This window comes from Coffea arabica, chromosome 5c (genome assembly GCF_036785885.1).
Source record: "Coffea arabica cultivar ET-39 chromosome 5c, Coffea Arabica ET-39 HiFi, whole genome shotgun sequence".
Taxonomy (NCBI): Eukaryota; Viridiplantae; Streptophyta; class Magnoliopsida; order Gentianales; family Rubiaceae; genus Coffea; species Coffea arabica.
This window is the reverse complement of record NC_092319.1, coordinates 17029792-17101880: the sequence shown is the minus strand read 5'-3', so window position 1 is coordinate 17101880 and position 72089 is coordinate 17029792. Positions and strand designations below refer to the sequence as shown.

Genomic DNA, 72089 nt, shown 5'->3' with positions numbered 1-72089 from the left:
GGTATTGAGATCTTTGATCAAACTTCGCCCTTTTCACCTCATTTGGTCACTTTTGCATCTTTTTCCAAAACCTACAAATGAAAAATAACAAAATAACTCAAACTCATACTTTAAACATAAAATCACTCAAAATAACATGAACTTAAACAAACATTGGGTTGCCTCCCAATAAGCGTTTCTTTAAAGTCAATAGCTTGACTATTTCTCCTCATTTTTTCAAGGAGGCTTAGTTAACGAATAATCCACCATTCTAGGCCTTGGTGGATCATTGTAAGGTGACTTAATAGAAAAAGCCACATGATCTAATGATCTGAGAGATGGAAGTGACTTACATATTCCAAGTGTTTCATAGATATTACCTTGAATATACACCACTTGAGAATTTACCAAAGGGAATGCCATGAGAGTATCTTGAGCAGGAATACCTTTAGAACCTATACTTTCAATGCACTCCTCAAGAGGGGTGAAAAAATGAGTCATTAAAACTCACCTCTTGAGGTTCAAAGTTAGTTCCAAAGATATTATCATGTGAAATGGACATTTGCTCATTGAAACACAATTGAGATTCATCATTTTCATCAAAATGCAACCCATTTTCACATACAACATTCCCACCATTCATGCTAGGATCATTTTGCACATTATTAGAGGAAATAACTTCACACAATGCACTCAATTGCTCATGTATTCTACTAAAGTGAGAAGTCAGTTCATCTATTCTTTCTTCAACCCTATCAAAACGGTCGGAAGTTGCATTAGCTAATTTTTCTAAAGCTAACTCCCAAGATGGCTTAGAATCATTAGCTACCATTTCAATTGCCAACTCCCAAGATGGTTTTGATTCATATTGGACACATTCAGGTTGGTAATCGTTAAAATATGAAGAATTACTATAAGTAAATTGATTATCCCAACCATAAGCAGGAGAATTGCTCCAATTAGCACTATTTTGATCAAAACAAGGATTGTAATACTCTAATTCATCATAATAATCCACATTTTGTACTTGCATACATGTATTAGTAGCATGATATCCTCCACACAAGTCACAAATCACATGATAAGAATTAAAAGTATTAACATTCCTCCCTTGCTCAATTTCATGCATAATTGTGTCCATTTGAACTTGTAACATCATAACATCAAATTTAGCCTTTAAGCACCTTAAACCATCTTCAAAAGACATACATTCAGTAAATTCTTGGTTACCTCTGTTGAAGGAGCTTTGCACTTGGTAACCATCCATTTCCAATCTTCCACTTCTCAAGCATTATCCTCCAAATTGACCTACCCTTCTCATCACCTAAAATTGCTTTTAAACAACCTCAAAAGCAAAATTAGTAAGAAAAAGAGGTAATGAAACACATACACATAAAATACAAAAATAACAGAAAATAACATTCACATTATAACTAATATTATGTCTAAACTAATAAAGTTGCTTTTCACACCGATATTGCCAAATCTTCCCCGGCAACGGCGCCAAAAACTTAACGTGCGCAGGGTATACATATCAATTTAACCTCATTCTAATCAAGTTTTACATTTATAAATTCCTAAACACCCCACACGCGATTTATCGCAAGTATACGAATCGTGAGCGAGTATAGGGTATTAAGGGTCGATCCCACAAGGAAGATTGCAATTACCGGTACTACTAAAGCTTCTCTATTATTTAGACTATCAATGAATTATAACAAATTTTACCTACTCAAATTATACAAAATAACAAATAAAAGCTCCTTAGGTTGTGGTATCCCTAACTACTCATGCAAGTGCTATATTTGGATCATTGAGTACTACATCTAGGCTAGTTATAGTGTAATTTCCTTAAACATGTGAAACCTACTTTCGTAGTGAATCAACTATACTCATAACTAATCCATACCTATTTTCATGGTTATGAAATTAGCTACAAGTTCATTTCTTCAATGAAATTACATGAAATGAATCACTAAAAACCACATAAGTGCACCTCTACTTCCGTGAGTGTACTCCCTATGTTTAGCACTTCTTGAACTAGTGTTAAATCTCAATTTTCATTGCAGAAACAACACCTTAGATAATCACAATTAATGGTACCAGATTAATCATGATTTAAAGAGCCCAAGTGCTAAATAACTTGCTCAAATCTTAGCAAACAAATAACCAAATAATAAACACTAACAATCATAGAAAGTTCAACCAAACCCAAGGTATAAACTTTAAAAACACATATTACACACAAAATCCAGAACTTGTATATTAACTAAACTTGGAATCAAGTACAAAAGATAAAGAGTTTGGAAGGAATGTAACGCTTGTCACATGAGTTCATCTCCTTGCCTTCTTCATCCTCCATCTTCATCTTTGCCTAGCTAATAAACAAGAATGGATGAACTATCCTACTCTATACTAAGCTAAACTAACACTTAGGAAGATGAAAGAGCTACATTTCTGCAGACTCCAAGCTTCTCCCGTATGTCTCTCTATCTCTTACTCTATCATCCCCCTTTCTTCATTTTGCAATGAATTTGGCTATTTAATGATGAAAGGTTGGTCAAGATATGATGTTTTCAACTCCCTTTTACAGCTGGGAATGTTTCTCACATGTCTAGCATCACATGTGAGTTGGTGGAGGTGAAATTGAGTTTTACGCGTATAAAGCAGCCTTTTCTGACCAGTGATCCGAGCTTCTACAGTGCCTCGGATCCGTATGGATCCGAGCTCGGATCCACTAACCCAGAAACAGCCGAGGGTTCGGATGAATAGTGGATCCGAGTGTGGATCACTTGCTCTGTTTTTGGCCCAACTTCAACCGATCTTTTCTTGATGTTAGAGGCTGAACCAGCTCATGCCTAAAACACGAAACTTGTAGCCTTTTGATTTATCTTTCCAATGCATCAAGATTCACCTCATTTGGATCTGTGTAGGCTGAGATATGACTGAAATACCCTTGCCTGCTCCATGCCTTGTTCCAGTTTCGACCAATAGCAATTGACTCTGTACTTCGGCTTTTTTGACCTGGAAAACCTTCAAACTGGATTCGGATGTCTTCACCAAAGTTGTAGATCTATCTCTTATCTTCAAATGGATTCAAGAATCATCCCAATCCGATCATTGTAGCTCAAGTTATAGCCGAAATACGAAAATGTGTCAAAACTGTCAAAATACACAAAATCCAAGTAAAAAGTGATAAAAACCTCATTTAATTGAACAAAAGCATTTTATACCAATTATAGCCAAAATGAATCATTTTCTTCCAATAATATACCCAAAGTGACTAAAAATAATATAAAATATCATACAATTATTACGTAAATTAGTCACTTATCAGTCCCCCATGTATCATGTAAGTGTCGAGGAGATTCACTCCAACGACGTATGCAGCCATAGCATACCATGCCATGTATTCAAGCATTTGACAGGTTTAAACATGTATTTCAGGTCATGTAAATCAGGCAAACCATATTAAGCATGAGTCATTTGTTTCAAATGCGAACGAATGCGATAAAATACACACTCGACTCCATTTTTCAAAACCAAGTAGGCTAAGCATGTAATCAGGTAAGCCAAGCATGAATCAAGTCCATAGAGTTCAAGTAGTCATACACTTGACACTCACCGAGCAAATCAAGAAGAAATATTTTTTGGAAATTCAAGTGTTCACTGTTGGATCCTCTTGAAGGTCCTCGTATGCACATGAGAAAATAATAATATATTATCATTCACGTGCCCCAATCATCAAGGAAGATTGTATATTAATACAATATAAGGAAATTTCAGGAAAACGAATCTCAATTACTCGTAAATCGAGGTTCAATTAGAGTTTCTTAAAGTACAAGAGCGATCGAGTTTTCATTTTGGGAAATCAAGTATAAAACGTTCAAGTAATATCGAAGGGATAAGAAGTGCTTGAAAACTCCCTTCCTTTGGAAAATTGGAAAATTTTCAGTTTTGAGATGATATTTTGAAAAATCATATCTCACATTTTACAATTCAAAAATTGGAAAACTTAGTACCGTTGGAAACCTCTTTGAAAGTACTAAAAGTTCTTAGAAGACACTTTTCCATGATTCTAAATGGAAAATATTCAAAAATGAGTTCAAAGTTACTGTTTCAGAGTACTTAAGGTTGTGTTGGGTTGGTTTTTCTCTAACTTTGAAAATTTTGCAAAATTCACACGTTGTGAGCTAGCCTCTAAAATTTGTAACTCAATTAGAGTTGCAAGTAAGGTTTATAACAGAAAAAGCAGATCAAGAATCGGAGTTTCGACCACCAAGATACGGTAGCTCAAAGTTAGGGAAAAATTCAAAACTGGTGAACAAATTTCCAGATTTGAGCTTCCAACTTTGGGACTTTAGTTAGGTATCGAAATGGATTTGGATTGGTACAGAATTTGGCAGGATAATACTCCTATATAAAGAGTATCTTTCTATCAAATTTCATGGAAAAATACCTTCGGGAAGGTAGTCAATCAAACAACCAAAGTTTCAAAAATCCTAAGACAAAACTGCCTTAAGCCCTTTTGTTTTCCATTCCAAACATTTGGTCAAGAAAAAATTCCTAAAACATGGCTCATTAGTGTAGGCAAAGCCTAAGGAAAATTCATGATACATTTTGTAAGTGTTTAGCACCAAATATTCAGTTAGCAAGTCTACACCAAGCCTTGCATCAAATCTGTCCAAAAGTTAGGGTTTTCAAGAGCAGGGCAAGTTCCGTATTTTGATCACAAATCACTCAACTTAACTCAGAATTGGGCATGGTTTATGGTATTAGAAAAAACATTCATAGAGCTATAATCTCACAGAAGAAATCATTTTGAAATTCGGTACACAACTGGCTCGAATTCGAGCCAAAAGTTGCAGTCTCAACATTTCGTTCCAGTAAAATAGAGAAACAGAACAGCCAAGTTTAAATGGTTAGTTCGGCTCACATACAAGGAACCAGATCATGCATTTCATTCCATTGAAAAGGTGGAAATGTCTAGTTTCAAATGCCGCTGACGGCACTTGATTTTGACGTCGGAGTACAGAGTTATGGCCAAAACATGAAAGCTGGTCAGAGCATTATGGGAACAGTTCCAGATTTACTAGTTTTGTGAAATTGGTTCATTTGACCCACCAAACCTCAATATTTTTCAATGAAATTTTATACACCATCTATACAACATATAAACATCATATATGAGTCATTACAACCTCAAAATTCCGCAGAAATAGGTACGTTCAAAGCAGGGGCAGAATTGGAACTTTTTCCCCTCATGCATTTCTTGAAGTTCATACTACTAATACACCGTTAATCTACCATTTTGAGCACTAAACCAACATTAAACCATCATCAATCATCACATCAGCCATCAAGACAAGGGTGGGAGTTCATAGAGCCCACCTTCCAAATTTTTCAATAATAACAACCACCCATATGAATATCCAAGCTTATAAGTGTAAATCAACTCACATAAACCAAGTTTCCAAAGATGGATCGTTACTTACTCTAGTTGAAGACCAAGGCAGTGATTTTTGGTCCCCTTTGCTCCAGAAAAACCGTGAGTTTTAGCTCCTTTTTGCATCTCAAAGTGGTGTCCAAGAGTAAATTTAAGTATGTTTGAAATTTGGTAGCATTTTGGTGAAGATTGGTGAGGTTTTTGTGAGAAGAAATTTTGAAACTTGGAGGTTGTGGGAGAAAGAGGGCTGGCCGGCTATCTTTGGAGAGGAGAGAGAGTGTGGGTTGATCTAACTTGGCTTCCAAGAGAAGCTTCATTTGTGCGGCCCATAATTGTACAAAAGTCAACTCTCACTAGTGCGCGTACGCGAGCGATTCAGGCTCGATTTCTCTCGCATTTGTTTCACTAGTGCACTAAACCTCTAATGCACTTATATTGATACAAATATTATTCATTCTTAATTGTCCCAAAATAATGGTCCAAAGTCCCTCAATTAATCGCGCGCGTGAAAACGCGTATTTCCAATTTAGGGGCGATAAAGTGAAACATTCAAGAAATTCTTATAACGATCGTACCACTAACTATCACTTAAGTACTTAAACCTAAAATTACCTATTTTAGGACCATTGTACATGTTTCCAAGTTTCCGAACTTATTGTACTCCCAATTGACTAAAGTTTTCAGACACGTTTTCACTATTTACATTAATCGAACTTTCAAAAAATTAATTTTTGAAACAAGTCACCTTAAAAAATATAATGAAGTCATAACTCCATGTATTTAAGTCTAATAACGCTAGAAAATAATAATCGAGGTAAATATTTGAATAAATAATTAAATGAGCAAAAATAGGAGTCGAAAAATAATAATAATTTTTTTTACGAGTCCTCACATTCTCTCCCCCTTAAGAAAATTTCGTCCTCGAAATTTACCTTGATTGGCGAACAGGTCTGGATACTTTTCTCGAATCGCTTCTTCGACCTCCCAAGTTGCTTCCTCCAACCCATGGTTCTTCCAGAGGACTTTTACTAATGGTATCTGTTTATTCCTCAATTCCTTCACCTTCCTATCCAGAAGCTTAACCGGTTTTTCCTCATAGATCAAAGTCTCATCAATTTCAACATTTTCCAGTAGTAAGATGTGAGAAGGGCCCGGATAGTACTTCTTAAGCATAGATACATGAAACACATTATGGATTCGAGATAAACTCGGCGGTAATTCCAACTTATAGGCTACACTCCCCACACGTTGGATGATCTTGTAAGGCCCTACAAATCTTGGCTGTAACTTCTTTCCTTTTCCAGACATCAAACTTACTTTCAAAGGTGTAATCTTGAGAAATACCAAATCTCCAACAGTAAACTCCAAATCCTTTCTCCGATTATCGGCATTACTCTTTTGGCGGCTCTGGGCGATCTGAATTCTTTGGCGTACCAACCTTACTTTTTCACTAGCTTCTTCAATCTAAGATACCGTGGTCGGGTCTAAAATTTTTCGTTCACCTATTTCGTCCCAACAAATTGGAAAACCTACATTTTCGACCATAAAGTGCCTCATACGGGGCCATCTGAATAGAAGAGTGGAAACTATTGTTGTAGGTAAATTCTACTAAGGTCAAAAACTTACTCCAATTCTCTCCAAAATCCAGAACACAAGTCCTTAACATGTCCTCAAGTGTTTGAATTGTCCTCTTCGATTGTCCATCAGTTTGGGGATGATAAGTGGTACTAAAGTTCAACTTAGTCCCCAATACCTCTTACATCTTTTGCCAGAACCTCGAAACAAATCTCGAATCCCTGTCGAACACGATACTTACAGATATTCCATGCAACCTAATGATCTCATCCAAATACAACCTGGCCCACTTCTCCAATGGGTACTTCATGTTAATCGGCAGAAAATGAGCCGATTTGGTCAATCTATCCACTATTACCCAAATTGCATCATGGCCTCTCTGAGTTTTTGGTAATCTCGATACAAAATTTATGGTGATATTCTCCCATTTCCACTCAGGTATTTCTAGAGATTGCAAAAGTTCTGATGGTTTTTGATGTTCGGCCTTAACCTGTTGACAGATTAAGCATGTTTGGACAAATTGGGCAATCTCCTTCTTCATTTTCTCCCACCAGTAAGACTCTTCAAGTCCTGGTACATTTTATTCCCTCCTGAATGTACCGTAAACTTTGATCGGTGTGTCTCTTCTAAGATTTCCTTTTTAAGCCCTTCATCCTTTGGCACAACTACCCGATTCCGAAATCTCAATACACCATTCGATCCCAAGTTAAAGTCCGACTTGTCCCCCTTTTTAACTTTTTTCAACCATTTCTGCACTTCAGTGTCCTTTCCTTGTGATTCCTTGATACGTTCCATCAAAGGAGAATTCAATACAATATTCCCCAAAATTACTTTCCAAAGTTCCAGTCGAGGATTCCAATAATTAACTTCTTCCAACAATTGGAATTCCTTAATCATTAATCCAGCCATCTGTACTTGACGACTCAAAGCATCAGCCACTACATTAGCTTTCCCTGGATGGTACTTGATCGTACAGTCATAGTTTTCGAGAAATTCCATTCATCTACGTTGCCTCAAATTCAGTTCCTTCTGTGAAAATAAGTACTTAAAACTTTTGTGATCAGTAAAGACTTCAAACGTTAATCCATACAAGTAATGTCTCCATTTTTTCAAAGCAAAGACCACAGCAGCTAACTCCAAGTCATGAGTCGGGTAATTCCTTTCATGCGGTTTCAATTTCCTAGAGGTATAGGCTATCACTTTGTCATTTTTGCATCAAAACACATCCCAAACCTTCCTTAGATGCATCTGTGTAAACCACAAAACTATCCTTTCCGTTTGGCAAAGCTAACACAGGCGCTCTTGTCAACCGTCTTTTTAACTCCTGAAAACTTTCTTCACACTTAGGACTCCATAGAAACTTCCCATTCTTCTTGGTCAATTCAGTCATGGGTCCAGCAATTTTCAAAATATCCTGAATGAATCTCCGGTAATACTCTACTAATCCTATAAAACTTCGAACTTCCGTTGGATTTTCTGGTCTTTTTCACTTTGAAACAGTTTCAACTTTAGCTGGATCCACCTTAATCCCATCCTTAGAAATTATGTGTCCCAAGAAAGTCATTTCTTTTAACCAGAATTCGCACTTGCTAAACTTAGCATACAATTGATACTCTCTTAAGGTTTGCAAAATGATTCTCAAATATTTCTCATAATCTTTCACATTCTTAGAATACACCAATATGTCATCAATAAACACTACCACAAATTGGTCCAAATAAGGTTTAAAAACCCTATGCATTAAATCCATAAAAGCAGCAGGTACATTCGTTAACCCAAATGACATTACAGCAAATTCAAAATGCCCATATCTCGAGTTAAAAGCAGTCTTGGGTATGTCTTTCTCCAAAATCCTCAACTGATAATAATTCTGTCTCAAATCCAACTTCGAGAATGCTACAGCCCCTTGCAATTGGTCAAATAATTCATCAACGTGAGGCAAAGGGTACTTATTCTTAATTGTAACATCATTCAAGTCTCGGTAGTCTATACACAGTTTTAAACTCCCGTCTTTCTTCTTAACAAACAAAATTGAGGCTCCCCACGGCGAATCACTTTCCCGTATAAAATCCCGTTCTAACAAGTCTTGTAGTTGCAATTTCAATCCTTCAATTCGGCTGGGGCCATTTGATATGGCGTCCTAGAAATAGGGGCTACTCCCGGAGTTATATCAATTTTAAAGACTATTTCCCGTTCCGGAAGTAGGGACTCCAATTCTTCAGAAAAAATATCAGAAAAGTCTTTAACTACAGGCATGTCCTCCAAATTCACCTTATTACTAGGGGTGTTAATAATAAAAACCAAATATCCTTGAGCTCCTTTACTTAATAATTTTTTAATCCGAATTCCTGAAATAAGTGCAGACGAAACTAATTTACCCCTTACATCCAGTTTCAGGATTGCTTCTCCTGGAAAACGCAACTCTACAATCTTCGTCCTACAGTTTAACTGAGCATTATAACGGGCTAACCAATTCATCCCCAAGATTACATCGTATCCCTTAATCGTCAATCCCATCAAATCAGCCAATAATTTTCGTTCCCCAATCCAGACTTCACAATCTTGATACACCAAGTTAGCAATTAGACTTTGATCCCCAGTAGGCGTTTTAACCTCTAGATCATATGGTACTTAATTGGTTTCAACTCTATCCCACTCATGAAATTAGGGTTTATAAAAGAATGTGTAGCACGTGGATCAATTAAAACCTTAGTTAAACGGTGAAAAATTGGGATTGTACCTGCTACGACCTCAGTTGCCTCAGGAACTTGTTGATAATTCAGTGCATAAACCCTGGCCGGTACTTTCGATCGCCTCCCTCCGGCACTGGTTTGCTTAGAGGCTGACTTTTCCGGTTTTTGGGTATCACCTCCCGTCTTCGTTTTGTTTGGACAGTTCGAGAGCTGATGCTCGGTACTGCCGCAGGCCAAGCACTTCCCAGACTTCCTCCAACAGTCATTTTCAGAATGGTTGGGTTTACCGCAGTATCCACACGTAACTTGAGGGGTCACTGCTGAACCACTAGAAAGCGCTCTCCTTGCCTGTGTCAGTCCACTACGACCTCCTTTAGATAAACCTTCTCTCGAAACTCCAGCGGTCCTTGGTCTTCCCGCTCCTCTTCCCATTTTGGAAGACTGTGCACTTTTACTAGCTTGTCCAGAGGCATGACTAGAAAAGTTTCTTTTTCTATTGTGGAAGTCTCTCACTTGAAATCTTCCACTCTCAACCCTTTGTACCTTCTCTAAAGTTTCAGTAAATGTAGAGATTTGGGCTGCTGCCAAACCCTCTTATATCTCCACATTAAGTCCCTGAACAAACCGTCTAATCCTTTTTAGGTCATTGGTCACCAATTCGGGAGCATATTTTGAAAGTTTAGTAAATTTTCCTTCATACTCAGTTACACTAAGAGTTCCCTGTTTCAACTTGATAAATTCATCCTCCCTCTTCTCTTGAATTAAGGGCGGAAGAAATTTTCATTAAATTCCCTTGTGAAATTCTCTCAAGTCCAAGGGGTTTGAGTTCTCTCCCATTTTCCTTTTATCAGATCCCACCAAGCACGGGCTACTCCCTCAAATTGGAAAGCAGCGAAATTCACTCGCCTATCTTCAGTATAGTCTAAAGCAGCGAATATGTTGATCATCCTTTCTAACCAATTCTCCACTACCTCAGGATCAGGTTCGCCAAGGAACTTAGGCGGGTTAAATTTCAAGAATCTCTCTAAAGCTCTATTCTCTCCTCTTTCTTGACCCCCAGGTTGGTTGAACGGTCCAGGGTCTTGTCTATCAGCTAAGCGCTCTAAGATATCAGTCATTCTATTAATGGCAGTGGCCACTTGATTACCCTCAGTATTTTCCTGACCTTGGATCGGTCCAATTGCCGATCCCTGGTCATCCCTTTGAGGTTGGGCCTGTCTAGTCCCCCGCCCACGATCTCGACCACTTTTTAGTCCTTCCATAATCTAGACGTGTCTAGTGCAAGAAATAAATAAATAAATTATGTAGTGCAAAGTAAAGAGCAGAAACTAATCAAGAAAATATCGAAAATAACAATAATTTACATTCATTAGTATATCAAGTTCATACAATTAGCAAGTCATGGAGTAGTCACAAAAATATAGCACACAGGTGCCACAAGAGTACTTTTAGTCACAGAAGACTAAAGTAAAAGCGAGTGCTTCAAAAATAAGCCATACAGTCATGCAAAATACAATGGCCTCAGCACTTAGCGTCACCCCAACTAATTCTAGCTATACTAGTCAAAAGAGTCAAAAAAGAGATCAAACTGCCTAGACCTAGTCCACAGTAGGACTATCAGGGGGAACCTCCTTCTCAAGATCCTCCTCCTCAGAGTCCTGAGCTACACCCATCGCCTCATCCACTAGCCTAGTGGTATCAGTTAGGATCCCGGAAGCCCTATCACGAACTTCCTCCCTCAACCTAGTAAGTTGAGCCCTAGTACTCCTAAGTTCCTCATTAACAACAGCAGATGTAGTTACCTTGCCCTCAATCACCTCCTCGAGCTCGGCGATCCTCTCGCCCTGAGCTCTAACCATCTGTCTAAACTCGTCCACCTCAGTCTTTAAGCCCAAGTTGGCATTCACCAACTGACGACGCTCATCATCCAAGGCAAGTACAATGTGGTTTGGGTAAGCAAAGGTCACCCTACAAGTACACCGGGGATATCTGTCAGGTGGGGAATAGCGTACTCGAGCTCTCTAGGTAGAGCTCGGTAGTAGATAGGCCTAAGAGGCACTATATGACCATTCGCGTGGCCATTCCCGTCAGCTGCCAGAACTCCATTTTCGTTTTTCATCCCTGCAAAATAATGGCACTTTTCGGGTTAAAAATTTAAATCACTATCTAGTTCGGATGTCGTTTATGCATGCCTAACCCAATCACTAGTATGCCCCCAAATACCTCTTAAGGTATAACTTGATTATCCGGTCTCAGGTCTTAAGAGTAGAGTATCTAATATGTCTCCCATATAGATCTCTAACCTAGCGCTAACCTAACGCTCTGATACCAACTGTGACGCCCCAACTTCTCCCTAAGGCAAGCCAAAGAGTATCCGCGGGACGCTTGCCTAGCTCTCACCAGGACTCAAGCAATTCCATTCAAGCTTATTACCGATCTACACAACACACGTAAATAACTTAAATACAGTAAATGCGGAAGCGTTCAATCTTAACAATAGTCATCCATTATCCAGCCCGCACGTCGGGTGTTCAAAGTACATCATAATTTCCAAATATACATCACGCCCTAAAAGTTACATTTCAATTCCTAAAGTACAACCTAGAACCAAGGCATAGCCACAATGTAATAGAAATCCTAAACAAAAGTACATCAGGAGGGTTTTTCCAGTACACCTCCGAGTTCCATCCTGTTAAGGAAAACAAATCTACAGGGTGAGCAAAAAAGCTCGTGAGGCCAAGAACACACATGCAAGCACGTTGTTCAGGTAACAAGCCCAAATAACAGTTCAAGTGATAAATTACAAGTAATTTATAAAGCCAACGAAATGTAAACAGAAACAATTCAAGGATATGGTAGTTCTCAGGAGCTAAGTTCCACTTGCTTTGCCAGTTCATTCGTATATCTTCCCGCGATGACACTCCGTCAACCGGGTTGATATTTCCAAATCGTAGATCACCACTTACTTATCATCCGTCCACCATACACCGCTTCGGACCCGCACGACATTTATAAGGCGATACTCCACGAGTATGCCAAGTAAGATCTCTCAAATAGATCAAACTTATCATGTGATTCTCATGGCTCCCCAAGACTCCCGACTAAACCCATGCCGACTCGAGTTCCAAGATCGGCCTATGAGTTTAGGCGTCCCCCATGTATCATGTAAGTGTCGAGGAGATTCACTCCAACGACGTATGCAGCCACAGCATACCATGCCATGTATTCAAGCATTTGACAGGTTTAATCATGTATTTCAGGTCATGTAAACCAGGCAAACCATGTTAAGCATGAGTCATTTGTTTCAAATAAAAATGAGTGCGATAAAGTACACACTCGACTCCATTTTTCAAAACCAAGTAGGCTAAGCATGTAATCAGGTAAGCCAAGCATGAATCAAATCCATAGAATTCAAGTAGTCATACACTTGACACTCACCGAGCAAATCAAGAAGAAATATTTTCTGGAAGTTCAAGTGTTCACTGTAGGATCCTCTTGAAGATCCTCGTGTGCTCCTGAGCAAATAATAATGTATTATCATTCACGTGCCCCAATTATCAAGGAAGATTGTATGTTAATACAATCTAAGGAAATTTCACGAAAATGAATCTCAATTACTCATAAATCGAGGTTCAACTAGAGTTTCTTAAAGTACAAGAGCGATCGAGTTTTCATTTTGGGAAATCAAGTATAAAACGTTCAAGTAATATCGAAGGGATAAGGAGTGCTTGAAAACTCCCTTCCTTTGGAAAATTGGAAAATTTTCAGTTTTGAGACAATATTTTGAAAAATCGTATCTCACATTCTACATGTCAAAAATTGGAAAACTTGGTACCGTTGGAAACCTCTTTGAAAGTAGTAAAAGTTCTTAGAAGACACTTTTCCATGATTTTAAATGAAAAATTTTCAAAAATGGGCTCAAAGTTACTGTTTCAGAGTATTTAAGGTTGTGTTGGGTTGGTTTTTCGCTAACTTTGGAAATTCGGAAATATTCACACGTTGTGAGCTAGCCTCTGAAATTTGTAACTCAATTAGACTTGCAAGTAAGGTTTATAACAGAAAAATCGAATCAAGAATCGGAGTTTCGAGCACCGAGATACGGTAGCTCAAAGTTAGGGAAAAATTCAAAACTGGTGAACAAATTTCCAGATTTGAGCTTCCAACTTTGGGACTTTAGTTAGGTGTCGAAATGGATTTGGATTGGTACAAAATTTGGCAGGATAATACTCCTATATAAAGTGTATCCTTCTATCAAATTTCATGAAAAAATACCTTCGGGAAGGTAGTCAATCAAATAACCAAAGTTTCGAAAATCCTAAGACAAAACTGCCTTGAGCCCTTTTGTTTTCCATTCCAAACATTTGGTCAAGGAAAAATTCCTCAAACATGGCTCATTAGTATAGGCAAAGCCTAAGGAACATTCATGGTACATTGGCTGGAGGCAGTGGAAAGAGCCGAGCTGTCCGGACGACATAAGAGGAAAACTGAGGTTAAACATTGGCTGGAGGAAGTAGAAACATTAGACAATGATTTCATTGCATTACAGAGAAGGGAACAACAGGGGGAATTTTGTACCATTTCTTGATTGGAGGCCATGCCAAGAAGATAAATAATCAGGTGGTCGAATTAACCGAACAAAGCCGGCATTTTAACGGGCTTTTGAAGGAACAACCAAGAGAATGAAAGCCCGGAAAATCAAGAGAAGTTGGAGAACCATAATTGATGATAAAATAAAATAATTAATACTGTTATTTGGTTGAACATCCAAGTAGGGTTTGATCTCCTCCAAGATATATTTAGATTTTTTTTGGGTTACCTTTGTCTTTTGATGACTCTGTGAGAGTTTGAGCAAGAGGAAAGAGTTGAGGTGAAACCTACAAACATAAGATTAAATGAAATATAGTTAACTTCATTTATGAAAATCTTTTTAGTCTTTGATTGGTAATAATTAGTATCAATGTAATTTGTTTTCTTCTTTTTTATGATTGTTTATTGGTATGCTCTTTTAAATTAAAAAAAAAAGAGGATAATTACTTCACCAAAATTTTCTATGGGGTTGTAAGATAATTATCCACCTCTATTTATGTAGTGATTTATGGTGTGAATGTTTTATTTATCAAAAAATGCTTTATTTGGATTGTCATATGTTTTTCAAAAAAATTTTACTTTTTTTGTGAATATATTTCTCAATTACTTGTTTACCTTACATATATCAAATTCCTATAATATATTTTCTACAAAAATTTCAGACAATAGCAATCCAAATTTTATATTTTCCCATAATAATATGAAGCACAAACCATAAAAGAATGCTGGAACTTTTTACATTTCCACGTCTTATTTGCACAAGTAAGAAAATATTGCAGATCAATTTTAGACTAAACAAAAGGAGGAACTTGACATCAATTCAGAATACTAACGCCATTTGTTAGTTTTATTACTATGCCAAACTATTTTGGATGTAAATGTTTTTCTCAATTTCCGGCTCGGCATTTTGAAAGGGAAAATTGTTCAAAACACTCCTTACATTTTGTAAAATAACTTTTTCATCTCTCACTTTTAAAAATGTATTGTTACGTTCCTTATAAATTCACATTGATCAAATTTGGTCACCACCTAGATTTCCAACTAATTTTTTGTTGAAATTCATCACGTGCCTTGCATATGATCATTTTTTGGAGGTAAAATTATCAAATTAAAATTTATATAATCCGATCTATAGTTCCTTACATTTCACAAAATGAATTGTTTTGTCACTCATATTTCACAAAATAAATTTTTTAATCCTTCACATTTTACAAAATGAATTTTTTCATCACTCATTGACCATGTGTACAAATAATTTTTTTTTAAATCCATGTGTGTATCTATTTGATTTCACCTGAACAGTATGAATAACATGTAATATATCTCTATTTGATTTCACCTAAACAGACTAATTATAATTGTATAAATGCTATTCAACAGATATATGAATGGGTTTAAATCTAATAATTTTGTTTTAAATCCATATATATATTTATTTGATTTTACCATGTGAATCTATTCAATATTCATAGCCTTTTTCTTTTGGTAATAATTCATTTATTGAGTTGTGTAATAAGGTTATCTAATTAATCGGCTCTAATTTGAATTCTATAGTCATTCTAACAAATTACAGTTTAAATTTGAAGTTTTTACTCGTCACCTTTAAGACCAACAATTGAATCTCTTGCCTTGTGATTGTCTTAAAATTTGAAAGTGTCAATCATTTACTTCTTTTTGTCATACTTTTCTTTTGTTTTTTTTGTCAAAATTTAATTCAATATAAACATTTGATAATGTTTAGGATTAAATATCTTCCTTATTTTTAATTTTTGAGTAAAATGAAATGAATATGAGTGAAAAACTAACAAATTTTTTAAACTCCTGTATATTATTTAATTTCACCTGAACAATACGTTCAAGCGAAATCAGATAGAAATATATTATATACTATTCGTATTATTCAGGTGAAATCAAATAGATATATACATGAGTTTAAAAAAAAAAGTTATTCGTACGCATGATCAATGGGGGATGAAAAAATTTATTTTGTGAAATGTGAGTGACTATGGATCGGATTATGTAAATTTTGATTTGATAATTTTACTCTTTGAAAATGATCATGTGCAAGGCACGTAGTGGATTACGATAAAAAATTAGTCAAAAACCTAAATAGGGACCAATATTGACCAATGTAAATTTATAAAGAATGTAAAAGTACATTTTTAAAAGTGAAGGACGAAAAAGTCATTTTACAAAATGTGAGAGATGTTTTGAACGATTTTTCCATTTTGAAAAGCCGTCCTCGCAATTTCCTGGAAGTTTCCTTTAGTCGTTGTTGTCAACGGCTAGGTAACTTGGCACGCGTCTATTTGGATGGCCTATTTTTGGCCTGTTTTAACAAAAAAAAAAAAAACTTGTTTAAAATATCAACTATGGTAATATTTTAAGAGTAAATTTTTCCTACACTGACAGTGTTTACACTATCATCGTTGGATTCATGACATGTGTGCAAAAATTAATTTCAAATTCAAATTTTGCATAATTGTCATTCATCTAATGCTAATAGTGTGTACACTGTCAGTATAAGAAAGATTAATCAATATTTTAAAGCATTCAAAAGTTTTCAAGAATACAAAAAAAAAATGCATTAAGTATGATACCGATGGTGAGTGGCAGAGATTATCGTTTGTGAGAGGTGGGTGAGGGGAAAGGATTTTGGAAAAATAAGGTGTTTCAAACAATCACCAGTATTTTTTTTTTACTAATATTGACCTAAAATAACTACAGTTTGTTGTAATAAACTTTGTAACAAACACTCAAAGAATATTGTTCAAGTGAACCCTAAATAAAATTTTGCTCTCAAAAATTTTGGGAAGTTTCCTTGTTAATTCTCTCGTTTTTTATTCTAGTTAAAGTCAACAGCCAAGTCTTCTTTCCTTCATTACTACTCCTCTGCTAATAGTGCAATAGATATTAATGGAATCGGGGCAGACACAGATGTCTTTTTATCCGGTTTCTAATATTTTTTATATTTGTTATATTATTTACTATACAATCGTATTATGTTGTTAATACTTGGAAAAAAGTTAGTATACATAACTGGACAAAACTTATAGTTCACATATTGCACGTATATTAAATACAACAATATATAATGTGATTGCAAAATTTGGATACGACAACTGGACAAAACTTAACAAAACCATGCCCATCCATGTCCCGCTTTTGTTATCCATCCGTCTACACAGAAGTGAAGACTTTTGAGAACAGATACTAGCGCCAAAGGAGTTAGTCAGACAAGAGGCTGGCCATTGATTCATATTGCACATCTTTTCTCTCTGCATGAACTGACCCGAATCCTTATTCGTGAAGGAATCTATTCATTTTTCCCACCTTAGATAAAAATTACACGCAAACAACTCATACCCTTGCATTAAGAGTAAAATTCAAAGAGTGTAGTACATTCTTGTGGTCTAGAGGTGTGTTTCTATCTCTTTGACTCTATCTAGGACCTTCTCTTGTATAGGTTAGTTTAGAAGTAGTGTAAATATTGTCGATTAACAAGAAGGAATAACAATAAAAGGGCAAATATGAAACAGATGCACCGGTGCAAGACAAGCATGAATATTATCCCAAAAATGGGAACCAATACAGAAAACTGCTTAGGCCCTACGAAGAACATCATCTGAAACATTCATGTACTACCACAGCTGCTTCGAAGTGTTTACTTGAACGACTGAACTAGTAGGTCCTCTTGCAAAGGACACTCTTCTTCTTTGACTAATTAATTTTACGTAGACTGAAAATTTGCACCATTTTAAGGTACAATCATATCATACTCGACCTTAGTTATGTGGTATGACTTCTGCTCAGAAAATAATTGAGATGGCAAAAATTGAAGCAGGCATCAACAAGCTGATGAGCAGTCCTGCAACGAATGAAAAGGCAGAAAATGAGCCCGTGATTGTGCTATGAGTAACTTGCACTCAAAGAATGACCCTGATTGATTTTATTTTCATGCTTATAGTTGATTGCGTGCTTTTTGCACCTAATTCGGACTCTACACACCACAACAATGTTAGTTTGAGGCTAATCCAAGGCCTTGTTTGGCAAGTAAGTTTTTGATCAAGTTTATCTGCTATAAGTTTTTTTAACAATTTTAGCTACAGTAATCTCAAAAAATTCTCAAAATTTTTAAACTATACACTTTAAAATATTCAAAAATTTACACATTTCAAAAATTTTTTCTACAATTTCTACAGTAAAGTTTTAGACAAATATTCAAAAAATTTACTTATCAAGCAGGGCCCAAGTTTTTTCGTTCAGCTCTCAAGTAGTTTTAGATCCCTTCCTGATTCAAGCTTCTATATTGATTTTTTTTTAGATGGCTATGATTAGCATTACTTACCTACTTCCTGAGAGCATTTACAGTCATCTCACCGAATGGAGCACTTTTTGGGTAAAGAAAAGCTAGAGAATAGAATTAAGTATAAATTTTAGACACGTGGATTTGTTTGGATAATTTATTTGGATGATTGATTTGAAATAATTATTGAAGCACTTTTTGTGATGTGATGAATGTGAAATAAAAAGGTGATTGGGAAGATAAAAATAGGATTGAAATTTGTAAAGCAAATTATTTTATCTGAAATTATCTCAATCCAAACAAACCCAAATGATCCTTAGGAAATATTATTTGATTCTTGTTCCACTAACTTTCGTTGAAACTTAAGAAAATAGCTACTCCCTCGATCCCATTGAAAGTGTCATACTTTCCATTTTGGAATGTTCCAAAACAATTATCATGTTAAAAATGGTCAGACCATCTTTTAGTCTCTCTTTTCAATATAACCATTCTTTCTAATCATATGCATGTTACCATTCAAATATAAATTTTGAATTTATGGGGGTAAAATTGGAAAGAGAAATACAAACATCACAATCAAATCACTATTTTTAAAAAGTTGGATTCTCCAAACACGACTAAATAAATGGGACGCAAGGAGTATATGAAATTGAGATTCTCATTGTGGATCTGTTCACACGACGAAAGTTACAAAAGTTACATTTTTTTTCCGAAAATGACTACTGTTATATAATCTATCTATCCAAAATTAAAGGGGAGAAGGAGCCTAAAAAGACTCTATGTTAGGGGTTAGTAGGTACACAGACCTTCTTAGACCAAGACAGTACTTTAGCACAACTCTTGAATTTTTTTTTACTGCAAGTGGGATTTAAACCCCTACCTACAGCCCAAACAGAGTCTTAAGACCCATCTTGATGGCCCACTAAACTTAGCTCTTAGCTTAGTGGTTGGTTACAGAAGTTACTTGGGTATGTGAGGAATCACATTAGTGCTTGGCAAGTGATAAGGACTCTCTACTTTCTCAACAGAGACGTGCTATTCAGATAAGGGTAAAAAATCTCTGTGGCCACTGGTCAGATCATGTTTTGGTCATCAAACTATTTTTCATCAGTAATTGACCACTAAATAACTTAATCAGTAAACTCATGACCATTTAGTCGATAATTGCTCTTAATCTGTAAAATTAGCAATTAATCTGTGAAATAGGGTCGCGTAGTTGTTGGACAAAATTACTCTGCATTTTGCCACGTATACAGCTAGTTTCATAGATTAAGAGCAATTATCAACTAAATGGTCATGGATTTACTGATTAAGTTGTTTAGTGGCTAATTGCTGACAAAAAATAGTTTGATGGCCAAAATATAATCTGACCAATTATTTAGTGGCCGCTGAGGTTTTTTGCCCTTCAGATAATAACAAGACAGTAATATTTCTCGTGACTTGCGACGATAGTCCTCAACCATTAAAAGGAAATGGTAACACTCCAAAAGGTTACAGTACCTAGTGTTATTGCAGTCCAATCCCATAAACATTTTATTGGCACATTATAGATGAATGGACATCCTAGAGCTGACACGAATTCAATTGATTAGTGTTTCTAGTTTAATTGTGAATTGGTGATCAAAAGAAGCCTTCATTTCCATTATGCTCTGACAAATGTAACAGGTGAGGGAATGGGAACTAATAATCAATGTTGGTACAACAACCACTCTTTTAAATTGAAAAATGGGTCAACAAGTATTTTTGTTGGGTATCTTCCAAAGACTTCCTCGGTATTCACCGGTAACTTTCCACCACCTCTCCTCATCCAATTAACAATGATAACTATTCATTTACAACGACAGATGAAGCTATGCTTGTTAATCAGGAGAATAAGGAAAACCACCTACCCTTCAGAATTGATACGGGATAAATTCAACAATTTCTCCCTTCATCAACCTTTCATTCACATAGAGGGGCAAGCCCTAGGCTGGAATATCATCGATCTTTAAACTCAACAATCTGCCCCTCACATATCAGGGCACGCCCTAGGTTAAAATAGCATTAACCTTTCATTCGTCCGACGGACAACTTGTTATGTTGGAATAGTATCAATATTTCATTTAAAAGTTAGTTCGAGAAGTGAGACTTTCCCTCACACTTATAATCAAGTACCCTAATCCTTCTACAATCAATGTGAGATAAATTTAACAATAATAAAATCAATAGATATTTGATGAAACCTCAGAAATTAGTTCAACAGGTGACACTTTTCCTCATACTTATAACCAAGCACCTTGCTCCTTCCACAATCAATGTGGGATAAACTCAATGATATTTGATGAACTTTGAAGTAAAACTTTGAGAATATGTGGGAATGGCTATAAAATAGAAATTAATTTCCATGAAGATTTCTCATTGTATTTTCTTATTTTTTTTTTATTTTTCCAATTGTTTCTAATGACTCTATAAGTGTTTTAGCAAGGAAAGAGAGTATGGATACAATTATGGGGTGAGAGTTGAAACGCACCGCCTAAGATTAAAGGAAATATTGTACTTCATTTATATAGCTATTTTCAGCCTTTTGAATGCTAGTAATTGATATCCGTGTTACTTTCTTTTTCTCTTTTTTTTAATGACCTACTATTGCAATTAGAGAGAAATAAGTAGAAGTGCTACATCAAAATTTTTTAAGGTAAATTACTTATTACCCTCTTGTGATTTTACATAATGACAGACGATCCCTTTAAGGTTTTAAAATAACCACATAATCCCCATGTGATTTTATATAAAATGAAAAATGGATAGAATGCACAATCAGTTTGGTGTTTATACCAAACACACTTTAAAAGCACGTGTAATAAATCTTAAGCTCTGTTTGGATTAGCTTATTTTTCAAAAACTAGTTTTTCAAATATAATGTTACAGTAATATACAAATAAAAACAACTCAAAAAATATCTCATCCATACAATATATCAAAATCAACTCACAAATATATACAAAAACATTTTAAAAAATAAATTCTACAATATTTTGCACCTATCACCACCATTACCACCACCCCCACCTGTGACGACCCCACCTTCCCCTAGGGCTTACCTCAGGGTTTAGCGAACGGCCTGCCCAACTCTCGCCAGGATCACTCACTTATTTCAAATAAAATAGTTCACAACCTCAAGCATAAATGGAATAACAGTTCCCAAGTTTGGAACGTACATGTACATTTATTTCTATTCCAAACATTGATAATCCCAAATACATCAAAAGGTTTAGGTTCTAGATACATGTAACCCTAATTGAGCAACTAGTGCAAGTACAATCGCAAAATTTTAAAAACTAGACTATGCTAGTCTGTACCAGTCTCATGCCCTCGCTCATACCCCCTATAAGGAAAACAAAGAACTAATAGAGTGAGCTAAAACTCAGTGAGGTTCCAAAACATCATGCAGACCAATATAGTAAATTGACCATGATTTAAATTCATAAGTATCAAAATAGCGAGCATCTGAAGTCAAGAAAGTGAGCAATAACACTTCGCAAAGCCAATCATTGGATATTTAACATTTCAAGTAAAAGGATATAACCGCTATTTCAAAATAGCTCCGCCATAGCTTGATTAAATAGTAGTTGACACTCCGTCAACTTCCAAGTAAGGTAATCAGGCTAGTAGTGCCCCATTTAACACCAATCTCTGTCCACCATTCAACCCCCTTATCGGGCCCGAACGCCAAGATAAACACGTGTGGTAATACTCGAGCATACCAAATAGTCGAGAAGGTATCACTCCACTCGACAAAACAAGAGACCCAGGGTTTGTTATCTAATCAACTAGACCCTTGCCGGCTCGACTTGATTAACTAGCCACAAGGTTTCTGGAATTCCAGAGAGTGCTCACGCATACACAAGCATATCAAGTCAAGTGAAATCAAAGCATAGTAGCAAGTCACGTTTCGGACAAGTGCATTAAAGTACATCCTTGTCCATCCAAACAAGTCAAAGATTGTCCAAGCACATTGGTAGAACATATAAAAGCAAGTATCAAGTACAATCATGCACTTGGAAGCACTCACCAAAGATCTAGTGCTTTTCAAGGTCATGCTCAGATGCAACTCCTTGGATGGAGTCCAAATTTGCGGTAAAATATTATGCAAGAGTTTAAATCAACTAGGGTTTGAAACATAGGAGTTTCGCTTCAAGAAAATCAAGTAAATAAAACTCATTTAAATAGTATTCAAGTTACTTATCAAACTCTAGAAAATTCATGCTAGCTCATTTAGTATTGATAAAGAAGTGGTTTATACTTTTAAAGTCACACTTGGTATAAAAGATTGAGAAAATCGTATTTTCAAGGGTCACTACTTTCACTTTTTCAAGGGCACGAGTTCCGGCAAAATTTTAGTTTATATACCTCTACTAAAGAAAACTCGAATACCATAGACGATACAAGTTCAATTCGATCTCAAATCTTCGCTCAAGTCGCGAGTACATACGCCTGACCCTCGAGTGAAAATTTGGGCTGCATGCCCTTTGTATTTATCCATTTTCCCATCCAAATACAACTTGGATTCACAAGCCAACAAACCAACAACATACAACTATTCAAGGCCTCAAAACCAACCAAACAAACCAAATAATAAACTTATCACTATGGATATCAAAGTTGGAAACCAGTTTAGAGAAGAAATTATAAGTGGCAGATTTATAATCCTTTGGTGTTTTAGTCATAACTGTAGCTAGGTATATCGGATCGTGAATGGTGTTTCAAAGTTAAGACATAGACCTACATTTCATATGAAGACGTTGACACCCAGTTCTCGCATTTTCAGGGTGAAAAATGGATGGTCAGAAGCATATAAAAAACAAGTCAGGAAAATTAGAGTATTTGTGCAGTCCAGAGTGCTTTGGCCAAATTATAAGCTAAAATGATCCAATTGATCTGAAATTTTGCAGGTAGAAAGTTAACTCAAATCTCTATAACTTTTATGTTTTTTTCAAAAGCTGATTTAGTCTAAAGCATGGAGAAATTCGCAGCCCAAATTCATTCCAAAAACAGGGCAGAACTGAAATTCACCACCAAATGCTGGAATTATGCATATCAACCCTAAAACTACTCATCAAAGTTGGAAATTGCTTGACAAAGCTGAAATTTCATCTTTTAAGGTTAAATATCACAATCAAACCACTAATCATCTCACAAATTCCATTTCCAAGCTGAATACCAACATATTAGAAATAAACATCATAAATCAAAGCTAAAAAATCACAAACCCTAGCTGAAATTCGCTAATTTCCACCAAAACTAGAGTATCATCCAACATAATTCAAGATTCAAGGCATCTATCCCATATTTTGCTAAAACAAGAAAGCAAAAGAAAGTTTTAGACTTATACCTTCCAAAACACTTGAAGAAAGTGAAGAACCAAGTTATTTCTCTCCAAACAACTCCATAACAAGCTTCCTTAGCTCCTTGGTGCTAGTTTAATCGGTTTAGTTTTGTGGTTTCAATTCAAACAAGGCAAGATTCAAGGTTAGAGTTAAAGGTTTTCTCTCTTGTTTTTATCTCAAAATTTTTGGCCACCATGAGCAAGAAATGAAGCAAATTTGGCCCAAGGGAAAGATAAGGAGAAAGAAAGGTGTTTTAGTCAAACAACCCTTGGATATTTGACACTTGGCAAGGCCAAGTTTTCTCTCTTTTTTTTTTCTTTTCTTCCTTTTCCTTAGTCAACAAAGATGGCTGGATTAAGGGGTAATTTAGGGAGGATTAGGTGAAATAAAAATAAAAGGATTAGGGTAAGAAAGTATCGGTCAAATGGTGTACTCAACCGGTAGCATACGATGCACGTCGGTTCAAGCCGATTTGCTTTAACTCTCGCGTACTTGTGTTTTAACTTATAATTCACTAACTTATTAATAGCACTTCTAATCACACACTTCCTCTTATTTAAAACTCACTGTTAAGTACCAAATTTAGTACACACACCTCACCAATTAATCATACTACCAAAATACGCAAAAATACACTAAAAACCCTAGTATGCACCATTCCTTTAGAAAACTCATAACTTGAGTTATAATTATAAAAAATTCATACAACTTTACCTGCTAAAAACTAGACTTCAAATACTAATAATTTTTAGAAGACACCTTTGTACAATTCAGACCACAAGTCAGTCAAATTTCAACCTAAAGTTGCTGCTTCATCCAGTCAAAAGACAGAATAGGTGTGCAAATTCAGTCAACTTTGAAAAATCATAAATATTCATAGGAATTGAGCAAAAATTATGAAATTTGCAAATGCAACAAATAAAACTCAATTCCGACTTTTTTACACCAAGATATAATAGATTTCCTAAGATTGCCCAAGGGTTCCTGCGGAAAATTTTCAGCAACACTACCCTTTGTTTTCTTTACTTTTTCATCCAAAATTCAGCACCAAATTTCATCTCAATGTAACCTCAATCACAATCACAAGTCGTAGGCCATCGATACACTTATTTAAGGCCACAAAACCATCCAAATATAGCACATGTATAGCTCAAACACCAACCACAACTTAAACCATGAAATTTTCCAAGTAAACTACCAAAATCAAGCTCTAAATCTACTCATATGCAAGTGATAAGAGAGAAGATGGTTTCTCGATGTAGTTATCTTGAAACCATATGAAGATATGGCAACCAAGTGTTTCCTTCTCCAAAATCTTTCCACCAAAGCCCTTAATCCTCCCTAAGTGCCAACTTCTGAGAAGTGATTCGTAAGATTATGGTGAAATCTCAAGAGTCAAGCAAGGAATGGAGGTTGAAGTGGAAGCTTTATTTCTCTCTTTTCTCTCAAGGAGGTTCGGCCATGGAGGGAAGAAAATGGAAGAGTTTTTGGTCAAAATTTGTTTTCATTCAAGAGGTAAGAAAGTCTTTGGTCAAGATCAAAGATCCAAGAGTTTGGTGACAAATGTTTAGCCACTATTAATCCTCATCTTGTTGTCTTCCAATCACTAAATTATCTTGTCAATCTCTAATTATCCTTTAACACCTTATAAAATAATATTCGTTTATGCAAAACTTCACCTAGTCGTCAAAATGTTATCGCACTTACCGCACTAGCGGATCCCACATCCATAATGCATTTCAAACTTAACATGTACGAACTTATATCAAAAAAATAATTTAAAAGCTTGACTCACTTATAAAAATATAGAGAAAATTAAAGCAATAATTTAAAGTAAAGAAAATGCATTCAAAGAAATAAATAAAATACAACTTAGTTTTCCGGGTTCTCACACCACCCACTACCACCACCACTCCCTCCTTTCCTCCTCCCCATCCCTCTTCCTCCTCCCTTCCTCTTCCCTCTTTCTCCTCCCTTCCCCTTCCTTCCCACCCCCCAACCCTCTCTTCCCTTCCCCCTACCCCCCCAATTTGGCAGCAGCTAGATTGAGAAGGGAAGGAGAGAATCGAGGGATGGATGGGAAGAGGAAGAGATGAGGAAGAGGGAAGGGGAAGAGGGAGGAAAAAGAGGAGGAAAAGTGAGGGATAGGAGAAAAGATGAGGGAAAGGGTGATGGTGGTGGCGGTGGAGGCTGTGGTTGTTCGTGGTAGTATTAATTTTTAAAAAAGTATTATAGAAATATTTTAATTTTAAAAGGTATCCCAAAATATATTCCAAAAATCCCTCCAAAAAAATCACAAAAAACATCTATAGTAAAAGTTTTTCATATACACTGTTACAATAAAATATTTCAAAAACACTCCAAAAATAGTAAATCCAAACGGAGCTTTAATATTCATGTAATCTCCTTATAATTTATATAAATATCCACCTTACCCTTGTAGTTTTTGCAATTATCTACATAATCTACTTATGCTTTTATACAAGGTGATTTAGCCGTCGATTGATTTAATATTTAAGTAAGGCTGTTATTGTTATTTTATCTAATGACATTACATAAACTATTTTCCATCAACTTTTCACTTTACTTAAAATCATAGGGGGGTGAAGTGAATATTTTGAATTATTTGAGGGGTCATGTAGCAATAGATGAAATCATAGGAGGGTTACATGTAATTTACCCAATTTTTTATGGTCTGATTAAGATAGAGTCACAAACATGCACCTATATTTTTGTCAAAATAACAAAAAGGAAAAAGATAAATGGTTATGCACATGTATCTATGTAATAGTTGAAGATTTGTACCTGGTATTTATAAGAAACATTGATGTGAGGCTATTTTTTTTTTTTTTTTTTTTGTCAAAGGTTGGATGTGAGACTATTAACTATCAAGTTTTGAGTACTGACTAAAGTAGTAGTTGTATTACAAAAGAAAATGAAAAGGAAAATTAGAATCATATTTTTCCAAGAACATGGTATAAAATAGGTAAGCAAACTTTAACTATTAGTGGATACCTCACAAATTAGTATTTTTTTTAAGGATTTTTCTAACGGGTATCAATGAGTACTCATTAAAACATCTATATTCCACTCAACATGTCATATATATACACATATACTAAGAATTATTACTTTTTTTTTGAATTTATACACTTTGCATAATTAATCCCCTTACATTTATACACTTTCCCTAATTAATCTTATATTTCTAAAAATCTAACATCTGAAATACAACTTAATGAGTGCCTAGACAAACCTTTTTTTAATTCAAAGGAAGACTCTGAATCATATAAAGAGAAAGAAGGCAGGAGAGAAAGGGGAAGGGTTGAGAAGATTTTCAATCTAACCTTGAACCAATTATTACTAGACTAATGTCTCTATCAGTTAAGCTTAGTTTTAGGGACTCAAATACTAGTGTTTACCTAGCAAATAATCACCCCCAAGATGCCAATTATTTCATTCTAATTTTACCTAATAATTCCAGAGATAACAATGAGGGCAACGGGGCTTGGGGCACCAAAGAGAGGGGCTGGGGGAGGAGAAGAGAATGGACATTTTTCTCCCCCAACTTTAAATAGGGTGAGGGACGGGGAAGAAAACTCTGCCCTCCACCCTACCTATAATATAAATGATGTTGTAAAACTAATAAAATAAACTACTATAATATCAAGTGAAATATTGGATGAAAAGTAGAGGAATGGAGAGTGATTTTCTTATATTTCAACTAATACAAAAGTCCTCACAAAGGGTGTCAATGTACATCTATATATAGGTACTACAAGATTAAAGATATATCAATCCTATTAAACACCCATTACTACAAGACTATGAAGAAACCTATGAATAGATTTATGGATTGTAACTTCTATACATAATGTAGCCATAAATCATGAATTAATCCTCTTGGGAATACAAAGGAACATCCACACTTTAATTGTTTCATAACACTCCTCCTTGGATGTCCATTACACAAAGAATATGCCTCGTTAAAACCTTACTAGGGAAAAATCCATCGGAACAAAAATCCTAGTGAAGGAAAAAGAGCACACTATTCCTGTGTATTAATTTCTCCCCCTGATGCAAACATCATTTGAGATCTTTTAATTGTCGCATTCCAATATTCTTCGCCAATTGCACTGAGATATGGTACTTCAGGACCAAATATCTCTTCATCTTCCTCTCGCGGTCTAAAAGAATTCTTATTAAGATCTAATGATCTAACGACTATTGGAGTACTTAATGTATGTGTATTATCCATATAAAATTGCTTTAATATCTTCCGGGAATATGCAATTTAGTGAACAAAAATTTCACTTTTGTCAAATCACATATCCATTGGGATCAGTAAACTTTTGGTTTACTGCAAGTGATGATTATAAATCAAATGAGAATGAAGACAACTATATCAATAATCATTTCTTTCTCGAATGATTATTATGATATAATTAACTTTTATCTCACTTGATTTCTAAATATAATCTATATTATTATCTCATTTAATGTCTCAATTTGATATCCATTTCAACGGGTATTCAAATTCAATAAATTTTTCGAGACACGATAAAAAGTAGTGCTTTATTTATCATAAACTTTTCTCCTATAGGGAGAAATATAGTAGTGGCTCTTATGGAGCTTTCAATCACTTAAGCACTACCACTGATTGTGTTTGTCTCTTTTATTGGAAAATAGTGTATATAGTAGCATTTATTAATGAGACACATATTATTGTCACCATAATTCTTATGGAACAAATATCATCACCATAATCATTTGATCCCAAATATTTAACATCCATTTCTTCTTCAGGAAAAAAGTCAATTACTATAATAAATTAAATCAATCATCATACACCTTCAGGGCGTTTAAAGAAATTTGCCATGTGAAAATGCTACTATAATTTTGATTCCGCAAATGTACTTTGAGACATTTATCTTTAGGATCCTTACTTTCTTGTCCTTATCATTATTATCCCACTTCAAGTGGTAACTTTTTCTCTTGTCATAGTAAAATACATATTTATCAAAATCATAGTCATTGCAGCAACCATAACTTATAAATTGAAATTTAGTCGCATTCACTTCTGGGAGTGGACTAGAACTAGCATGCAATAAGTATAAAATACTTCTCAAATTTTCTCTCAATATTGTTACTACAAGAGCATATTTGAGAAATACGTAGAGAATATTATTTTCAATTAAGAAATAATTCTAAATATAGTAGAATTGTGCACTTGCAACCATAAGTAAATTTATCATACCAGATTTTGAAATAATGACCATCTTCTGGTGGCCAAATCTTTTCGTTAAAGAACGACTATCTTCAGGTGGTCGAATCTTTTTCTTTAAGTTTTTTAAAGGACAAGTGGATCCTCAAACATAATTGATTTTCTATAATAGCATCTCCCAAACTCATTGCATCAAAATATAAGTATCTATAACAAATAATTCTAAAAATAAATAAGTAGAATTAAAAGAAAAAATATTACCTTAAAGATGTCAAACAGTATATATTTGTGTTTAATGGTTGCTCAGCAATAGGTACTTGTATTTTTCGATCATTCAAATGTTAGCCATAAGAAATTGAAATAAATTTATGTGTCAAAAATTTACCTCAATAAGTAGATAGAAGTTGCCGAAAAAAATACGGGCAGAATCTCTTGTTTCACTTTTACTCAAGGTAGAGGCTCCGTTTTCACCTTTTACTCAAAAATAGAGACTCGTGCTGATAACGTATTATAAAACTAATAAAATGAAATACTATAATATGAATTGAAATATTGGAGGAAAAGTAGAGGAATGGAGAGTGATTTTCTTATATCAACTAATACAAAAGTCCTCACAAAGGGTGTCAATGTACCTCTATATATAGGTACTACAAGATTAAAGTTACATCAATCCTGTTAAACACTCGTTACTACAAGAATATGAAGAAACCTATGAAATAGTTTCTCCACTACATGAATAGATTTATGGATTGTAACTTCTATACATAATGTAGTCATAAATCATGAATTAATCCTCTTAAGAATACAAAGGGACATCCACACTTTAGTTGTTTCATAACAAATGATATATATTTGTGGAATAAAAAATAGATGACATAGTATATATATATATATATATATATATATAAATGTAATATGAAATTGTGGTAAAATAATATAATCTTTCTTGTTTATTTATTTGGTAAAAGGATTTTATTTAAATGTTAGATTACTTTTTTTAAACAAGAACAATGATGATTTAGATTTTATCTAAAACTAAATATGAAGAGATGAATTCACAAAGATCAAAATAATTTTTAAATTTTATTTCATGTTGAATTTTTGGTTAAAAATTGAAAAGAATGATTAGTACTTTTATTATCAATATTGTACATATATAAATAAAGTCAAATAAGAAATAAAACTAGAAGTGGTCACCCATGGAGCACTTGCAGGGGCAACTGGGTAGAGGCTGAGGGAGCTTTTCGAAGGCTGACCGAGGGACAGGCGAAGGCTCCCCACTTCAAACCCGCCGGTTGCCTTCCCTAAATAATTTCACTTCGAAAATTTGAAAAGCCTCCCTGCAACTTCCTGGATTTTTCCTCTCGACAAATCACAAATGTTCGTCTACGTCAACGGCGAAGTCTTTTCCCTTCGGTGATGGCCCACTGGCCCTCTACTAATAGTGGAGTGTGGTAGCTTTTAGTTGTCCGTGCAATGACGAAAAGTGGAAAGCAAACCACGCGCAACATATGTGCGCGACCACGGCCCCTTCTAAGCAACCGCTTGTGCGACTTGGGCTGTAGATCGGTTCGAACTCGTTCAAATTTTACCTATAATAAAACAAATTTAAAAGAAGTATTAGAGTATTTTTTTAGTTTGGTCGAGTTTGTTTACCTATTAGTTCATCAGTTTCTTTATATTCTCCTTTCCTGTAAGATAGGATAGATTAATCAATTATATATTTTCTTTAGACTCCTCTTTCCTATAGGATAGAATAGATTAGCTTATAAAAATGTTATTATTGCGACCAAAAAAAGATTAAACTAGAAGGTCATATGTTTTTTTTCCCAATTGAAGAGGGGCAGGATTTAAAAAAAAAAGAGGAAATAGGAGAATTTGATCTCAATATCTTTAATTCTTAAATATCAACATCAGTCATTAAAGTAGGATTTTATATTGTTAAAAGGCTCATTCCAACTAAATTTTGAAAAAGAGTAAATGTAGTTTTGGTAACCAAATTTTGAGCTTTGATCAATTTCGGTAACAAAAAATTTGGACGAAAGCAAATCTGATATTTTATATTATAATATTTAAGCACATTTGGTATCCTGGATGGATTTTTTTCAAATTCCAACTAAAAAAAATCATGTGCTGTCTTGCGTTCGACAACAAAATTTTTTAAAAATTTTCAAAAAAAAAGCTAAAAAGTGGGATATAATCTAATTCATATTCATTTTTACTTCACAAAAGGTGGGATTTGACATATTTGAATAAAAAAATGACTGCATGTGAATCATACAGTGATTTCAAGTTTAAAAGTGATTGAAACTTAGATTGGGATAAAATTTTACTAACTTGAATTTGTAAAAATGTAAAATTATGCCTTGTTTGGACAACAATTTTTCATGTTTTTCGTGAACACAATTTTCAATCATTTTTTTACCTCATATATATCAAATCACTACAATATTTTTTCTATAAAAAAATTCAGAAAAATACAATCCAAATAAGGCCTTAATATTTTAAAAATAAGTGATGAAAAAATGTTATTTTTCCCTGCAACTTCCTCGATTTTTCCTCTCGACAATGTCGTTAACGTCAACGGAAGTCTTTTCCCTTCGGTACTAATAATGATGAAATGTGAAAAACAAATTATCTGCAACATCTATGTACTACCACAGCTCCTTCTAAGTAACCGCTTCAACGACTAAACTTGCAGGCTCATCCTGCAAAGAACATTTGCTTCCTCTTGACTAATTGATCTTATGTTTTTTTTTTTTTCCAACATGAGAGAGGTAGAATTAAAAAAGTAAGGACAAAATAGAAACTTTTGAACTCAAGATCGGTAGGACTTAAAAAGTAAGGAGAGAATTGAATATTTGAATTCAAAACCTTTAATTATTGGATTTCAACCTTAATTGCTGGACTAAGATCTTATGTTGTTAGAAGGCTCATTCCAATTAAATTTTGAAAAAGAGTAAATGTAGTTTTGGCTATCCAATTTTGATCCTTGAGCGACTTTGATAACCAAGCTTTGGACCAAAGCAAATCTGGTACCTTATGTTATAATATTTAAGCATATTTGGTACTTTTGATGGATTTTTTCAAATTTCATCTTAAACAACCATTCATGTGTTGTCCTGTTTCCAACAACAAAATTTTAAAAAAAATGTGAAAATGATGCCCAATTTAAGCAATAATAGAACATGGATCACTCATCTAAAAATAAAATAACCTATTCTAAGAAAATACTCAATCAAGCTAATCATACACGCTCAAAAGTCCTTTCTCCTCTCCATACTCTCTGATTTAAAAAAAGAGAAAAAAAATTTGAGACCTTCATTTCAATCGAATCTTTATGGATTTAACCATGAAATCATGAAACCATTAAAAAAATTGTGAAATATAGTTTCACATGAAGAGCTTGAAGTAACAATTTGAAAATACTTCATTAGCTATAAACGTGAAACCTTTTTTATAATTTCGTTGCTGGACATGTGACAACCCGTGATTTTTTTTAGTAGAAATTTGGGTGCTAGAATCACTTAAGAGTCAAAGTTTAGATACCAAAATTGCATTTTACTCATTTTTCAAAATTTGTTCACATACAAAACCCAAGAAAAGCCCCTTCAAAGTTTCATATGAAAATGAAAAAACATGGTGACAGCATTGTTTTCTCATGCCTCATGCTTATGTTTTAAAGTTTTTATTAAGTTGTGATCATTTTGATTTTTCTATAGACCAATTTCTCTGAGAATTATATAAAATGAATAGGTAATTTCTATTCAAACAGTTTCCGAACAAAATGTGGTATGCTATTAAAAGATACTACTACTTAATTACTTAACATGAGTGCTGAATCAGTATGCCTGCAAGTTAAGTAGTCGTGTAATGTTTCTTATAACTGGAGCACAGTATCTTAAAATTTCTCATAGCTTGGAAATAGTTTTTATGAAATCATATTGCAAAAGCAAAACAATACATACACATATACATACTACGGAAACCGATGGTATTCAAGTTAAATTTGTTTCTATCATAGCATTTAGTGTACGTAATAGATATTCTTTGAAGAGAGTGTGCACTACTCAATAGATAGTCTATCTAAACTTGCGAATCTATACCACTGCACATTATTTGATTTAAAAGTAAGTGAAATTCTCTAGAGTTGCAACATACTTTCTGAATTTAAAAATATGTACAACTTTTTGGATGTTATTATAAGTAGAAAAGTTTGAGCTCTTAATCTGTAACTAAAGTTGTATTTTGTATTTTGCATGGTGGCCAACTAAGCCTCAGGCAAATTGGTTAATACTCGAGGTTTTTTTTTTTTTTTTTTTTTGGCCAAGAATAATCGAGGAATTTAACGATTGCAATTTCAGTGCCCATCCTTTCGACCTTCTCGAGGGCCCACTATCATGAACGCTTAAAGTCATTGGTGCTCAACTTTTACCATCCCTTCCACAACACTCAAAAATCATAATACATGCTTTTCGCAGAGTCTCAGTCTCAAGGTTTTCAGCTTCCTCAAGTTTTCTTATCAATTTCAGGTATAATGAGATCATATCCTGATATCCATCTGAATTTTGCAACTTTTGGAGTTTTTTCCTTATTTCATCATGTAATAATGGAATTACTTGGCACAAACACGTTGTTTCAATTATAATTCATTCATCAAAACTCAACGATCTTATAGTAGTGAAAATTAGGTCGAAATATAATACAAATTTTTGTTTTTTGACAGAATCTTGCGATTCTCAACTTCTTGACGATAACTTGTTCTCATTTCAAGGTACAACGATATCATCAAAACTTGTAAATTTTTGTAGTTGTATATTTAGATTTCTGAGGCCCAAAAATCTGGACCACTTTTTTTTTTTTTTTCCTTTCAATACATGGAGTGCTCTCTTCAAGCTTTTTATATGATTGACAATGTTTGGCAAGAAATTCGGATATTATTATATGTGCAAAAGCTTTGATATCAATTCTTTAGAAAAGATAAATGTTTGGACTACTAGCTTGAAACTCGAAAGTTGTTTTTTTTTTTTTTTCAATAATATTTGGTGCAGCTAAATTAATTTTACGTTTGCAAATTCGTAGAGTAATATGAAATTGGCTAGCAATAGGACCTTATCGGCTTCCTGGATCTAAACAAACTGCTCTAGTGGGGCTGATTCTTGGGCAGAATGAGTTGATCCAAATCGGGATCTCGAAACCATCAAAATTGGATCTAGGTACATGGTGGATTTTTACGAGGAAATTGATATTCAAAGTCATCGGATCTTGTCCAGTCTAGAACCGGATCCAGATCTTGGTGTTAGTCTTATAAAATTGTTAAAATTTTTATAACAGTCTTCATTAAGTCCAGCTAATTGGACGACTACACTTTTTTGTGCTCTTCTTCACTATCAAATGGGAAGGCATTAGAGCACTACATGTTTATTAACATCCATCCTTTCAAGTTTTGAGACACTTTTTTCTTATTCTTCTCCTTTTTAAAAATAATGTATTTGAAACATTGTTATCACGACACTTTATTAAGGCACAACTCTTGTTACCTATTTCATTTAAATTTTTTGATTTGATTCACTCAAAATTTAAAAATCGATAGAAAAGAAAAACAAAACTACCTTAGTAATCTATCTGAAAGACTAATAAAGTGGGTATTCATGCATATTTTGTAATTTTTTTTAGATACATTTTATTGATGGGATTTAAAATGTACATGGTTCTTCATATCACATTGATATTTCTCCAGATATTGTAGTAAATATTTTATTTTTGCCAATGGGAAGAATCCTAGATAAGCCTACAGTTGCATAAATATTGATTGACTGAGGAAGATTTTTTTTTTTTCCCTACTTACCTATTGTGTTATGAACTTTATTGAGCAACGTCCAGACCAAGTTTGATATATTCTTGAATTCTATGAGGTCTTTAATTGGACCATTTTGTCGTTTGGACTCTTGCTATTTGGTGAATGAGATGGAATGAGTGGTGAGTAATTCGACATACACACCAATTTACCAAAAATTTATTTATCAAAAATAAAAAAAAATAATTAAGATACCATTTGCCTCAAATAAGAAAAAGAAAAATTATGTTACTAAGAAGAACTACTTGTACTCAAAAAATATAAAGTTACTACCATATACTGAAATGTTTCTGCTTAATACATCATGTATACTTATGAACATTTCATTCAGCGCAAAAAAGTTATGATATGATAGGACTTGTATTTGATAAATAAATGCAAAATGAAAATTCTAATAATACTACTATTAGTTCCTTTGCATCATTGAAACGTTGATTAAAAGTTGAGGATACATTTATGTAGAATCCAACATTAATCGGCTAACTGTTTAGTTTACTAACTGGGTTCAAATTTGTCAAACTAAATTTGGAAATGCCCTGTTTCAAAATTTTCCAAAGAAGCATCATGATTATTATGCTGCCTTTATTGAACAACGTTATTGGTAGATAACTGAAATTTTTAGAGATTTTCTTGTCAATCGATAGGTAATTGAGCTCACTGGAAAATTAACAATGGAGGCACTTGGGAATTTGGCATTCGACAGAGGAAGGAAGTGTTACCATTTACGTGATAATCTAAGGTCGCTCGAAATGAAGTTGCAAAGATTAAGCAACAGGAAAATTGATTTCGAGTCGAAAGTGAAAGTTGCAGAAAGATCAGGTACTAAGAAAAGGAAAAGGGAGGTTGAGAATTGGTTTGAGGAGGTAGCAAAAATAGAGAATGAATTCGTTGCATTGAAAACGAGGGTAGAACAGGGTAATCTTCTAAAAAATGCATTTAGCAGTGGGGATGGAGTGGAGAAAATGGACAAGTTTGTAGAGCAACTGATGGTGCAAAGTGATAGTGATCATTTTGCTGAGCTTTGCCTCGAGGCTTCTGAGAGCAGAGGTGAGCCACGAGAGACAATAAAATTATTTGGAAAAAGGTTTTGCAAAGGTCTGGAAACAATCCCGGCATGGTTGGACACCAATGAGATCTTAAGGATTGGGATATGGGGGATGGGAGGTGTGGGTAAGACTACTTTGGCGGAACACATCCATAATCATCTCCTTGAGAATACTCAATTCAAAGTTTATTGGATTTCTGTCTCTCAAGATTTTAGCATAAAAAAGCTGCAAGGTGACATTGCTAAACGCCTAAGGTTTGATCTGTCAAACGTGGATGATGAAGGAGCAAGGGCACGTAGGTTGCGTGACGCATTCGAGAAAATGGAGGAAATGGTAGTGCTCATATTGGATGATGTTTGGGAAGACTTTGGTTTAGACAGGGTAGGGATTCCTCTTGATGCACTAAATCGCAGATTGATTTTGACTACACGCTCGTTAGACGTGTGCAACCGGATGCAATGCCAAAGCAATTTTGAGTTGAAAACTTTGGACACAGAGGAAGCTTGGGGTTTGTTCGAGCATACACTTGGCAGCGAGACCTCCTGTGATCGAGGTTTGAAAGATATTGCCAAGTCCATCACGGAAAGGTGCGATGGTTTGCCTCTTGGTATTGTCACAGTGGCTGGGAGCATGAGAGGTGTGAGAGACATCTGTGAGTGGAGAAATGCATTGGAAGACTTGAAAGCATGTTCAGTCGGGCACGATGAGATGGAAAAAAAGGTGTTTCGCATCCTGGAATGGAGTTTCAATCGCCTGAATGAATGTCAAAGGAATTGCTTCTTGTATTGCTCTCTTTATCCGGAAGATTGGAAAATAAAAAGAAAGGAACTAATAGACCTCTTTATTTGGGCAGAGCTGATGCCAAAACGGATATTGATGAAGGTCAAACGATATTAAACAAACTGATAAGATTTTGCCTGCTGGAAGAAACAAAAGATTCCAAAGGGGATGACCATGTAAAGATGCATGATTTGGTCAGAGATATGGCATTAAGGATCACGAATGGAAACTCCAAACTAAAGATGAGTGGAGATGTACCACGCTTCTTGGTGAAAAGCTTTGTATGGAGACGTTCAAAAGTAATACTGGAACAAAAAGAATGGACAGAAGATCTCCATGCAGTCTACTTTCATACATTTGGAAGCGCAGAAATAGAAGTTCCACCAGGCTGGTCACCGAATTGTCCTAAGCTCTCAACCTTGCTTCTTCCCCATTTTTCCATAAAAAGAATCCCAGATTCATTCTTTCGGCACATGTGTGGACTTAAAGTTTTGAATCTAGAAGGGTGCAAAGATATAACAGAGTTGCCTAATTGTGTTTCAGACATGGTGAATCTCACTGCTTTGATTTTGGGGGGTTGTGCACGCCTCATGTTTGTGCCACCACTGGGAAAGCTCAAGCAATTGAGGGATTTGGATTTATCATGCACTAGCATTCAGGATTTACCTCAAGGTTGGGGGTCACTGGTCAACCTTGAAAGGCTTAACTTGAAAAAGTGTCAGACTTTAGGTTTAAAGATAATACCAAAAGGGACATTTTCCCAATTCCACCGTCTTCAACTGCTATTATTGCCACCCTTTGGTAAGGTACAAGTTAATGATCCGGAGGTGCTGAACCAATTAGAAAGTTTCATAAGATGTTTGTCTTTTACGGACTTCTATAAAATTACTCAGTGGCCAAAATACTATAATGTTTATATCAATGACATCTTAACTAAGGATCGGGGTTATGTCTATTACCAGAAACAACTGTATTTCCATCAGTGTAAACTTGGTAGAGGATCGAACTATCTGCCAGATGATATGAAGAGTTTGATAATCCAGGATTGTGAGGGCATGGGCATTAGGTGCTTATCAGATGTTTTTAGAAATTTTATAAATTTAAGCCACTTATCTGAATTGTATATTTTTGTATCGGTTGGAATAGAGTTCCTCTGGAAATTGCCCTCTCCTTCTCCACATGATCAGTTGGAAGTCTCGTCTCTTAGTCCACTCCGTGATCTCGAACAACTAGGGCTCTCCAGGTTGCCAAACCTGGTTGGTCTTTTTTACGGAGGATCAGAACCATATTTGCTTCCTGTTGGCACCTTTTCTTCCCTCAAAATATTGTGGATTCATGAATGTCACAACATGAAGCAGCTATTCACAGTGCAGTTGCTGCAGACCCTTCAAAATCTTGAAACATTAGACATTAAAAATTGTGAAGGACTGGAGGAGATAGCAGCAGATGGCAATGGAGTAGGACAAGGAGGAGGAGAACGCATCCAATTGACTTCAAGTGGAGCCACCGCCACCGTCATCCTTCCAAAATTAAGGTGTTTGAGTCTGAATAGGCTGCCGCAACTGAAGAACATTTGCAAGGCAGCCATGATCTGCAATTCAATTAAGGAGATTGAAATATTTGATTGTCCAAAGGTAAAGAGGCTGCCTTTGTTTCTTCCTACCACCAACGGTCTACCATCTCCTCCCAGCACTCTTCGTAAAATCAGGGGAGATGTAGAATGGTGGGAATTATTAGAGTGGGACAGTCCCTACCCAAAAAGTGCCCTTGACCCATTGTTCATAGGAAAGGGGTGAAGTTCGAACAGGGTGTTAAAGGCCACCTATTTGATCAAAATCCGGATTGATTTTCATGTACGTGATTCCTCCCTTTCCTCTAGTCTTGTCTTACCAAGTATCCCCTTTCTTTGAAATTTCCCAAAATATAATCTACTTCTCCAATAGGCTAGATTTTCTATTGCGGAGGAATCGATATTGGTTATTTCAATGTTGTGGTGCAGAACTACTAACACCCTTTCTTCAATTAATTTACGTGATTTACTACATATAATGTTCTTTTTTTTTTTCATTTTTTGTTTTGACTTTTTGATGGGAAAATGGATTTAAGTACTATAGTTTCTCTCTCTCTCTCTCTCTCTCTCTCTCTCTCTCTCTCTCTCTCTCTCTCTCTCTCTCTTCTTATTTATTTTTGAGTTCAATGTCATTATAAATTTCTTTTTTCATTTTATGCTGTGGAATGTTCTCTATCTTTCCCTTTTTCTGGAGAGGCTCAAGTTTTCCTCTGCCGACTACCTTTCCGATGGAGAGGAATTGCAAACCGCACCCTTTTCTCATAATCATTGATATAATCTAGTGCACAGCTTTTTAATACTTTTTCTCAATTTTCAAAATTTAAATATTTTATTTTCTCTCTCTTTCTTTCTTCTTGTTCATTTATGAGTTTAGTGTCTTTATTAATTTATTCTGTGAATGAGCTGATCTCTATGTTCTTTTCATTTTTCATTTCCTGGTTTTGGAGGTTGTCTTGAATTTCCCCTTTTTTGAAGAGGGTTTCCAGATAAAGCTGTAGGTATATATGTTTGCAAATGTTTAAATTCCAAATTTCACGTTGAGAGCCACAATAAGTTGGAAGGAAGTAGAACTGCAAAGTAATTTACATTATTGTACACTGAATTAGTATCATGGACGAATTAGCTTTGTGTTTCTGACTACACTGATCAAGTGTTGTTCGTCAATATTTCTCAGGTTACTAAACAAATTTGCTGCTGCAAGAGAGGTGATGTTGCAAAACAAGTGTTAATTGAAGCCCTGTCCTCCAGTACCAAATTTCCTCCCAAGACGTGCTTCTTCTTTAGCTGTATTACAGTTGCTGCTTTTTGTCATGTTTGGCCTTTTATTCCTACCTAGATCATGTTTTTTCAGTGCTTGATTGTAACTGGAGCAGCGATACAGTTTTTTGTGACTATTCCATGATTAGCAACAAAATTGTTTTGAGGTATTATGCTAAAATTTTTGGTCATATTGTACTCCAAGAATGTGATTTCGCTCAATCAATTTAAGTCTTTCTATGTGTGTGCTTTTTCTAGATTTCCATTTCAAGCGATTATATATCTAGTTCCACTAATAATTCTTTAGTTAACCTTTTGATTGGGGTTAGGATTGTATATGCATGTTAAAGAAGGATCGGAATAACATTCAAATCCCTCCTGGAGCCAAGTATCTACATTTAGAATAAATGAATAGAAGAAGCTTTTACATCAACTTTTCTGCATGACTTGAGTCTTTTATGTCTGCTTCTTTGGCAGAATTATCTATGAACATATCAAACTTGTATGGAATGATTTTTTTATCTTTTTCAGAAGCAAATGTATTAAAACCAAAAAAAAAAAAAAAAAAAAATTAGATGGAGCTTTGTCTTGCAAGAGACATGCACTTGCATATGTCATCTAATATGGTATTTTGTTGTGAAAAATCAGACTATGTTTGAGATGGCCAGTAAAGCAAGCATCAACTTGCTAATCTGTAGTCCTACAATTTATGAAGAGGCAAAATCAAGGTTAATAACTTTCAATCAAGGAACATTCATAACTAATTATTCTCCAGTTTATAGTTGATTGATTTCAGTTTGAGCCTAATTCAGAGTTCACACCACAAAGAACTCAGTGATATGCAACCAATAAAGGAACGAAGGACAAACAGAAACTGGTCTAGGGCACGAAATATAGCATCAGTTGCTGTACAATGAGGTAAAGGAAGGAATGTGGTTTCAGATAATGTAAACATATCAGCCGGTAATTCACCTAAAATTATTCTCCTGATGAATATGATTAACAAATCTCATAATGTCAGGACATCCATTTTTTCATTGTTTTAAGGGGTCAAAAGATCATCTTTAAGTGCCTAATGACGTAGAAAGAAGGATAATATCTGCTAAAAAAAAGATCACTCAATTTAGTGAACTTAACTGAATGCTAGTTTATTTCATTTCCGTAAAGGAAATGACCTGCTATTTTTAATAGCACATCAGCAAGTACTCCTACCTAGTACAGCAGATGTTGCTATAGGAACCTCAGGAAGTATACTACTTGCAACACAGGAAGTCAAATGCAATGAGAGACAATCTCAATGAGAGATAAAACACCTCGAATTAATAAAGGCAAGCTTGACAATGGTATGCAACCAGACTTTTGCTCTTGCCATCAGTCATAATTGTCCCTTTCATTCCTGCAACTATTCTATCAATTGAATCGTTGATCTCTTTTGATGAGATTGCTGCCTTCCCACGTCGGCCAGCCAAGATAGCAGCCTCGTTTGAGAGATTAGCAAGATCTGCTCCACTAAAACCAGCTGTTCTCATGGCTATCACTTCAAGAGACACATCGGAATCAAATTTTTTATTGCTAGCATGAACTTTCAGAATTTCTGTTCGTCCTCGAATATCTGGTACATCAACGGTTACCTGTGTAAGAGCATGAAATTAAACATTTTCCATTAAACAAGTATTTTCCATTAAACCTCAGTTTGAGGAGTGAGAATCATTGAAGGAGTTATACCTGTCTATCAAAACGTCTTGGTCTTAACAAGGCAGAGTCAAGAATGTCAGCACGGTCAGTAGCCGCAATTAATGCCAGTGTTTCCTTCAAAACCATCCATTTCTGTCAAAAGCTGGTTGAGGGTCTGTTCTCTTTCATCATTGCCTCCTCTAATGCCTGTTCCTCTTTGCCGCCCAACAGCATCAATTTCATCAACAAATACAATGCATGGAGCACTCTCCTTCGCTTTCTTGAAAAGATCACAAACACGAGAGGCACCAACACCAACAAACATCTCTACGAACTCTGAACCTGAATCGAGAAAAATGGAACACCTACTTCACCAGCAATAGCTTTAGCCAGGAGGGTCTTTCCAGTACCTGGAGGACCAACAAGGAGGACCCCCCTTAGGGATACGAGCTCCCAAGGCAGTGAACCTTTTAGGCTTCTTCAAGAACTCCACAACCTCCATAAAATCTTGTTTTGCTTCATCCACCCCTGCAACATCATCAAAGGTCACACCAGTGCTTGGTTCCATTTGGAACTTGGCTTTCGATTGACCAAAGGCCAATGGAAAATCAGGCCCACCAGGACCACACATCCCTCCAGAAGATCACCTTGAAAGTAGGAATAGACCTCCAATCAAGATCAGTGGGAAGGCCAAGTTTCCAATCAAGTTGAACAACAGAGAACCAGAGTCCTCTTGAGCATTGTGAGCAGCAAAGTCAATGTTCTTTTCTCTAAATTTCTGAAGAAGCTCTTGCAGAAGTCCTGGAAGTTGCACATGAACTCTCTGCACCCGATTACCCAACTCGGGAGACTGCCTCAACAATAGCAATAGTTCCATTTTCATATAGATCTACTCTTTTCACTCTATCCTTGTCCAAATACTCCAAAAATCTAGAATAGGACATCCTTGAATTAGAACCCCTTGCTCATCGACATATGGTTTCCATCATTAAGTAATGCTGCTCCACCTAATCCTACATTTCCAAACAACAATTTCAGGAAGCCTCTCCTTCCTTCATGTGATCTCCGGTCAAGGGAAAAAACAAGAAAAAGAGGAGAATTTCTCAAATAGGAGGCTGAAGTCTCAAGATAACAAGCCATAAGCTGCAGAGGACATTATTATATTATGCAACACATGTGCTAGTTTTATTGCAGGGAGAAGCAGAAACAAAAGGACCACAGGCCAAGAAGCCACAATGTTATCATTGAGATCGCAAATAAATCCAATTCCAAAACTTCCATTAAATGTTACATCCGAAGGCAAGCTAGGCAAGAGGCAACCAGATTCTGGAGAATATAAGTGGTAAACTAATCACAGGTAAGATAAAATAGACATTCATTGCTAAATTAATTTTTGTAAAGAAAAAATTTGGTATCTTATAGATCAAAACATAAAGAGAAAGATAATCGTTATATATGATATTGGACTATCTGTTGAAACAATTACCTTTCGAGTCAACTGCTGAAGGAAATCAGTTCTCAGCAGATTGCACACCATGATGATCCACAAATTTATGGAAGGAAAAAATACTCCGCAAGTAATGTTTGGAAAAGTGACCTAAAGTCATATATTTGAAAAAGATATAGATGCAGACCTTGAGGTGAGAAGTCCTTCAGCTTTATATGGTAGAGGTTATACATGCTGCTCGATATGTTAGCACCCTGCAACTTCATAACAGGCAAGGAAGCACAGTTTTCTGCTTGCAAGTTATTAATAAAGCTTTGCTCTTGCAAGCGAGACATATAACTCTCCATGGCATTGCAGCAAGATGTCTCATTATTCACTTAATCTCCACAGTATTCAGGAATTTCAGCAATGTCCGGAAATACCAGTGGGCAGGCTAATCATAGAGTTCGATGAAAATAAGATCAAGATACTCTTGCTTTAGATGAATTATCAAAGTTTATCATGCAAATCATAAAGATGCAAGGTGCATTTCTTATTGTTTTTCCTAGTTACCTTTGTTTAAGTGATAGCTAGAAAGTCCTCTGAGTATTTGGTTTGCAGAAGAAGGATTAAGCTTACTGGCTAGCCATCAAAGCATGATATTGGAATAGTCCCTCATAATTGCTAATTCATCAAGCAAGATAGGATTGTTACTCAATGTTTTCATACTATAATTGTCGAAATATAGTTTTTTAGCTGCACCTGATAAGGCATTCTGGCAAATTCTATTGCAGCACACTACAGTGGTATCAACATCATCGCATGTATCTAGAAGTTTTAATGAAGCCAGAATGCTATCAACCGTATGAACATCTACAATAGGGCAAGAAGCTGAAGTGAGATTGCTAAGATTCTCCTTGACGCCTCGAATTTCCAAGATCTTTTCAACATCTGAAATGCAATGACTGACGGTCCCAGGAGAACTACAAGGCTGGCCTCATATAGAGGACAACAAACCACATTTGCAAGATGTGGAGCTAGGGAAGACCAGCAATCAGTTGCTGTCACACTCAATATAATTTCAATCAAGGAAAAGTTCAACATACCTGAAAAATCAAACACAATCAATCAGTAATTAATAACAACCTCTTACATATGTGAACATGAAGACTGAAGCAACTTGAAGATTAGACTAATTTTTTTGGATGAATGAATGTCATTGAAACTCAGCTATTCTTCTGCTATTCTACATCAAATTCTCGTCAATCACAAGACTCGATACAATCAGTTCAGATGCCACTCTGTTACAGAAATTTAATGTTTTATGTAAAAATACACAAGCCCTATGATATTGCTAAGAAATGGTAAAACTCACCTTCATGAAAGACCACTTATTCTTAGTTTGAATTTTATTTCAGGTTTTTTATGTGCTAGGGATATATTGAACTGAAATTTCATAACTGGTGGGCTATCAACAAGCCATGATAAGTTTGGCACCATTTTTCTTATTAACTACTTTTATTGTAGTATGAGTTAAAATACATGACTGTATTACAGTCAAGAACTAAAATCCTTGTATTGAAGCAGAGAACTATAAACCATGTAAAGAAAAAGTGAGCATTTTTGTGCCTGATAACTTTGGCAAGCTGTTATATGAAAGGCATCAGTGGTGAAGATACCTGTGCATGCATGAGGCTGAAGATCTTTACTCAAAGAGACATAATAAGAAGAAATGAAATGCATGAGGCTGAAGATCTTTACTCAAAGAGACATAATAAGAAGAAATGAAATGCTTTTTTAGTACTGCATCAGAACCGCCTATGGATTCATGTGGACTGCTCATCAATGGAGGTATATCTGCAGCACATATAAATACATGAATTCATTAGAATTTAGAAGTATATGAACCATGTGCATGTTGCCCTTTGTCTACATTTCACAATAAAGAGCTCTATAACACACTTTAGAAATTCTTATTCAAATGTCAGTCGTAGCATCAACAGGCCATGATGTAAGCTCACTATATCTTGACAAATTTGATGGTAAAGTAACTTCAACCGCCAATTGTCGGATTATGTTATGAATTGAAATAGCAGGACAAATCATAAATGCTAGGAAAAACTTGAATAGCACTTTTCAACTTTCATCCTTTGGAAGATTTCAGATCAATCAGACTTTAGAACTAAAAACTGATCAAGTGAGTCAAATGTTGTAGTCCGTGAATTTGGATTCCAACTCTCTGGTACAAGTCCGGTAGATGTTTCTAAAAGAACAAGATGGCTATAATAATTGACAAAGATCAAAAGTCCACATGACTTGTAAAATTAATGATTCTACTAAAACATTTCATCTCATCAATCCTCTCTTTTGCTAATAGTTTCATTTTATAGCTCACTGTTTGATTACAGCTTGTATTCCTTCCAAAGAAAACAGGTACTGTAGAATTTCAAATCTCAATCACTTTTCTAATAGATACATCAGCTCAGTAGATATTAAACTCTACATGACAGTAAGATCACTTCTTTTTAAACCCTCATCAAAGTAGTTTAGCGAAAGGATATAGTCCATATGATTAAGAGATATTGATAGTGTAAAATTTAGCTATAAGAAATGCAAATTTACAACTAATAAACAAACAGGAAAGCATTCAACAGCTGCAGTACTCACAGGTATCAAGCAAGAGTGGTTGAAGAAGAATCATTCTTTGCACAACCACTCTCGTTACTCTACCTCTATAAATTGAATGGATTTCAAAATATAACCAGATAAAAAGCTTGCCCTGACTGAATATTTGTGTTTATATCTGACGAACACATGGAGCTCTAGGGGCTAGGCCTGACCAATAAATTTGGAAATTGTGCGATTTTCCCTCAATAAGTTGACATTGAGAGTTATCACATGGTGCTTCTGTTTTCATATTTCAATGAAAAGTACGAAGTGGCACACCTCCCAAAATCATATTTGATGCCAAATAATTACCCGTTCTAATTGTTTAGAGCAACATAGAAATATCTCGCATAATTTTTATATCATCACACACATGTTGTAATAATGGAAAAACGTCTCAAATAATTTGTATATCATCGTAGACATGTTCAGATAGATGTTAAAAGTCAAAACAAAAAAAAATCCGTAAAAGTCAAATTTTTTAAAAAGAGTAATTTTTTTTATGCAATGTATACATGAGCAGATGCAAATGCATGACATTTAATCTAATTTTAAATTTAAAATTCACTTTTTGTATACTTGACATACATTTATACTTGTTACAAGTGTAAAAAATCCTCTACACTAATAGTGTATAAAAGCTTAATTTTTGAAAAAACATGAAAATAGAACAATTATTTTCTCTGACCCAACCCCCCAAAATCTATTCTAGTCCCTCTAGTCCCCTATTTTAAGAAATGGTGGACTTTTTGGCAAGAAGAATGATTTTTTATCTTACGCACACAACTCTGTAATAGAATAAAGCAAAAGATAGCCTATCTTTCATTTTTTTTATCCATTCCCATTTTATCTATACTTCATCGTATAGATTCCTGTGTTTTATCAATCGTTTCTTTTTAATAATATAAGGGTTGTATTTGTGGATGATCTATTAAAAAACCCTGTAAGCGTCTTATGGTTCCATTATTCTGAAAAGTATACCTGACTCATACATAGTAGTGATCGGAACCGAATCCATCCAAAATTTTTATTATAAAAAAAATAATAAAACCAATGAGATTTCCCATCCTTTACAATTAAACACAACTCACAAAAAGTGGCAAGTGACAACTATAAGCATGTGTGACTGCTTTACTACCAATATGGTCACATGATACTCACATGCTGATTGACTCGGATTTGTCCATTGCACCGGTATTTAAGGCATCAAAGGAAATTGAACTGTATGATAAAGTAGGAAATGCAAACAACCTTTAAATTAAGGGTAAAATATATAAAACCTCCCTGTGGTTAAGGAAATTGACACGAACCTCCTCATTATTTAGAAACACCCACTTAACCCCCCTGTGCTTTGGACTTTTTTGGATTTTACCTGCTGATCGGCTGAGAAGCTAGCGAGTGATATTGATGCGACTTAATGGTAACTTGTGGCTAGAAGAAACTCGTTTCATTCCAATTTGCCCTCCATGTCTCTTACAAATGAAACCCACCATAATTGTTGTTCTGCAAATGAGAAAATTCGACAGAGAGATGCAAAACAAAGACCCAAAAACGTAAAGAGCAACGCAGCTTTGGATGGGAAAAAAAGAGCTTTGGAAGGGCTAAATCAGCTATCCTTTCAAGGGAGAACCCAAAAATGTCAAGCTCCCAAAATTTTGACGATGGATCGAGGGACCTAAGGTACCAAAACTGACGATGTTTCTGCAACAATAAAGCAAAGATTAAGGTAGTAAAATCTGAAAAACCATCAAAAGGTATGTTGTATTATGTATGTGAAACTGGTGCTTGTTCATTTTGGGCATGGTGCAACCCAATTAGTAGAGAGGGAGGCACTAATGAATCATCCTGCCAAAGTCCATACATGGAAGGGGTTTCACCAATTGGACCTGTAACAGTGGAAAGATTTATCATGTCTGGGCAAGGAATGGAAAGTAATAACTATAACATCATTATGGGATTACAATCGAAGATTCACAATGTCGAAGCAACAATGGGGCTGATGAAGATGATGATGATGCTGACTGTACTTGTGTCTCTTTTGTCACTGGTCGTTATATGTATGAGATGAAGTTTGGGCAAAATTTGTAATGTAAAAGTAGTGTAATAGAATCTGGAGTTGGGACAAATTGCAGTACAAAAATCACATCCTGGTTTCAATCTAGAGTTGATTTTTATGTTTCAATTATAAATGAGTGAATGAAGCTGCTTTTGTTGAAGACATTGATAAAACCTGCTTTTATTCAGGACATTGAAATGACCTTGAAATACCCATTTAAATGCAATGAAGTTGTTAGATTAAGTCATCAGATGCAAAGATATAACCAGCAATTATTATTCAGGACACTTGATAGATTTACTCATCTTCAACAAAGATATGGCCAGTAATATTGCCATCCATATTACCACAACTAGATATGATAAATCAGCAAAGATGTGGCTAGTAATATTGTCATCCATAAACACAAAAACGCGACATATTACCACAATCATACCACAATGGTATCCTACCATAACGTGGCCAAAAGGTTCACCAGCATAGCAATACAGTCACAAATGCCACAGTTAACCAAAACATAGCCATCAAATCTGAGTACAATACCACAATAGCATCAATCAACCAAAAGATAGCCACAATCAACCAAAACATAGCCAAAAAATCTGAGACAAAAGATTCATAATAGTATCAGTACCCTAAAAGATAGGCAAAGTCAACCAAAACATAGCCAAAAAATCTGAGTACAATACCCATGAGAGTATCAGTTAACCAAAAGACAACCAAAAATCTGAGTACAATGAAAAATATTGCAACATCCATACCATAATGGTATTAGTAAATTCAACCAATAAAATCGACATATTCTACTTGGTATAACCAGTACATTCAACCAATAAAATCGAAAAAATAGCAGTTCATTTTCTTGGTCTCTTGGAGCCACAATGTCACAGCCTTGACATCCTTGCAGTTGTAGCTGGTTACTTTCTCTTTGAGGATCTACTTTGTTGGCTTTCTTGGTTGGTACCACTTATATGCTGATTTGGCTCCTGTATGTAAGTTCTCATGGTTAGTATGTATGTAAGTATATTCCAGCACCCAAAAATAGATAATTACTTTTTAGTACCTGTGAAAGTGTAGTAGCAGTAGTACTTGAGACACTAGCCTGTGTTGCAGAAGCTACGAATGTTGCATTTGAAGCTGTTGGACCAACTTTAGGTGCCTACAGTTCAAATCAAAATTAATGAGTGTGTAAGTAGCAACAAAACACACTAAACCATAGTGACAGTAGAATGTAAAATGTTACATTACTTTGTAAAGTTTAGACTTAGGGTGAATCGCTGATTTGCAAGTTCGTATGTTATGTCCAGATTTCAAACACCTCCGACCGTAAACTGCAAGACCTTTCCTACTTGCTTTCTGCTGATTTGTAGGCTCTTCTGGACCCTTCTTCCTCTGCTTTTTTGGCCTACCAGGCTATTTTTCACCAATTGTGGGTTCAAATATTGCATTTTGCTATCTACCCAGAACTGCTACAAAGGAACGGGACCAATTGTGAAGTTGTAGGCCCTTAAATATGCCTCCCTATAGTAACAAGCATCAACATAGTCCTCAAATTTCAACTTTCTACTCTGAATTCAGGCAACCGCATGCACGCAAGGAATGCCACTAAGCTGAAAATGACCATAGGTACATGTTTTCATCTCCAAATTGACAACATTTGTCCTTCCATAGCCATCAACTTCCAAATTCCCATTTCCTCCATAAACCGCAACACAATTTCTTGCCTTTATCTTAAGCTTCTCTAACTTCTCATAAATGTTTGGACATAAAGTGCCACCATGTTTCAGCATGCCCTCTCGTTTGGTTACCAACCTTTGCATTAATCTCCTCCAAATCCACTCCAGCATTGTAATTATTGGCTCCCCTCTAGCTTTTAGAATGTAATTATTCCATGACTCACTCATGTTGTTAACGCAAGTGTCACTCCTACAAGCTGTACTAAAATGAGCTCTGGACTATAATTTTGGAGGCAACCATTTGAACCATCCCGCAGCTGTTAGCTTGTCACCTTTCTGTGGGTCAGGCCTTGCAAGATTTGCTAGGGCAGTTTCATGCTCCGGCATGCTTGCTGCTGCAGCAACTTCCCAAAACATGTCTCTAAAGTTTTGATTCTTGAATCTTTGTTTGAAGTTCTCGAACATATGTTTCAAACAGAATCTATGCTCTGATTCAGGAAACAATTCTTCAATTGCATGGACAAGACCCTTTTGCCTATTTGAAATGAAAGTGTAAGCCACTCCTTTGTTTTCTCTTCCAATTTGGCTGATTAATTCCCGCAAAAACCAACTCCAACTATCGTAATTCTCTACCTCAACAACAGCAAAGGAAATAGGGAACATATTTTCATTGGCATCCCTACCCAAAGCTGTAAGTAGCTGACCTCCAAAGGGACTCTTGAGGAGGCAGCCATCTAGTCCTATGATAGGTCTACATCCTTTTAGGAAATCATTTTCCAAAGCACCTAAACCATAATATATCCTCTGAAATGTAGCTCTTTCCTCAACATTTCGCCTATCAATTTGCAATGAAATATGACTATCAGGATTGGAATTTTTAACAGTAGCTACATAATCCCAAAGTCTGTGGTATTGCTCCATGTCATTGCCCCTAAGTGCCTCTGATGCTTTTTGCTTTGTTCTGGCAGCTTTTTTTGACTAATGTCTAGCATAAATAATCTTCTTGTCTCATTCACTATGCCAGGAATACTACATCCAGGATTATCCCTCACTTTAGCTTGAAATTTATTACTCAAATATGTTGAAGTGGCATGTCGATTGCTATAATCCCTGCCACAATGGTGCTCTCCCTTAAGAGTTTTGATCATAAATGTCTTTGTTTTCTGAATTCTGCTTCACCCCTTTGCACATTTAGCTGTGATTCGAGAGTCCTCATTTCTGATGTAGTTGTGCTCATATCCCTCTCTAATTTCCCATCCCACCAAAGCCTCTCTAAACTTATAGAAGCTAGTAAATTTATGGCCAACCTTTAGTTCAAGTGCTCTTTCCTAAACTCTTCATCCGCATTGAAGTAACTGTAGATAGGGATACTTTTATCATCAGATCTTATTCTTCTATCAAACAGGTTTTCATCATCCTCTACTGCTTCATTCCAGTCCTCTTCCTGCTCATTGGCATGACATCTATCATCCCTCCCTGATGTTGGCTGACTTCTTGAATCTTCATGTTGTTTTTTGAATTGGGTTTGCTACTGATGTTGTCCCAAATTAGCTTCTGGTGTATCTTTTGGTTGCTGATTTTCTTGTTGCTGTTGATTTTCATTTAAATCAGCTTGTTTTGATGCTTTTGTTTGCTGATTTTCTTGTTGCTGCTTTGAACCAATACCAACCGAATTTGCAGATCCAACATTTATAGATGCCTGTGTTGATCCTTGACCATGTAAACCTGCAAATATGTCATCATCTTTAGGCAGGTCTACTGCTTCTCTTAGCCAGTCAGGAAGATCTGAATAATCTGGTATGACTTCATCTTCTTTTCTGCCTTCATGAACTGTTCTTTCTCCCCTACAATCAGTCTGCTCTTCTGTTGGATCTCTCTCTGCATGTGTTGTTGGTTCTCCCTTACAATCAGTCTGCTCTGATGTTGGATCTCTCTCTGCCTATGTTGTTTCTTCTATTGACTTCCTTATAAAAGACTGCCGAGGCTCTGAGGATGTATCACCGTCTTCTTTGTCTTTAAATAACCGTTTGACTGACTTCCTTGCACTTAACTTTACTCTTTGCAATTTAGCTTTTTTATCATTTGTTGCCTTCTTTCTCTTGGACTTGTTACCAGAATCATGTATCTTCTCTCTATGTGGTCTCACAAAAGCTGGATTCGACTCTATTTGTGATGACTCTTCTTCACAGATGTCCTTTGCTTTACAGTTAATGTGTGGATTGTCATTATTGTCCTCACTCCCAATTACTAAAGGGTCAATTTCATCCCTGCCTTTAACAGCTGAGGACGAATTAATCTCAGCCTGCCAGCCATCATGATATGGAAGTATAAGTACGCCATCACCAGTCACTCTTTTGTATAGTAATTTTCCTTCCGGGGACACAATTTCAATAGGATCAGGCCCCTTCTCAACATATATGTGCATTTCTGTAAGCCCCTCATAACATGTTGTCAATAATTCGATGTCAACATCATCCTTGATGGGAACCACACCAACATCAAGGTCATGAAAGGGAATGGAGTACCAGAAATTCATCTTTGTTACGCCGTGGTCAATTGTTTGGTACATTTTTTGAAACTCAAATACAGATAATTCATCAGGGCCCCATCCACAAAATACCCTCATGTGTTTACCAGTGTATCTAATTCTCGATTTCCATTTGAAATATCCACCATAATGCATGTGTATGTCTATGGTCTGCCACGCATTTGAAATATCCACCATAATGCATGTGTTTACCAGTGTATCTAATTCTCGATTTCCATTTGAAATATCCACCATAATGCATGTGTATGTCTATGGTCTGCCACGCATTATCTCCCAATCTTATGCACCTAACCCAAAGTAACCGAGACTATTTTACTAATTCCATTTTCAGATGTGTCAAAAGACAGAGATTCATTTACTCATTTACTTTTCAGATGTATCAAAAAGGACAGGCAATATTTCATGCGCTCAATTTCAAAAAAAAAAAATCAACATCAACACACTTATCTAGAAGGATAAAAACATAATCAATACCAGTATGAACCATAGTAGTCCTGATTACTCCAAAAAGACCCATACTTTTTGCAGTATATTGCAATTTTTCAAAAAATTTCCCCCAAAGATTGTCAGAAAAGTTTCTGACTAAGCCAAACCTTGACATTTTGCGTATTTAGCAATTTGAACAAAAATTTTCCCACAAACATTGTCGGAAGTTTGTCAGAAAAGCTTCTGACCAAGCCAAAACTGACATTTTGCAATATTTAATAAATTTTAAAAAAGATTTCTCACAAACATTGTCGGAGAAACTTCTGACTAAGCCAAAACTGACAATGGTGGTTCCTTTACCAAGTTTCAAAATATCGCCAATTTACTACCAAAACACCTGTCATCATACAAATCAACTCGTCCAATGCTTAAGGTTCAGATATGTATTTTACCTGGTTAATAGCTATGCTCAATGCGTTGCGACTCTCGACCGATTTGCACAGAAACGCCGACCGATGTTCTCTAACGTTGTTGACCGATCTGCAGCACACAAACACCTTCTTCTTGATTGTAGGTTTAGGGTTTGATGTAACCCGAGGAACTACATGAGTTCGAGTGGTGAATGCAGTCAAAAGAAGAATACAATGAGGATTAACAAAGCTACCTTATGATTAATGTTTTAGATATTTGTTCTAGCTATTATTTTCCAACTTAATAAGTCGGCTAGGTTACTTTCTAATTAAGCCAAATCCTAGTTGATTAGTTTAGTTATTTAAGTAGTTTAATTAGGTGGTTAAGTTCGGCCAGCTTAGTGAGTAAAAGCAGTCGAGTTTTAGTCCAAATAGCATTAGGGTTTTGAGTCATTGTAAGGTTATAAATAGTCTAGTCTTTTCCAATGTTCGGGATGAGAATTTTACAGAAATTATGTGAGTTTATTCACTTTCTCTCCAAAAGAGCCTTTCTTAAATACTTAAGAATCTTGAGAATATTCAATTGAATTTATCAATCAAATATCCACCTTGATTGTGGCGTTCCTCTACCTTACAAATTTGGTTCATTAATTCGATTGGTTACCGGTTGAGATAGTATCAATGTTGTTTGTGACTTTTAGGGTTAATTAGGGTTAAGTTTTTCTGCTGCCAAACTGTGGTATTAGTCATCTAGATCCAGGGCATGCGAATAAGGGTTTCATCTTCGACGAGGTTCGTATCAGTTGGTATCTGAGCCAATTGACAAAATACCAGGTTATATCCTTTTTTCTTTTGTATTTGAGTCAAATCTTTTTGTTTTTCCAATTCAGATTTTTGTGTCAAAAAAACAAAAATAAATCTGTCCGTATCTATCCTATTTGTGCCGCTAGGGTTTTGTGTCGCGTCTTGGCTGTTCGAATCTTATTTCCTTGCTGTCCATGTCTTGTGTCTTGTTTGAGTTGTGTGTTCTCCTGTTCGTGAGGTTTTGTGTCAATCTAGCCTAAAAACAAAAACAAAAACAATCTGTTCGTCACCTTTGTTTTTTATGTAGTTTAAACGCTATGGCTGGTTTGTCCTTGTTAATTGAAGTCGTGGCTGACCTTGTTGTGTCTTGTTGAAAAACGTTTGAAGGCTCTTGAATTTTGGGTAAATCTTGAATTTCTTGAGTTGTTGGACGAAATTCCAGCAATAAACTAGAAGTTCTTGGGGTATTATCGAGTTCTGGAAAATCTTGAAACCAAATCTTGAACCCTAGTTCTTGTTCTTGAACAAAGGTTGCGGCTGAACTTGTGTGCATGAATTGAGATTGAAATGTTATTCTTGAGTTTTGATCCGAAGTGAGAAAAAAAGAAGAAGAAAGAAACACAATTTTTTTAGCGTGGAAAAAAAAAAGAAACAAAGAAAAAAAAAAAGAAAGAGCCACGCAAGAAAAGAGAAAGCTATTCGGATCCTTCTTGAAGTAGAACAAGAAAGCAATCTGAAATTTGGAATCCATATTGACTTGGGATTGGAAACAACTCCTAGTCACACTTGACTTCCAAATCAGATTTGCCAACTTGTTGCACACGTGAAACACTCCCAAGAAAATAGCAACTGACCTTCCAAAAGCGACCCAAGGAGACCTTGAATAAACCACCAAAATTCCAGCCAAGGTGCAATTTGGGTAGAGTATTCTAGGCGCCAAAAATTTTTGCCAACTTTTTCTTTGAGTCGTTGTCTCTAATCTGTCCAGTCCATAAAGTTGTGTCTTGGAGTCAATTTTTTTTTAGTTATTTTTTTGTGCCCAAGTACCAAAGGGAGTCCCAATCAGATTTGACTTCCTAGTCTTCTAAGTTGAGTCGTTAGTTTCCTAGTTTGAGTCTACTTGTTCAAATTAGTTACTTCCCAATTCCGTGTCTTTCTTAGTCGATCCAAACCTAGAATTTTTCCAGCACACTTCCGCATAATTAAGTCCCTCAATTCTGTCCAATTCGAGATCTTCTCAACTTAAGTGAACCACATCAGAAAACGTCACTTCTCTTGGTGACTTGTTGGCAATAAGTCTTGACCATTTGAGAAAAAAATTCTGATTTCTTCAAGTGAGAAGATTGACGAATCTGAGAGTTGCTTGATGAGATCCTTCGAGTGATTATACACTTGAGTGATACACGAGGGTGAGTGATACACATGAGGAAGTGGTGAGATAAAATTTTCTGTTTTATACTAACCCTTTCTTGCAGGTTTAAAATCAAAGGCCATGTCTAACGAAGGAGAAAGCACACTACCTTTCGATTTTTCCCGTTTGACAGAAAGTTTGAAGAAGGAGATGGGACGCCTCTTTGATCAAAAGCTTGAGCCTATGAATGCTCGCCTTGGTAGGCTGGAAGAGGTACAAAGCAGCTCAAAGGGAAGTCTTCGAGGCAGGAGGAACCGTGATAGACCCATGCTAGAGTTTAGTGACTTTAACTCTGATGACGAATTCGACCATGGACAAATCAGCGAGTAATGATTGTGTTTCCTAATGGAGATGTCATCACCGATGATGAAAATGAGTATGATGGAATGCCGCCATTGATGGAGGATGCTGGTGATAAATCAAGTGAAGAGGTTCCTATCGATCAACCAATTGGCTTAGAATTGGTTACAAGGATGGCATTGAATGCACAACGTATTGAAGAGGATGTGCAACGGGAGAACATTTTTTTTACACGATGTCTTGTTAATGGCAAAGTGTGTAGTTTGATTGTCGATGTTGGGAGTTGTACTAATGTAGTAAGTTTTCTAATGGTGAAGAAACTACAACTACCTACACGAGATCATCCTAACCCTTATAAACTGCAATGGTTTAGTGATTGTGGTGAAGTACATGTCTCCAAACATGCATCTGTGAAATTTAGTATTGGTAGATATGAAGATGAGCTATTGTGTGACGTGGTACCGATGCAAGCCACTCACATCATCTTGGGACGCCCATGACAATACGATAAGAAGGTTATTTATGAAGGTCGTACTAACAAATATTCTTTTGTTCACAAGGATAGAAAGATTACTCCTACCCCACTTACTCCCAAGCAAGTGCGAGAAGATCAAGACATGCGTCAAAGGGAATGGGAGCTAGATAAAATTGGAAGTAAATAAAAGAATATGCAAAGTGAACAAAGAACGAAGCGAGATACAGGGGACAAAAGCAAAAATCAAACCGCTGTAGTGGGAAGAAAAGAAGGGAAATTAAGCATGTTTGCACAAGCCATTTGTGCGAAAAATTATTCACTTTCTAACCCACTTACCTTTGTTTTCTTCAACACGGTCTCCTTTGTGCAGTTGGAGCAAGGTGCAAGTGCATTCCTCTTACTTTGTTCAATTCCTAAATCCTTTGGAGAGCTCGTGTGCCTTCAAGGACTTTGTAGTTTGAGCGACAAACTAGCTCTCCAACACTTCATGCACACATCTTCTCTTAGAGCTGTCTTCCTTGTCGAAGAGTTTGATCATGTCTCAAAGGGAGTAGTTCCACTTGAACCTTATTCTACACCCCCTTCTCTACTCCTACATGACATTGTTCCCATTTTTGAGCAAATTTCTGGTTCCTTAAAGGCTGAATCTTGTAGTTTGCATGCAGGTATTGAAGCTACCCAGGCCAAGCCAGCCCAAACCACACTAACAGATTTCTTTCAACAACAACCATCGCTGGACTTTGAAAATTTACGCGATCAGTTTGTTGGTTTTGCTCGTTTGTTTGCGCATCACTATGAAGACCCTTATTTTCTAGATATGAATGGTACATTTTTAGGTGGCGTTCTGTTCATGTTTAGCCATCATGAACCTTTGTACGCAAGACGGTCCAAACGTAGTGTGTTCAACCTGACTCTTGGGACTACATGGAGCAAGTGTAAGCAGATTGTTCATAGGATCCTCAGGGATCATTGGTTCACAACCTCGTTGAAGAAGTTATTTGTATACATCTGGCGATTGCACAAATGTCATGCGTTACTACTGGTGCTTATACGAGTTGCTCCCACACTGTTGCTGTCCAAGCGAACCTACGATTTGAGGACAAATCTGTTCCAAGAGAAGGGAAATGATGCAACCCGAGGAACTATATGAGTTCAATTGGTGAATGTAGTCAAATGAAGAATACAAGGAGGATCGACAAAGCTACCTTATGATTAATGTTTTAGATATTTGTTCTAGCTATTATTTTCCAGCTTAATAAGTCGGCTAGGTTACTTTCTAATTAAGCCAAATCTTAGTTAATTAGTTTAGTCATTTAAGTAGTTTAATTTGGTGGTTAAGTTCGGCCAACTTAGTGAGTAAAGGCGGCCGAGTTTTAGTCCAAATAGCATTAGGGTTTTGAGTCATTGTAAGGTTATAAATAGCCTAGTCTTTTCCAATGTTCGGGATGAGAATTTTACAGAAATTATGTGAGTTTATTCACTTTCTCTCCAAAAGAGCCTTTCTTGAATACTTAAGAATCTTGAGAGTATTCAATTGAATTTATCAATCAAGTATCCACCTTGATTGTGGCGTTCCTCTACCTTACAAATTTGGTTCATTAATTCGATTGGTTACGGGTTGAGATAGTATCAATATTATTCGTGACTTCTAAGGTTAATTAGGGTCAAGTTTTTCCGCTGCCAAACTGTGGTATTAATCGTCTAGATCCAGGGCATGCGAATACGGGTTTCATCTTCGACGGGGTTCGTATCAGGGTTTCTCTCTCAAAACATGAAATGTAACTCAAGTCCGATCGATCTTCACCATAACTCACACCACTCAGCAATATAGTCACCTTTTTCTTCGTTGTAGGTTTAGGGTTTCTCTCTCATTTTCAGAAGTCCGCTCTAGATTGACTAATTGCATATGTTACTTGCCACATATTATATATGAGGGTACCTTTGGTATTTCATATTATTACCGGCTTCCTAGCCGGTCAACAGGTAAATTCCAAAGAAGTCCAAAGCACAGGGGAGTTAAGTGGGTGTTTCTAAACAATGGGGAGGTTTCGCGCCAATTTTCTTAACCACAGGAGGGTTTTATGTATTTTACCCTTAAATTAAACAAAAACCTTTCCCCCTTTTTTTTCCTCTTTTAACGTTTAACATTATCTTCATCTTTAGGATGCGTAAAATCATATGGTTGCTTGTAATTTGGACCCAACCCTCAAAAGAAAAGAAGGTTTGCTTATATTTTAGTTTTCCACGTCCTTTTAAATAATGTTAAGTGAACTGGCACAAATTGGAATCATACTTAATTAAGTGAAATATTCAAACTTGGTAGATTTTAGGGAAATACCAAGTACTGAAGGCGTGGTCTTAACCTCTATGTTCTTATGTTGTAAGGATATGCCTTTGGTGGGATAGCATTACAAAACTTCTTGCTATTTCTTATAGCAAGAAATAGGGAGATATTCTCAGATGAGGAGGTAGATGCTAAACTTATTGTACAAAAAGCACAGAGAGAGTGAGCAGAATTCATGGATGCCCAGATTACTGGAGGAGGGGAGTACATTGAACAAACAAGAAGCTCAAGGTCAGCAACTTGGAAATCATCTGGTAAAGAAGTGATAAGGATTAACATGGATGCTGCATTCTCAACAGGAATGGACAAATGTGGACTAGGATGGATAGCAAGGGACTGAAAAGAAAGGGTACTAAAGGCATGGACAAAATCAGCAAGGAAAACTAGTGAACCACTGGTGGAGGAAGCTACGGCAATCAGAATGGGAATGATAAAGGCAAAGGAAGCTCAGTGAAATGAAGTAGAGTTCCAATTGGATTGCAAAGCAGTAGTGGAAATGATAACGAAAGAAAGCATCAAGGATTCCAGAGTTGCTGTTTTACTAGAGGACATACAAAAAATGAAAAGTCTGTTTGACAAATGTACCTTTTCTTTTATTAATAGACTAATTAATGGATGTGCACACAATCTGTGACAGCCCCACCTAACCTTAGGGTGTACCCAAGGGTTTGGCAGACCGACTGCCCAACTTTTGCCACGACTCAGTCAAATAACATGAAGATTTACAAATAGACCCTAAAAAAAATGAAATTTTACAACCAAAGAGTCGAACTTGCCAAAAATCAAACCAAACAAGTTGGCTAGACACCTATGCAGTGCTCACACCAGCAACTAACAAACTTAGAAGAAAATGAGGCCTTCCTCAATTCAACCTCTCATGTTCTCATCCCTGTAAGGAAAACAAATGACGTGGAATGAGTTAGAACCCCAGTGAGGTTCCAAGTAATTAAGTAGGTAACATATGAGACAAGATAGCATATTCAGACATCAAAAAAAAGTCAACTTTGATGAGATCATAATTCAGTATATAATTGAGCAAATAGCCAGATAAAACATACAAAAGAGTGCAGTAAGGAACACATTCATGTCAAAGGATATATGTTGCTCTCAGGAGCAAATTCTACAGTAGTTTGATCAAGATCCGTTGACCCTCCGTCAACCACGAAAGTATAACATCCGTAGATCCTCACTTTACACCAGTTTTCGTCCACCGATCACTCCCTATCGGGCCCGAACGTCCAAGAAGTACTTGAAGTTCGTTGATCTTCTCGACCAAACATTTGCCGGATCGATTTGACCACTAGCCCCGGAGTTGGACTTATAGTCCCAGATATACAGTAATTTAGGATATGGCTTATAACCCCTAAGTATTCAGTAATCAAGATTGGAGTTGTTGGCAATTATCCAACGCTTACACAGTAAAGCTTGGAGATGTTAGTTATCACTTAACGCTCCGTATTCTGAAATAAACTTTAGTAGCAATATTCGATTATACCAATTAGTCGAGAAGATAACACCCCACTCGACAAAACAGGATAGAGGTACTGAGACGGGATGAGAGGTACATCCCACTCGGATGGAGTGTGGTACATGTGACCGCTCAGCCCTAGTGTCGATGAGATAACTCTCCAATCAACTTAATCGAGATAAAAGTACTGAGACGGGATGAGAGGTACCTCCCACTCGGATGGAGTGTGGTACATACGGTCGCTCAGCACTAGTGTCGATGAGATAACTCTCCAATCAATTTAATCGAGATAAAAGTACTAAGACGGAATGAGAGGTACCTCCCACTCGGATGGAGTGTGGTACATACTGCCGCTCAGTACTAGTGTCGATGAGATAACTCTCCAATCAATTTAATCGAGATAAAAGTACAAAGACGGAATAAGAGGTACCTCCCACTCGGATGGAGTGTGGTACATACGGCAGTTCAGCGCTAGTGTCGATGAGATAACTCTCCAATCGACTTAATCAAGATAAAAGTATTGAGACGGGATGAGAGGTACCTCCCACTCAGATGGAGTGTGATACATACAGCCGCTCAGCACTTGCAAGTCAAATACAAGTACAAACACAAGTACAGGTCAATCAAGTTCAAGTGAGTACAAGATCATTCAAGAAAGGGAGGCCAAGTGTAATAATGACATACTTGCCTAGCCAGAATCAAGTCACAAGTAATGTCCAGTAATTCATATTCTCAAGTATTCAAAATATTTCAAGTCAATATACAAATCAAGTTACTTGTTCATGCGTGAAGGAGATATCAAGTGTTTAGTTAAGTCAGATCAATTGAGTGTACATAAGAGCACGCTCTCCTAAATAGGTTCAAGTCACAATTAAGTTCAGCATATCATGTTTTAAGCAATTCAAGTATTTCAAGTCCAAACAGTTGAAAATCGGATGGTTATGAAACTTGATCAAATAAGAAGAACTGGAGAAAATTAGAAATCTCTTTAGCAGATCCGGTCACATATCAGTTATAACAAAACGGCCAATACATATTTTAACAAAATATCAAAGTTTGGTCAAGCGAGATCAAGTGTGATAAAGTGCACACTTGTCTATGAGACAAGAAATCAAGTACCTAGCCTTGTCTAACAATAATGAGCATGTAACAAGTCGGTGGGATAACCACCCAAGTGACAAATAAGTCAAGTGCAAGCAAAGCATTTCATCTCATATCAATATCACGAAGTGAATTACAAAGGATCGAGTATGATAAAGTACATTCTCGTCCCAAAGGTTGTCAATTCAAGAGCAGTTATTTTAACCAAGTAATCATGTTATTCAAGTAAGGAGACATTCCACGTAAATATTTTCATGTACTTGGAACACTCACCTGTTAAGCAATGTAGAGTTCAAATGTCAAGTTCCTTGGTTACGTTCACTACCGTTTCCCAATCCTACGGCAACGAGTGAAATCATTAACAAACTAGGTTCAATTCTAACCCAAAAGTAAGCTCATTAGGTGACCAAATGAGTGGTTAAATCTACTCAATTCACTATGAAAGTTAGGCCCAAAATGCAGTAAAAGTTTATGAGAAAACAATTTTGACAAGTGCAAGAAAGTTGGGTAAAAGAAAAGTTTCATCTAAACTCAAGTTGTTCTTCGCGGGTAAAACAGTCGCGCCTGCGCAGTCTTGGGAAAACGGCTATATCTCACTGTAGGAAGGTTGGAATCAGGTGCCGTCAGTGGCGTTGGAAACTAGACTCAAAGGGATTTCCAACGGTACTAAATAAACACTCTAGTTTATCTCCTATCAGTACCAGTAACTTGGAGAATATGTCTGATTTTTCAATTTTGATTAGCTTCAATGCCTTAACAAAGTTACACTAATTTTTGTTGCTAATTTCATTTGTTTTGGTTCAAACTCACCCAATTCAATCTTTTAGGGTTCATAAACAGGGGAGTATGTTAACTAGTACCATTGGAGCTCAAAATGCAATACACAACATAATTAAGAGGATCAAAACAGTCTAGCGAACCAAAGGAGCCAAATCAGTCCATTATTAGCTCATAACAACTATTTTTCTTGATTTATTTCCACTTCAACTCACACACAAGCTTAACCAATGTCTAGCCAAGATTCTTAGACTTGATTAAGTGCAAATGAACCACAAAATCAAGGAGAAACCTCTCCTTCCAAAACCGGTCAACCAAGAAGAAAGAAAATAGTCCACAAGTTCCTTCATGTCACCAACCTTCATCCTTTCATTGTATTCACTTAAACAACATACCAAGTGTTATCTCCAACTCAAAAAGGGACTAAAACATGTTAATACCTCAAGAAAAATCATAAACAAAGTTCCAACATTTCATCAAACACATGGTAGACAAACTAATTAACCCTACTACCATTTGCTTAGTTCAAGGAGATTCACCACAAACATTACTCATGCAACCTCTAGTTTGCCCTCAAAGCTTTAAATACTTGATATAACACTATAAAACCAAAAATTAAGGATCACATACCTCTCTTGTAAGAAGCTTGAGTCACCCAAACAACCACCAAACCAAAAGCTTCAAGCTTGAAAACACACTCTAGGGTTGAAGGTAAATCATTCACCAACTCAAGCTCTTGGTCATATGATTTTTGTTCAAGTTTAAGTTAGGGTTAGAAAGCAAGAGAAATGGAGTTTTCTTCCTTTCTTTGGAAGCTTCAAGGTGGCTAAAAATATGGTGGAGGAAATGAAGCAAAGTTGGTTTAAAACTCCTCTAATCCTTTGATCAAACAAGATACATGGGTAGGGTTTTGCCACAAGACCCAATTCTTGTCCAATCTTCTTTTAATCTTTGACTAATGATGTTTTAACCCTTCCAAATGTCCCAATATCTATTCAACATCTCTAAACTCTCATATAAAGTCCCAACCACAAATAAAAGACACTTGTTAAAAATGTAAGTGGTGAAATAATTAAAACCAACTCAAGAAAATGTTTCCATTTAAGTAAAAGAAAATGAAATGCAATGCAAGGGAATTGTTATAATACATGTAGAATGCAATGTAAGGGTGTATTATAAGTGGTTTAAATCTTAGGGTAAGGCATGTAGTTTAGGAGAATTACATTTTAAAGTGAGGGTTCTCACACTCTCTTCTCCTTAAAAGAATAGCTTAGAATATTTTACACAAATGTCCTCTTGAACTCTCTCGAGTCCTATGGTCACATACTAGTAAAATACTAACAATACAAAGCCAAAATATAGGAAGAAATTGAGGTTCCAAAACTTTATTTAGAACATGCATCAATTTACAAATTTTATACCCATATAACTTATCAAAATATAATATTTGCTTGTTCCAATTGAGGAGTAATCCTCATGTACTTACAAATCAATGTTACCAAAAATCATTTAGAGCACAAGAGTATCACTTATAGTCAAACGTTTGGAGAAATTAGAAAAGACGTTCAAAATACAAAGTTGGAAATTGTCCAACCTAAAATGATTTGAAGAAACTCATTTCCTTTCATTTAAACCTCAATTCCACTCATAAACCAACCTCAAAATAGTTTACCTACTCCAATCCTAAAGTTGGAAATGAAAGTAGGAACAGTTTTAGGGAAATAGAAATTTTTCAGTTTTGTGCCATACCATTTGAAAAATCATATCTCAAGCTTCTTAAGTTCAAAATTTATAAACATTATACCATCAGAAAATGGATTCAAAGGGTTATAACTTCCTAAAAGATACCATTGTAAGATTCTATCCACAAGTCAGTCAAATTCCAGTCTAAAGTTGCTACTTCAACCAGTAAAAGACAGAACAGGTATGCAATTTCAGTTAACTTTGAAAAATCACAGATATTCATGGAAATTGAGAAAATGTTAACATTTTCACGATTAATAGTACTCTGAATCTAGTTTCAAACTCAACAATAGAACTCAATTCTGACTTTTCTACATCAAGATATAACAGATTTCCTAAAACTGCCCAAGGTTCCCTGCGGATAAATTTTCAGCGACACTTCCTTTGTGTTTACTAATTTTTCCAGCCAATCCAAGGTTTCATCCTTCCTACAAAACCGCTTCAACTCAAGCATATACATACCAAGCCAACAACTCACTAAATAAAGCATATAGCCATCACCTACTCAAGTTAGAAAATGAAACCCTAAACTGAAATTCTTAATCACAAGCAGGAATTTTCTTTAGGCAAGTCAAACTAGTATATAAAAGCTAAATATTTCACATAGGAAAGCTACCAAACCGTGGCCAACACTTAAGCATCATGTGTGGGCAGAAAATTATCATAAAAACTGAAAATTTCACATCACAACTTCAAATCATGAAATTTTCTCATGAAACTACTGAAATTGAAACCCTAAACCACTAGTTTGCATATATTTGAAGTAGAGGAAAGTTTATTGCCAAAGTTACCTTGTACCTTCAAGAAAGATGGAAACTTAGTGCTTTTTCTCTAAAATCTCTCCACTCATGCCACTACCACAATCTATCTAGGAAGGAAATCGTAATAATGCAATGGCTAAAACACCATGCTAAATAAAATCAGTGAAGATATCAAAAGGTGAGAAGTGACACAAACTTTAATCTCGATGAAAAGAAGAGACAAAACTTGGTTATTATTTTTGCTAGCTCTTAAACCCATATATTGTACATTGAATAACTTCTTCCTTTCGAACCACAAAAAAAAAAATCACTTAACTTAAAGACTAACTTATAGTAATAGACTCATGGATAAGGACCCAATACTGCCCAACCACCAATATTTGATAGCACTTATTAAAATAGCAGGTACCAAGTCCACTGTTCCTAACGGGAATACAGCTTACTACATAAAATTTCACTACGCATAGTCCAATGGTTACAACTATTTTAGGCAAAACCTCACTAATGGCTAACTTTGATTAGAAATGTCTTAAGATGCTATTGACTAGGCGAATGCACTAATTCAAACTTATTCCGTACCTCTTCTGGAATCCCTTCGTATTTCTTTTTCAATTCTATGTTCTGGTGTCGTAGTTCAATTTTCTCCAAGTATTTTTATTCCTATCGTCCTTCCCAGTGCTCAACTAATCTCTTTTGGAACTTTACTTCCATTCGAATAATCTCTATTTTCTTATGTAGATCAGTCACATTTGCCATCTCGTCGATTCACTTAACTCGATGATAGCTTACCAGGCAAATCAAAGGAGTAGAATAAGTAACTAATTACAATTGGAAAACTCTAGCCATATAACTTTTAAGTTCATTCACTTCCAATCCAACCACGAGGAATTAAACTTAGCTATTCTCAAATGAGATAGACAAGGAAGTAGAATACAAGTAGGGCAATATCTCAAAATATTATGCCACTTATTTTTATTCCAGGATCTTAACCCAAGGAGTATTCTTATCACTTATGTACATAATGAAATCCTAAAGTGTATTTCGTATCTCAAAAGTTCCACACCCTGTCTCAAGCTTTTGCATACAGGTATAGGCGCTAACTCTTTTTCTCAAATCCCATACATAATTCCAAAACTTTCGATCTCAATATGGTAATAATCAAGCCAAATCCATACTTTGACATTAGTGAATAGGTGTCAAGAAAGTATAGGTAAGGGTAGTTCATCGAGAACCAAGCTACAGGTATCAGATATCACAAGAGAGGTAGAAATACCTATATAGTTGCAGTTAATACCGTCTCCAAATGCAATAAACATTTATCAAGTCCTCACAGTTATAGGAGAAGGAAACAACTTTTCAGTGCAAATTTCTCGACGTACACTACAATCTAGCCACTATCTATAGAAACCCTAGTCAGATTATTACTAGATTAGTCCATGATAATCTTCCGGGATCCGTTCCCTCGATCAGTCCAATTACTAGGTTAAATGTTAGAATCTTCTGCGTCTTGGCCTTTGCATCAAAACCTACCTCAAGAGCAAGCAAGATACAAACCCTTATTCTAGTGCTCTCTACTTTGGTAATCAGATACAAGAATCCAAAATAATATAATTCACAACTCGAGTCGGCCGGTCCCAAGAGTAAATCACCCATAAAGATTCCTACCTGACGTACATATCTATCTTCCCCAAGTATCATGAAAAAGGATTTACGTTTATAACAGTCATGATTCATAACTTACGCCTAACAAGAGCACCTAGTCCTTTCTACTTATTCACCTAATCGAGACCATAATACCACTCAACCCCAAGCTCACCTCGCGCAGAGACCACGCGAAATGGCTCTGATACCACCTGTAACAGCCCCACCTAACCCTTGGGTATACCCAAGGGTTTGGCAGACCGCCTGCCCAACTCTCGCTAGGACTCAGTCAAATAACATGAAAATTTACAAATAGACTCTCAAAAGGAAACAAAATTTTTACAACCAAAGAGTCGAACTTGCCAAAAATCAAGCTAAACAAGTCGACTAGACACCTATGCAGTGCTCACACCAGCAACTAACAAACTTAGAAGAAAATGAGGCCTTCCTCAACTCAACCTCTCATGTTCTCATCCCTGTAAGGAAAACAAATGGCGTGGAATGAGTTAGAAACCCAGTGAGGTTCCAAGTAATTAAGTAGGTAACATACGAGACAAGATAGCATATTCAGACATCAAGAAACAAGTCAACTTCGATGAGATCATAATTCAGTATATAATTGACCAAATAGCCAGATAAAACATACAAAAAAGTGCAGTAAGGAACACATTCATGTCAAAGGATATAGGTTGCTCTCAAGAGCAAGTTCCACAGTAGCTTGATCAAGGTCCGTTGACTCTCCGTCAACCACAAAAGATAACGTCCGTAGAGCCTCACTTTACACCAGTTTCAATCCACCGATTACCCCCTACCGAGTCAGAACGTCCAAGAAGGACCCAAGGTTCGTTGATCTTCTCGACCAAACCTTTGCCAACTCGATTTGACCACTAGCCTCGGAGTTGGACTTATAGTCCTATATATACAGTAATTCAGGATATGGTTTATAGCCCCCAAGTATTCAATAATCAAGATTGGAGTTGTTGGCAATTATCCAACGCTCACACAGTAAAGGTTGGAGACGTTAGTTATCACTTAACGCTCCGTATTCAGAAATAAACTGTAGTAGTAATATTCGAATATATCAATTAGTAGAGGAGATAACACTCCACTCGACAAAACAAGATAGAGGTACTGAGACGGGATAAGAGGTACGTCCCACTCGGATGGAGTGTGGTACATGTGACCGCTCAGCCCTAGTGTTGATGAGATAACTCTCCAATCAACTTAATCGAGATAAAAGTACTGAGACGGGATGAGAGGTACCTCCCACTCGGATGGAGTGTGGTACATACGGCCGCTCAAGTGTCGATGAGATAACTCTCCAATCGACTTAATCGAGATAAAAGTACTGAGACGGAATAAAAGGTACCTCCCACTCAAATGGAGTGTGGTACATACGGCCGCTTAGCACTAGTGTCGATGAGATAACTTTCCAATCGACTTAATCGAGATAAAAGTACTGAAACGGGATGAGAGGTACCTCCCACTCGGATGGAGTGTGGTACATACGGCCACTTAGCACTTGCAAGTCAAATACATGCACAAACACAAGTACAGGTCAATCAAATTCATGTGAGTATAAGATCATTCAAGAAAGGGAGGCCAAGTGTGATAATGACATACTTGCCTAACCTAGCCAGGATCAAGTCACAAGTAATGTCCAGTAATTCATATTCTCAAGTATTCCAGTACTGTCCAACAATTCATACTCTCAAGTAATGTCCAGTAATTCATATTCTCAAGTAATGTCCAGTAATTCATTTTCTCAAGTATTCAAAATATTTCAAATCAACATACAATTCATATTCTCCGTATGAACTAATCTACTTTTGCCAGTTGAAGAAATATGGATGAGCTTACGTTGCATAATTATTGAATTTTTTTTAAATAAACTTTTTCTTTTGCAACTAAATCTCGTGTCATAAACTGTACTAAACAAGGGCTATGTGCATATTAACCCTTTTTTGTATTAAAAAAAAAGGCTTCACTAAAAGTAAGCTGCTTAATTACAAAACGTTGGGTAGTCAGATTTTCTCTTCAATTTTAATTTTCAGATCTGCTTCAAGTTGCTCTATGCATCTTTGGTTAAAACATTCTTGTATTCTCCATTCGGGAAAGCTCAAGTAGAAAAGAAGGTTTACTTGTGTTTTAGTTTTTATTATCTTTTTTTTCTTCATTTTATCCTCCTAAAAATTTGACTACTTGAACAAAAAACAAAAGTCAACAATAACTCTTCAAATTATTGAGTAAAGTAAGGTTCTAAAAGTGCCACAAGCTGTAGTTATATTTAATTTGATGAAAAATTCAAACTTGAAACTTGTTTTATGGAAACGATGGAAAAGGCTAGCAACTTTTATGCGAGGAAAATCAAATAATAAAGGTGTTTGTTTAAATAAGGACAAATATGGAGGCAGAAGCAATGGCACGTTACTGAAGGGTATGCAAATCTCATCAAGTTTTCAACTCCTACAAGTCGAAATGGACTCCCAGGTGTTGCTGAATATGGGGAATGGCAGGGGTAGGGTGCCTTGGATGTTATGGGGAACGGTCTCTCGTATCAAATCTCTAGCGCTGGGCCGTCAGATCGCCTTCACTCACGTCTACAGAGAAGCGAATTCAGTTGCAGATGCCCTGGCAACTTTGGCAAGTTCCACGCGTGTCCATCAAAGTCTCACTCACTCCACACTTCCGTACCACATACGGTGGTTAGCCCGCCTAAATAGGGTTCATATGCCTTATGTGCGTTTGGCTTAGGTGCACTGGCAGCACGCCAGCCTCATTTTGCTGTACTTTTGACTGTTTTTTTGAATAGGATTTGGAGTGGCGCCCACCCTCAATTCTGAGGTTAGCCAAAAAAAAAAGGTGTTTGTTTAAAGTTCTGGATTTTAACATGGCAAAATTACGCCTTTGACGGGACATTCTTTCTAAAAATGCCTTTTTTTTTTATAGCTCACTTGGGACTCGGGGGACAAAAGGATATAAAAGAAAAGATTTGTAAAAAAAAAGATGATTTGTGCTGATCATGAGGACCCAAAAAAAAAAAATTCCCTCTACAAAGTTTGAAATTGGGGAGAAACATTATATGACTCTCTAATATACTTGACATCCTAAAAAGAATTGAATTATTTTCTATAAAAAAAAAATGCAAGACTCCAACAAATTTTTTTTTGAAATATGGTTGGAGTTTAATACACGCCTACTTGTTTATTAATAAAAGACAATAGAGTATAAGACAGATGCAAGGTGCGTTTGACAGCCTTCTAGGCCTTGCTGCAAGAAACTTAACTACAAAAGTGAAAAACGTTTAAGGACCTCATCGATTCTTGGTCTAGTTTGTGGACTTGTGGGCTATTACTGAATTTAAAGAATCTTTTTTAGATCCGTTGTATCATGAAAGAAATACTTTACTCCACGAGACCCAACCAAGTTTAGCTGGTAAATCTATCTTGTTTTGTTGAAACTCGTGTTTTAGGTTCACTTGAAATATGATCATCAAAAAATAAAAAAAAGTTTAAAAATTGATTTATCAGCTGGAGAATCTTAGCAATTTTATACTAAGTTTCTAACCAGTTACCATGTTTCTTCCCATGACTTCATTGGACAATGATTTAATTGCATTAAAATATGGATCCGTATTATTTACCATGTTGTGATGTTTTTATCTTTGATGATAAAAATGATTTTGTGATTTGGAGGAGAATGATGGAGAATTTTTTCAAATCTGTTAGAATTTGGGATATTGTTGAGAAAAGGTTCATGGAACGTGTACGAGACATAGAATTATTAGATGATGCAATTAAAGAGTTGGAGAGGAATAGACAATTGGATTGTAAGGCATTCCATTATCTCAACACTCAAGTCCAATTACATGTAGCAAAAAAATATGATACATGCAAAAACAACAAAGGAGGCTTGGAAAATTTTGATGAATTCTTATTGTGGTCACAATGAAGAAGAAATTTGTGATGAAGAAGAAAAAAAAGAATATTTTGATGAGTCAAAAAAAGAAGAAACTGCAGAAATTGTGAGTGCATATGAAGATGAAGAATTTATGACTCAAAAAGAAATTTCGCAAGTGATTGAGAAAGAAGGCTAAAATAGTAGTGAAATTACTAATGCGATTGAATATTGTGACAATGTAGAAATTGTTCATTTTGTCAAGACTGATGAATTTTTCGAAGAGAAAAATCAAGTGATGGACTTGGTTGAAATCAATTGTGAGGTGGACAAATTAATTGAAAATTGTGATACTACTAAAGTTGATATAGTTGTTAGTGTTACAAAACTAAAGGAAACGTATGGTGATGTTGAAAACCTCATTGGTAAAAATTATGATTTTCTAATTTTGGAGACTTTATTGGTGATATGGTTGAATTAAATTGTGGAGTATCTAATGAAGAATTGGTGGATATATTTGAATTTTTTGACAAGAGTGATCAAGCCAAGAAATTATTCGAGAAGTATAAATTTCGTCCACTACCGCGCGTGAAAATGAAATTGAAGATTTATTGCAAGTTGGTGTTGAATGTTGTTTATACCGCAACTGAATTTTTCATGGAGATTCAAGCTCGTGATGGCATTAGAGATGACAACATCAAGAGCTTGGTTTAAGGGAGCCAATGTAGGAAATTAAACCAAGCTATTTTAGTATTAGTTTCCTAATTCTTTTTGGTGTCTTGTTCGTTTAGTTTTCACATTAAATTAGGAAATCTCAATCAGTTTTCAAGTAAGTTTTGATTTACAGCTGTATTTGTTTTAGGAAATTTTGGAGTCTATAAATACTAATAGTCTAGTAGGTTATTATTTGTAGAATTGAGTTGAGTTTTAAGAGTAGTTTTGAGATAAAATCTCATAGTTGAGATTTTCTAAATTGTCGTGAGCGAAAGGCTACGACTTGATGTTTGTTATTGTTCAATTTTGAGTTAATTAAATTATTAAATATTTGTTCTCCTCCTCTTTCCACATATTTTTATATGTGTTAGAATTGCTTTCACTGAATGCATAATTTATTTGAGATAATTACTGTAGTACTTTTTGTGATTTGATGTATGTGAGATCAAAATATGATTGAGAAGATAAAAAGGTAATTGAAATTTGTAAAGTAAATAATTTTACTTCAAATGTTGTTTGTCAATTTTGCGCCTTTTTCAGTTCTCCACTTTGAAAAGCCTTCCTCACAATTTCCTGAAAGTTTCCTTTAGTCGTCGTTGTCAAACCAAGTCATTTCTGGTATAGTTGTGACAGTCCCACCTCACTCTAAGGCGAACCAAAGGGTTCGGCGGACGGCCTGCCCAACTCTCGCCGGGACATGTGCGGAACATGTGCAGAAACGAAGTTTGAGTCAAGAAAGAAAAGACAGATTTTGACGTTGTTTTGCGTAATGGACACAACTGAGGCTACGCTTATCGGATTGAGATGAAAGTTATACCGTTTTGAAGCTAAGAGAAAGAGCTACAACTTTGATGAAGGCCACTTAGTCCAGCTCATAGTGTAGCTAGGTCAAAATTTCACTGTACAAAACCAGAATCTTACAAACAGGTTAGCTAACTGCACTGTGGTTAAATGACAATAACTCAGGCTACTGAAGTCTGATTGAGGTGTTTTCAGCGCCGTTGGAAAGTTAAGACATAGCACTACAACTTCTATGTTTTGGCTAGATGCTAATTCAGTACGGATCAGGGTGAACAGATGTGATCAGATTGATGAAATGTCAAAACTGTCCCTTACGTTCTACCTATGGCAGTCAAGGGTATTTTTATCTTTTTATATGTTACAGTGTTCGGATTGGACTGAAATTTTGTAAGCATCTATAAAACATCATTTTCTACAACTTTCATGTTTTGTACTAAGTCTAATTCAGCCTCTATCATGGTGAACTAAAACCGGGCAGAACAGGGCACTAAGGATTTTCACTTCTGGAATTTTGGTGCACTTAAGGTATAATTCACATTTCCAGCTCAAAACCATCACTACTACCTCATATACAATCTTGTATACATCATATACCATCCACACAATAAGAAATAGGGTTGAACAATATAAAACCCTACCTTACTAATGCCCCCAAAAGCATCACAACTACTTGAATAGCTACCAATTTAATCAAAACATGGGTTGTATAGCAACTTAAGCAAAAATAAAAGAACCAAAGATAAAGGACAGCCAATATACCTCTCAAAAATGCTTATAAGAGTTATCCACCACCTCTTCTTATAATCCTTTTGCACACTAAGCTTTCCAAGTGCTTAAAGAAGGATTTAATCGGTTTAAAATCTTGCTTTCTCACTCAAATGGATCAAACTCAAGATGACATAGAGTTCTTTCTCTTGTTCTCTCTCTCCCTCAAGCTCACGGCTTTTAGCTGGAAAAATGGAGAAGATTGGAGGCTAAGAAAGGTTATAAAACTTGGTCTTGGTTTGGGTCAAAGGTGCTTGGATAGCCTCCACTTGTCATCACCAAAATCCATCTCAATTTTTTTTTTCTTTTCTCTTGTTTTCTTGGTCAAATATTGTGGCTGATGTATGAGATATTTTGAGGGTTAATTAGCTGAAATAAAATGAGAAAATTAAGGTAATAAAGTATGGATCAAGTGGTGTGTTTACCCGATAACAAACGGTACCCGTCGGTTCGACCCGATTTTCCTTAAATCGCGTATACTAGTGTTTTAACTTATAATTTACTAACTTATTATTATC

General features: G+C 35.8%; 2 pseudogenes; one reads left to right on the top strand and one right to left on the bottom strand.

The window, feature by feature from the left end:
- Positions 1-33638: 33638 nt before the first annotated feature.
- LOC113689245 (probable disease resistance protein At4g27220) lies at positions 33639-39908 on the top strand (annotated as a pseudogene).
- A 910-nt stretch (positions 39909-40818) lies between these two features.
- On the bottom strand, positions 40819-43882 carry LOC113689911 (ATP-dependent zinc metalloprotease FTSH 2, chloroplastic-like; annotated as a pseudogene).
- Positions 43883-72089: the final 28207 nt, after the last annotated feature.